At 46.9% G+C, this 71,305-nt stretch overlaps 1 protein-coding gene and 1 long non-coding RNA gene across 3 annotated transcripts; one reads left to right on the top strand and one right to left on the bottom strand.

Moving 5' to 3' along the window:
• Positions 1-26,289: 26,289 nt before the first annotated feature.
• PCDH8 (protocadherin 8) lies at positions 26,290-30,985 on the bottom strand. 2 transcript variants are annotated; one of them, XM_027557108.1, is made up of 3 exons: positions 28,121-30,985; positions 27,720-27,927; positions 26,290-27,258 (listed from the first exon to the last, which is right to left on the bottom strand). In XM_027557108.1, exons 1-3 carry the CDS (start codon positions 30,746-30,748, stop codon positions 26,882-26,884), a joined length of 3,213 nt encoding a protein of 1,070 aa, XP_027412909.1. In that variant the 5' UTR covers positions 30,749-30,985; the 3' UTR covers positions 26,290-26,881. The 2 variants fall into 2 exon arrangements, with proteins under 2 accessions (XP_027412909.1, XP_027412910.1); XM_027557109.1 differs by having other exon boundaries at positions 28,415-30,980.
• Positions 29,643-32,537, top strand: LOC113902173. Its single transcript, XR_003513690.1, has 2 exons — positions 29,643-29,788; positions 32,079-32,537. It is a non-coding gene; the product is annotated as an uncharacterized LOC113902173 (long non-coding RNA).
• The last annotated feature ends 38,768 nt before the right edge of the window (positions 32,538-71,305 follow it).

The following is a 71,305-nucleotide window of genomic DNA, read 5'->3' as shown; positions in this document are numbered from 1 at the left end:
CTCAATCCCTACTTAGTCAAAGCTAGCTTAAGTTCAGTTTCTGTAATGTATACCTGCAAAGGAATGAAAATCAGAAATATTCCCCTTCTGTTTTTTAAAATTATCTTTTTAATGTGGACCATTTTTAAGGTCTTTATTTAACTTGTTACAGTACTGCTTCTGTTTTATATTTTGTTTTTTTTGGTTTTTTTTTGGGCTGCAGAGCATGTGGGAGCTTAGTCCCCCACTGGGGACTGACCCCACACTCCCCACATTGGAAGGTGAGGTCTTAACCACTGGACCACCAGGGAAGTCCCCCGGTTTCTGACTAGTTACACAGATGCTAGAAGATAAATGTTGCAGATGCAGAAAAACGTTCAAAATTCTGAGGGAAAATAATGTTTCTCAGGAGTTTAAAAATTATTTTAAGTTTTATTTTTTATTCAATTTTTAATGAGGGAAAAATAACTTTGAACCTAGACTATAGATTCAAACTGGCATTCCAGGGTGAGGACAAAATAGATATTTAGGACATGGAATGACTCAGAAAGTTTTCTATTCACAGAACTTCTCGGAAAGAATTCCTTAGGGGGGTATAATAGCAAAAAGAAAAAATAAATTCAAGGAGTAGAAAGGTGGAATACAGAAAAGAATATTGCACAAAATCATTAGTAAGGGTTATAATGAATCTGAATATATACCAATGCATAATACAAAAACATCTGCAAGAGCCTGCAACTGAGAGTCTGAATAACTATGTCATACAGGGAGCTGCTGCTGGGTACTCAGATTCTTACATTATTAGGAAGAAGCTACAGATACTAAATCTGGGCACTGATAGAAAAATTTAATGATTCGTCAAAATTTAATGGCAACCACTAGAAAAATAGAAATAAGAAGTGTGATTTCCAGATCATTAAAGAGGGGAAAAAAAATCCCAATCTGATGAAGGGCCAGTGTGGGGGGAGAATTAACAAGACACGTGGGAAGAGAGCGCAGAAAAAGGCAGATGGTAATAAAATGAGGAAGGATCACGGTGCTCGGGTGAGTGGGTTACAGGCTGCAGCGTCGCCGCCGGGAAGGAGAGCTCTTCCTTGGTTTTGCTTGGTGCCTTGTCTCTCAATAAATATTTGTTGAATGAATGAATGGACTTATATTCTAAGATCATTTTTTAAAAAATCTGTTGAAAACCAAGAGCTAAATCAGTCCACACACACCACACGCACATTCACTAGGGCTGAAAATAAAAGGATGGGAAAACATTTCCCAGGGAAAGACTGACACAAGGGGCCAGTATGGTAATATTAGGATCAGATAAAAAAAATTCAAGGCCAAATGAATGAAAGTGAATCAGAAGCAATATTTTACATGACCTTTCAGCTGGGAAGCACAAGCAAATCAGCTGAACCGATGAGGGCAGTCAGTAAGGGGACAGGATACAAAATTAACCGGCACAAATTAATAGCTTCTTTAATATGCTTGCAATAATAACCAATTAAAAGATTAAAGGGATGAAAGATTCAAATTACATTCACAGTAGCAACAAACTCCGGAAAATACCAAGAATACTGACGTGGTAATCCTAACCAGAAACGGGCCAGGCTGGTAATGAGAGAAGAATTATGAAACAAAACTGAGAGCATTGTAAAGCCAAACTAAACAAAGCCTAAATGAAAAGAGACTCACCCTTCCTAAGTGGAAGAACTCTACAGTGTAAAGCTGACAGTTCTCCCCAGTCAGCCTACAAAGTCAGTACAACCCAGATAAAAATCCCAGGATTTTGCTAACCTTATTCTAAAATTACTATGGGAGGGAAGCAACAGGAGAACCCTTTAAGTGTGAGAAATACTTTAAGTAAAGGAAGAATGGCTCGCCACACTGGATATGAAAATACGCTCCCAAAGTTTAAAAATTAAAACAGTGTGGTGTTGATGCAAAAACTGACAAATACATCTCTAATACAGAATGTGGGATCTGGGGACAGATGAATCCATTTATAGGACTTTATGAAGAAATGGAGTAGCCATTATGGTCAACAAAAGAGTCCGAAATGCAGTACTTGGATGCAATCTCAAAAATGACAGAATGATCTCTGTTCGTTTCCAAGGCAAACCATTCAATATCACAATAACCCAAGTCTATGCCCCAACCAGTAACGCTGAAGAAGCTGAAGCTGAATGGTTCTATGAAGACCTACAAGATCTTTTAGAACTAACACCCGAAAAAGATGTCCTTTTCATTATAGGGGACTGGAATGCAAAAGTAGGAAGTCAAGAAACACCTGGAGTAACAGGCAAATTTGTCCTTGGAATACGGAATGAAGCAGGGCAAAGACTAATGGAGTTTTGCCAAGAAAATGCACTGGTCATAGCAAACACCCTCTTCCAACAACATGAGAAAAGACTCTACACATGGACATCACCAGATGGTCAACACCAAAATCAGATTGATTATATTCTTTGCAGCCAAAGATGGAGAAGCTCTAATCAGTCAGCAAAAACAAGACCAGGAGCTGACCGTGGCTCAGATCATGAACTCCTTTTTGCCAAATTCAGACTTAAATTGAAGAAAGTGGGGAAAACCACTAGACCATTCAGGTATGACCTAAATCAAATCCCTTATGATTATACAGTGGAAGTGAGAAATAGATTTAAGGGCCTAGATCTGATAGATAGAGTGCCTGATGAACTATGGACTGAGGTTCGTGACATTGTACAGGAGACAGGGATCAAGACCATCCCCATGGAAAAGAAATGCAAAAAAGCAAAATGGCTGTCTGGGGAGGCCTTACAAATCGCTGTGAAAAGAAGAAAAGCGAAAAGCAAAGGAGAAAAGGAAAGATATAAGCATCTGAATGCAGAGTTCCAAAGAATAGCAAGAAGAGATAAGAAAGCCTTCCTCAGAGATCAATGCAAAGAAATAGAGGAAAACAACAGAATGGGAAAGACTAGAGATCTCTTCAAGAAAATTAGAGATACCAAGGGAACATTTTGTGCAAAGATGGGCTCGATAAAGGACAGAAATGGTATGGACCTAACAGAAGCAGAAGATATTAAGAAGAGGTGGCAAGAATACACAGAAGAACTATACAAAAAAGATCTTCACGACCCAGATAATCACGATGGTGTGATCACTGACCTAGAGCCAGACATCCTGGAATGTGAAGTCAAGTGGGCCTTAGAAAGCATCAGTATGAACAAAGCTAGTGGAGGTGATGGAATTCCAGTTGAGCTATTTCAAATCCTGAAAGATGATGCTGTGAAAGTGCTGCACTCAATATGCCAGCAAATTTGGAAAACTCAGCAGTGGCCACAGGACTGGAAAAGGTCAGTTTTCATTCCAATGTAAAAGAAAGGCAATGCCAAAGAATGCTCAAACTACCGCACAATTGCACTCATCTCACACGCTAGTAAAGCAATGCTCAAAATTCTCCAAGCCAGGCTTCAGCAATATGTGAACCGTGAACTTCCTGATGTTCAAGTTCGTTTTAGAAAAGGCAGAGGAACCAGAGATCAAATTGCCAACATCCGCTGGATCATAGAAAAAGCAAGAGAGTTCCAGAAAAACATCTATTTCTGCTTTATTGACTATGCCAAAGCCTTTGACTGTGTGGATCACAATAAACTGTGGAAAATTCTGAAAGAGTTGGGAATACCACACCACCTGACCTGCCTCTTGAGAAATCTGTATGCAGGTCAGGAAGCAACAGTTAGAACTGGACATGGAACAACAGACTGGTTCCAAATATGAAAAGGAGTACGTCAAGGCTGTATATTGTCACCCTGCTTATTTAACTTATATGCAGAGTACATCATGAGAAACGCTGGACTGGAAGAAACACAAGCTGGAATCAAGATTGCCGGGAGAAATATCAATCACCTCAGACATACAGATGACACCACCCTTATGGCAGAAAGTGAAGAGGAACTAAAAAGCCTCTTGATGAAAGTGAAAGTGGAGAGTGAAAAAGTTGGCTTAAAGCTCAACATTCAGAAAACTAAGATCATGGCATCCAGTCCCATCACTTCATGGGAAATAGATGGGGAAACAGTGTCAGACTTTGTTTTTCTGGGCTCCAAAATCACTGCAGATGGTGATTGCAGCCATGAAATTAAAAGACGCTTACTCCTTGGAAGAAAAGTTAGGACCAACCTAGATAGCATATTCAAAAGCAGAGACATTACTTTGCCAACAAAGGTCCATCTAGTCAAGGCTATGGTTTTTCCTGTGGTCATGTATGGATGTAAGAGTTGGACTGTGAAGAAGGCAGAGCACTGAAGAATTGATGCTTTCGAACTGTGGTGTTGGAGAAGACTCTTGAGAGTCCCTTGGACTGCAAGGAGATCCAACCAGTCCTTTCTGAAGGAGATCAGCCCTGGGATTTCTTTGGAAGGAATGATGCTAAAGCTGAAACTCCAGTCCTTTGGCCACCTCATGGGAAGAGTTGACTCATTGGAAAAGACTCTGATGCTGGGATGGATTGGGGGCAGGAGGAGAAGGGGACGACAGAGGATGAGATGGCTGGATGGCATCACTGACTCGATGGACGTGAGTCTGAGTGAACTCCAGGAGTTGGTGATGGACAGGGAGGCCTGGCGTGCTGCGATTCATGGGGTCGCGAAGAGTCAGACATGACTGAGCGACTGAACTGAACTGAACTGAACTGGACCCTGTCTTGGTGGTAGGAATGTAGTAATGAGCAAAGCCAGATGCAGTTGTGGTTCTTTCGCCTTCACCGTGCCTGTGAAAACACACAGACACTTGACCAGGAGAACATTCTTGTGGATGAGTCCTGGTAATCTGCAGAAATGGGGAGGGGGCCTTGGTTTAACAAATCTAGTGATAGACAATAGAGAATTAACTATGTTTTACATTTAAGCTCACAGTTGGGAATGCTCCGGGATTGGTGATGGACAGGGAGGCCTGGCGTGCTGCGATTCATGGGGTTGCAAAAGGTCGGACACGACTGAATGACTGAACTGAACTGATGGTAAAAATGTCATATAGTCAGTGGGGAAATGATACTCAAAAGCATTGGGACAATAAACTATTCATCTAGGAAAATAAAGTTAAATTTCAATCTTCTGCCATCACAAAAGTAAATTAGTGACAAATTAAAAAGCTAATCATAAAATCTAAATCTAAAATCATAAAATATAATTTATATGAATATATTTAAAATATAAATCATAAACGCTTATATAAGAGGGCCTTCTTATATAAGACATGGACCAACAGATCAGAAAACATTGGTGGATCTAACTACATTAAAAAAATAACCTTACTTCTCTATGAAGGAAAAGTTTGTAAGATATAGATACACAAAAGGTATAATACTTAACTCATAAATCAACAGAAAACTCCATAGAAAAATGAGGAAGGGCTATGAATAGGCAATTCACAATAGAAGAAATAGAAAAGGTCACTATGCATGCAAAAAGTACTCAACGTTATTAATAAAAGGAAGATGCAAATTAAAATAAAACTGTGATATCAATTTACATCCATAATAAGATTGACAAAATTTTTTTTTTTATTTCTTTTTTTTTTTTTCATTGTCATAGTTATAATATTTTCTTATCTGTACTTTTATGGCACTTCATCATTTTTTTTTAATTAATTTTATTTTATTTTTAAACTTTACATAATTGTATTAGTTTTGCCAAATATCAAAATGAATCCACCACAGGTATACATGTGTTGCCCATCCTGAACCCTCCTCCCTCCTCCCTCCCCATACCATCCCTCTGGGTCGTCCCAGTGCACCAGCCCCAAGCATCCAGTATCGTGCATTGAACCTGGACTGGCATCTCGTTTCATACATGATATTTTACATGTTTCAATGCCATTCTCCCAAATCTTCCCACCCTCTCCCTCTCCCACAGAGTCCATAAGACTGTTCTATATACCAGTGTCTCTTTTGCTGTCTTGTATACAGGGTTATCGTTACTATCTTTCTAAATTCCATATATATGCGTTAGTATACTGTATTGGTGTTTTTCCTTCTGGCTTACTTCACTCTGTATAATAGGCTCCAGTTTCATCCACCTCATTAGAACTGATTCAAATGTATTCTTTTTAATGGCTGAGTAATACTCCATTGTGTATATGTACCATAGCTTTCTTATCCATTCATCTGCTGATGGACATCTAGGTTGCTTCCATGTCCTGGCTATTATAAACAATGCTGCGATGAACATTGGGGTACACGTGTCTCTTTCAATTCTGGTTTCCTCAGTGTGTATGCCCAGCAATGGGATTGCTGGGTCATAAGGCAGTTCTATTTCCAGTTTTTTAAGGAATCTCCACACTGTTCTCCATAGTGGCTGTACTAGTTTACATTCCCACCAACAGTGTAAGAGGGTTCCCTTTTCTCCACACCCTCTCCAGCATTTATTATTTGTAGCCTTTTGGATCGCAGCCATTCTGACTGGTGTGAAATGGTACCTCATAGTGGTTTTGATTTGCATTTCTCTGATAATGAGTGATGTTGAGCATCTTTTCATGTGTTTGTTAGCCATCTGTATGTCTTCTTTGGAGAAATGTCTATTTAGATCTTTGGCCCATTTTTTGATTGGGTCATTTATTTTTCTGGAGTTGAGCTGTAGGAGTTGCTTGTATATTTTTGAGATTAGTTGTTTGTCGGTTGCTTCATTTGCTATTATTTTCTCCCATTCTGAAGGCTGTCTTTTCACCTTGCTAATAGTTTCCTTTGATGTGCAGAAGCTTTTAAGTTTAATTAGGTCCCATTTGTTTATTTTTGCTTTTATTTCCAATATTCTGGGAGGTGGGTCATAGAGGATCCTGCTGTGATGTATGTCAGAGAGTGTTTTGCCTATGTTCTCCTCTAGGAGTTTTATAGTTTCTGGTCTTACGTTGTGATCTTTAATCCATTTTGAGTTTATTTTTGTATATGGTGTTAGAAAGTGTTCTAGTTTCATTCTTTTACAAGTGGTTGACCAGATTTCCCAGCACCACTTGTTAAAGAGATTGTCTTTAATCCATTGTATATTCTTGCCTCCTTTGTCAAAGATAAGGTGTCCATATGTGCATGGATTTATCTCTGGGCTTTCTATTTTATTCCATTGATCTACATTTCTGTCTTTGTGCCAGTACCATACTGTTTTGATAACTGTGGCTTTGTAGTAGAGCCTGAAGTCAGGTAGGTTGATTCCTCCAGTTCCATTCTTCTTTCTCAAGATCGCTTTGGCTATTCGAGGTTTTTTGTTTTTCCATACAAATTGTGAAATTATTTGTTCTAGCTCTGTGAAGAATACTGTTGGTAGCTTGATAGGGATTGCATTGAATCTATAAATTGCTTTGGGTAGTGTACTCATTTTCATAATATTGATTCTTCCAATCCATGAACATGGTATATTTCTCCATCTATTAGTGTCCTCTCTGATTTCTTTCACCAGTGTTTTATAGTTTTCTATATATAGGTCTTTAGTTTCTTTAGGTAGATATATTCCTAAGTATTTTATTCTTTTCGTTGCAATGGTGAATGGAATTGTTTCCTTAATTTCTCTTTCTGTTTTCTCATTATTAGTGTATAGGAATGCAAGGGATTTCTGTGTGTTGATTTTATATCCTGCAACTTTACTATAGTCATTGATTAGTTCTAGTAATTTTCTGGTGGAGTCTTTAGGGTTTTCTATGTAGAGGATCATGTCATCTGCAAATAGTGAGAGTTTTACTTCTTCTTTTCCAATTTGGATTCCTTTTATTTCTTTTTCTGCTCTGATTGCTGTGGCCAAAACTTCCAAAACTATGTTGAATAGTAACGGTGAAAGTGGGCACCCTTGTCTTGTTCCTGACTTTAGAGGAAATGCTTTCAATTTTTCACCATTGAGGATAATGTTTGCTGTGGGTTTGTCATATATAGCTTTTATTATGTTGAGGTATGTTCCTTCTATTCCTGCTTTCTGGAGAGTTTTTATCATAAATGGATGTTGAATTTTGTCAAAGGCTTTCTCTGCATCTATTGAGATAATCATATGGTTTTTATTTTGACAAAATTTTTAAAAAGTGAACACCTTTCTATAATGGCCCATAGAGACTTTTGGCCGCAAGTGGTACAAAGACATGACTGGAACTTCCCCTGGAGAAGGAAGGCAACCTACTCCAGTAGCCTTGCTGGGAAATCCCATGGACAGAGCAGCCTGGCTACAGTCCACGGGGTCACAAAAGGGTCGGACATGACGTAGCAACTGAATAACAACAAAATGACTTAAACTGCCTTGAGGAGTTAGTGGAATTTGTCATCTATCATAACCAAAAGTCTAGAGGGACAGCCAGCTCCCAGAATGGTAACTTTGCTGGTATGTCGTAACATCAGGAACCCAGGTTCCTTCTCTTTGCTCTGCCTAAGTTATTTTTCCTAAGGTTGCTCCCCTTGGTGGCAAGAAGGCTGAGGCAGTTCCAGGTAGCACAGCCAGTCCTGATCAATTTCAGAGGAAGAGGGACTCTCTCTGTGACCGTTTTAGGTACGAGGAAATCTTCCCCGACATCTCCTTGGGCAGACTTCTCTTTGTGTTTCATTAGCCCAGAACTGGGTCCCCTGCCCAGCTGTAAATCCATCTCAGGAGGGGACTTGCTTGGATGTATCCTTTTCATCTGAGAAGCTGATCACTGTGACTTTCCTAACAAACACATGGGAAACTGGTATTCTCATGTGGATGGGAGGAGAGTTGGCACAGTTATTTGATATTTTTCTTTTTTAAGAAACATTTGTTTATTTGTCTGTGTTGGTCTTAGTTGTGACACGTGGCCTTCTCACATGGCATGCGGATTCCAGAGGGTGCAGGCTCTGTAGCTGTGGCCCGCAGGCTTAGCTGCCCCACAGCACGTGGGATCTTAGTTCCCTGACCAGGGGTTGGACCCCCGTCTCCTGCCTTGGAAAGCAGATTCTAACGAATGGACCACCGGGCAAGTCCTGGTATTTTTGAAAACATAAAAATGGCACACATTTTTTGAATCATCACTCCCTGGCATCATTGCTACAGAATTAATGGCACCTTGTATGAAAGCCATTTCTGAGGATATTTACTGAAATGATGCTTCTCTTAAAAACTCGATATCCTTTGAATATCCATCAGCAATGGAATAATATACTCACGCAATGCAATATATAGCAGTAGTTTCAAAAAAGTCCCTAAGACATTAGAGAGCAAAAAACAGGAGCAAAAATTGGAGCAGAGAAAGAGAGCAAAATTATTAAAAATTAAAAAACATTTATTGTGTCTATGGTGTGCTGACTTGCCCTTTTGTATACCACTCGGCTTTTTTCCAGTCAGTCCCTGCTCTCCAAGGGAGCATAAATAAAAAGAATCAAGTTACAAGCTGCCGCATTTATGTTAGAAACACACATGCTAACTGGGGCTTCCCTTATAGCTCAGTTGGTAAGGAATCCACCTGCAATGCAGGAGACCCCAGTTCGATTTCTGGGTCAGGAAGATCTTCTAGAGAAGGGATAGGCTACCCACTCTAGTATTCTTGGGCTTCCCTGGTGGCTCAGCTGCTAAAAAATTCCCCTGCAATATGGGAGATCTGGGTTCTATCCCTGGGTTGAGAAGATCCCCTGGAGAAGGGAAGGGCTACCCACTCCAGTATTCTGGCCTGGAGAATTCCATGGACTTCACAAGAGTCAGACACAACTGAATGACTTTTACTTCACACATACCAACTACAGCTATTTGCATACAAATACACAGAAATGAAACTCAAAGGATTCCTGAGGAATATGTAGATTATTCTTTCTCTTTTTTGTTTGACTTTTTCCCCCTTACAATCGATGCTGCTGAAGTGAGCTCTGTTTCTTTCTTTCTTTTTGATTTTAAATATATTGCAATATAATTTCATCCTATAAATTGCACCTACTTTTAGTGTATGGTCAGAGGAGTTTTGACAAATATGTACATCTGTATAATCATCACTGTAATCAAGACATAAAACATCATCCCTAAAAGTTTCTTTGAGTCTCTTCCCAGTCAATCCCCCCACCAAGGGCCAGTAACTATTTTCTGCTTTTTACCACTATAGATTAAATTATATTTTCTAGATCATCATGGAAATAGAATACAGAGTACGGACTCTTCATCCTGCAGAAAGACATTGAGATTCATCAATGTTTTGCATATATCAGTTAGTTCACTCCTTTTTGTTACTGATTAATTAATTTCATTGAATAAACGTGCTTAGTCATGTTGACTCTTGTGATTCCATGGACTGAAGCTCGCTGGGCTCCTCTGTCCATGGGGTGTTTCAGGCAAGAATACTAAAGGTTGCCATTTCCTCCTCCAGAGGATCTTCCTGATTCAGGGATTGAACCCACTACCTCCATTGCAGGTGGATTCTTTACCTGCTAAGCCATCAGGGAAGCCCGTTTGAATATACTATGAGTTGTATATTCATTCAACTTCTGGTAGATTTTTGGGTTGTTTTAAGATTTGGCTATTAGGAATAGAGTTGCTATGAACACTCAGGTACTAGTATTTGTTTGCTGCTGCTGCTGCTGCTAAGTCACTTCAGTGTCAAACTCTGTGTGACCCCATAGACAGCAGCCCACCAGGCTCCCCCGCCCCTGGGATTCTCCAGGCAAGAACACTGGAGTGGGTTGCCACTTCCTTCTCCAATGCGTGAAAGTGAAAAGTGAAAGTGAAGTCGCTCAGTCGTGTCCGACCCTCAGCGACCCCATGGACTGAAGCCTTCCAGGCTCCTCTGTCCATGGGATTTTTCAGGCAGGAGTACTGGAGTGGGGTGCCATTGCCTTCTCCGAGTATTTGTCTGCACGTATGTTTTTATTTATCTTGGCATCTCTCTCTCTCTTTTAGAGATGGAGTGAAATTATTCGCAGAAGCCTCCCAGCAGATTTTCACTTATGTAGCATTGGCTACTCCTGGTTCATCTTCACATTCCCAATCCAATTACTGGAAAGAGGGATGGGGTCACTTTGAAGCAGTCAGTTCTCATCCTTTGAAGTTGGGGGCCGAGGTCCTTTCTGTATGGAGCAAACTGCCTCCTGAAATAAAATCAGGGTCCCACAAACACAGGGAAAAAGGGAGGGATGGCTCTTGGGTAGGAAGCCAACACATCTGTCTCTGCACTTTCTCCATGAGTATTTTTCCTACAGAATACGGTAGCAGCCTTACGTGTATATCGTATATCGCAGCAAGAGCCTTTCCTCAGCATGAAGGTGCTTACGCAGATCTGTGGCTGACGGATCCTCAACTCAGTCCTAGAAATAAGCCCAGAGAGGAAAGCATATAAAAAACCGTGACAGAAAGAGACTTGCCCTGAGGAATAGGCTGTGAGGGAGAGAGTCATCTGCAGAGACTTTTACCAACTGCTCACCAGATGTGGGCCTGCCCTGGGCGGAGGCACAGCTGCTCTGCCCCACAGTAAATCAGATGTGAGAGGCAAGCACCATCTGGCACAGAAGCTCGGCAGAGCCTGGGAAAAGAAGTTAACTCGCGTGTGAAGTTACGATTATTGTGGATTCGCATGAGTGGAGCCACGACACCTGCAGCCAGGTGAGCTGCCTCCTTCCCCCAAGGGGCTCCTCTGCTGCTGCGGCCTCAGGGCAGCCAAGCAGGGCCCTCTCCCAGTCTGGGGAGTCAGAGCTGGCTCTGCTAGAGCAGCTCTGGCCCTTTAAGCAGCTCTCACCTGACACTTCTTCCCGATATCAACCCTCCTTGCCTTGGTTCGCTTCCCAAGAGCTGGTCTCCCTTACTTGCCAAAGGGCTTCCCTGATAGCTCAGTTGGTAAAGAATCCACCTGCGATGCAGGAGACCCCGGTTGGATTCCCGGGTTGGGAAGATGCCCCTGGAGAAGGGATAGGCTACTCAAGGCCAGGCTACTTGCCAAGCTTCTCAAATGCAGGGACCAGATCTTATTTACTTCATTTCCTCTCTCTGCTCTTAGCATCCTGCCTTGAACAAAGTAGATGCTCAAAAAGCGAAAATGTCCTTGGCACAGGTCAGGACAAGAGGGAAGGACTGTGGTGGTAACATTTCCACCTTCCACTCTCTGCATCCTTGTCCAGAAAACCGTTTGGTGGCTCAGTGGTAAAGAACCTGCCTGCCAGCGCAGGATACAGGTTTGATCCCTGGCTCAGGAAGATCCCCTGAAGAAGGAAATGGCAACCCACTCCAGTATTCTTGCCTGGGAAATCCCATGGATGGAGGAGCCTGGTGGGCTACAGTCTACAGGGTCGGAAAAGAGTCAGACATGAATTACCGACTAAAACAAACAACCAGATGATACCTGTTGGTTGGTAATATCTGAGAAGGACGTTGGTGTGGAACCCTACACCAAGATCACAGAGAGCACAGCCCAGAATCAAAGTCATCTTTGGAACTGACTGAGCCCCATTGTAACCTTTGCCAAAAACTGCCCTGATTATTACCAGCCAGCTTGCTGACCCCATATTATGCAAAAATACCCACCCTGGCATAATGCCCCAACCAAGCACCCAATGCCACCCTTCCAACAGGGATTTCCTTTGTCTTGAAGCTGTAAAGATCGGCTCCCCCTTGAGCCGGCCCACTGTCCTGATAGTTGGCTCTCTTTAGTTTGTCAGGAGGTTGGCCCGTGGTCCTGGCAGTGCCCTCTTTATCTCTGCTCTTTGTTTTTAATAGACTCACTCCTTCTTCCAATACTCTGTGTCCGGAAATTCTTTTCCAACCCACGCTTGGACTCCCGTGACATGCAGGAAGTTCTTCTTTAGCGCACCTTTCAGTCTGTAACCCTGGCCCTGAAACATCTTAGTTGCCCTAATTCTCCATTATCCACTACTAAGAGCCCTAAATGGAACAGGAAGGCCCCTTGGAGGTGAGCATTTTACAGACAGAAGCCTAGAGTTGAAGGTCTTGCTCAGGCCATGTTGCTAGCGGGTGGCAGAACGATTGTGCTGTGCTTAGTCACTCAGTTGTGTCCAATCTGTATGACCCCATGGACTGTAGTCCACTGGGATCCTCTGTCCATGGGATTCTCCAGGCAAGAATACTAGAGTGGGCTGCCATGCCCTCCTCCAGGGGATCTTCCCAACCCAAGGATTAAACCCAGGTCTTCTGCATTTCAGGTGGATTCTTTACCGTCTTGAGTCACCAGAGAAGGCAGAACAGATTATCTACCTTATTTCTTATAACCCACCTTATTCCTGCAAGCGACCTAGTTTACAAGGTTAACTAAAGCACAAGATAGCAAAATGACGACGAAGAGCAAAAACAGAAAGCAAATAGCTTAAGAAGACCTGCGAATGAAGTCAAACAGAAACATATACCAAGAAGACTGCAAACCACAAACTTGGCTCTAAAGATCTGCTTGTTAAAACAGAGGAGATCAGGTGAGACACAAAATCCACAATATGCATGAAAGAAAAATAGCCCAGAGAAGTCCAACCCTTGTTGGTACCAGTGCCTAACAGGCGTCACCTATAAAAATAGCTTTGTGTATTGTAATGAAAGTCCTCGACAATATTCCAAAGGTGTACAGAGAAAGCTTCCCTGAGTCCGGGGCTGGTGGCTGATGTAATAGCATTTTATTGTGGGCATGGGGGAGACTGAAAACCAAAGCCAGGATCTGTAGTTGAGGGGAAAATCTCGCCAAATCGAAATGTGAGAAAATTTTAATTCAGAGTTGTGTGACATCAGAAGTACAATAATAATTACTGTTCGTAATTATGACCCAGAGGCACTGTGGATCCTAAAGTATTTTCTGAATAATCTAAGAGAAGTTTTCTAAAAAAAGTTCAATCTGATTTCTTGTTAATTGAGCACTTAATTAGGTACTGTCATCTGTTCTAGCTGTTATTTCATATATTTGTTTTATCCCCTTCAATTAGATTGTCATTTCTTTGAGGGCTTTGGTCCACGTAGAGAGCGAGTACCGTGTTACTTAACAAATGCAATACGGGTCCTTCAGGTTGACTGTGGAGGGGAAATCTCTCCATAAGGAGGGACAGCTGGACTTTTCAGTTGATTCTTCTGGGCTCTGTGAATGCATCTATCACTGCTTCTATCACAGGAGTGGGAGGGGTACCGCTCTCTCTGTCAATATCATCCCTTTATTCCAGTCCCCTAGTACCTTTGAGAATAATCTGGAATATTAAATAAGACCTTGTAAAAGGCTTGGGGAAAATAATTACAGTTAGTAACCTGAAACCAAAGAGTCTAAGTTACCATTACCAACATCAAGAGTATAACACAGGGATCAAGAGCCCAGATTTTGGAGTCAGACTCCCTGGGTTGCAATTCCAGACCCACCATTTACTGTTCAACCTTGGGCAGGTTATTTAACCTCTGTGCCTCATTTTTCTCAAGTGTAAGAAGACAATAGTGCTACTTATAGAGGCGTGTGAGGATTAAGCAAACACTTCTACCAATGTCTGTACAGAGTAAATATGTGCAGACAACTAACATTATAACTGAGCACTTTTCATAGTCAGACACTTTATGTGTATTAACTCAATCTTCACGTAATGCCCTAATCCAGTGGTTGTCAAAGTTTTTGGTCTCAACCTCTTTATGCTCTCAAAATTTATTAAGATTTTTAAAGACTATTGAAAATTTATGAAGATAACACCCTAGCCTATGTTGTCAGAGCTTTTACTGACCACAGAGATCTTGGCCTGATCCCAAGCCCACTGTAGCTCGAACACTGCCTTATAGGGGGTCCCCTCTCCTCTGGCTGGTTGTCAGCTGGTGACTGTGAGCTGGTCCCTTCTAGAGAGGTGAGTTGCTTGAGGCATTATCCATGCATCTCAGACCCTTATATGCTTCTCTTTGACCACGGAGTCCATACGTTCATGCGTCTGGGACTCTAGTCACCACTCACAGGTCGATCTTTATCTTGCCCATGGGGCTTCCCTGGTGGCTCAGTGGTAAAGAATCTGCTTGCCAGTGCAGGAGACACAGGTTCAATCTCAGGGTCAGGAAGATCCCTTGGAAGAGGAAATGGCAACCTGCTCCAGGATTCTTGCCTAGGAAACCCCGTGGACAGAGGAGCCTGGCGGGCTACAGTCCATGCAGTCTCAAAAAGTTGGACACAACTTGGTAACTAAATGGCAGCAATCCTGCCCACGGCAGTGTTCAGCTGGGAACAAGAAGTACAAGTTAGGGAGGGTGGCAGTGGTAATCTTGTGGGATAAACACACACAAAAGCCCAAGGCAAGTCGATATATAGAGTGATTCTTCAAAGCCATATTATTTTGTTGTAGTCAAAGAAAAAAAAAGAATAAATATGCATGCGCCTCACCAACCAGAATTGACAAATGTTAATCTTCTGTCGTATTTATTGTAGATCTACTTAAATAAATGAAATAGAACATCACAAACAAGACTGAAGTCTCTCTAAGCTATGTCCTTTAAGAATTCATTTCACAGTTATGTTGAAGGACGGCAGTGAGGGAAGGGCAGGGAAGGGCAGTTACTCTCTCCTTCTCCTAGCCATTCAGCTCTCCCCAGACTTGACTGTCCCATTCAGCAAACAGAGAGCTCAGTGGGTGCAAAAATGCTCCTTAGAAGGCAGTTTAGCAGCTGATCTTTGCCCAGTCCACACCAGAACCACTCTGCATCCCAATATGCCAATTGCATGCAGGACTCTTTTTGAAAGGAGTCCTGGAAACTGGTGTAGGGGTTCTGGAGGCCGCTGTGGTTCGGACGGCTTCCTGGGTGGGGTGGCCTTGAATGGCAGGGGCACAAGGTGAGGGGCAGGGTAGGGGTAGCACTCTTGGGGAAAGAGAAGTGGGCCAAGTGGGGGGTGCAGTGGTGGGGAAGGCTGGAAGAACTTAAAGGCAGTAGAGATGGCATACTTCGATCTGTCCATCTCTCTCTTTCACAATTGCGTGCAAGAGAGGCTAGTACAGTCAGGAGATCAAATCAGTCAAAATCAACCCTGAATATTCACTGGAAGGACTGATGCTGAAGCTGAAGCTCCAATCCTTCAGCCACCTGGTGTGAAAACTGACTCACTGGAAAAGACCCTGATGCTGGGAAAGATTGAAGGCAAAAGGAGAAGGGGGCAACAGAAGATGAGATGGCTAGATGGCATCACTGATTCAATGGACATGAATTGGAGGAAACTCCAGGAAATGGTGGAGGACAGAGGAGCTGGGTGGGCTACAGTCCATGGGGTCTCGAAAGAGTAGGACATGACTTAGTGACTAAACAACAGCAGCAAATTGGAAACTGATTTTCCAGATCTAGTTGCATTTCATGGGGATTTCGATGCTCCTTATAAACTGAGTTTCTGTGCACTTCCCATGCCTGTTCATTCTTCTTTTTCTGGCTGGAGGTATGGGGCCTTAGCAATGCCCACACGGATGACTTGGTCAAGCAAATTGGCAGTTGTCTGAGAGTCTGTAGTCAGGATTAAGAGAGAGCACAAACAAGCCAGTCTTGCTCTTTTTTTTCTTCCCAATCTCTCCAGCTACAGTAAATCAAGCTGCCTGACAATTTTTTTTTCCCTGCCGCATCTGAATCTAATGCCCTTAGCTTAGAAATTTCCATTATATCACTCAGTGCATGGCAAGAGCAATGGGTGTCTCTGATTAGTGAAGCTGAAGAGTAGAAATGAATCACCGGACCTTTGTATTCTAGAACGTGGGTCTGGGATGAGTGAATGCAGGAGGTCGGTCAAAACACAGCCCCGGTGACTCAATTCTTAAATGATTTAAAATCAACATAAGTCTGGGGACTTATTGTGAATAAATATCACCATTTAACGGGCAATAAGGAGAGGGGTGAGGTGGTCAGGCTAGGGAAGGGGCTGGGAAGACACCTGCTCCTGGTGATATTTTGCTCAGTTTCCCTCGCTGTAAAATGAAGCCACGCATCCTGATCTGCTCTCAGGAGGCTGTCGCTGTAAGCCTTATAATTTAGAAAGTGGCTGGCTGCTCTTGCTAAGTTGCTTACTTGTATCAGGCTCTTTGTGACCCCATGGACTGTAGCCCGCCAGGCGCCTTGGCTCTGGAATTCTCCAGGCAAGATTACTGGAGTGGGTTGCTATGTTCTCCTCCAGGAGATCTTGCCAACCCAGGGATCGAACCCACATCTCTTACATCTCCTGCATTGGCAGGGGGGTTCTTTAGCACCATCTGGGAAGCCCAAAAGTCAGGCTTCTCTGTCTGTGGAATTTTCCTGGCAAGAGTACTGGAATGGATAGCCATTCCCTTCTCCAGGGGATCTTACAACAAATTAAAGGCAACTTCACAGCATCAAGCATTGGGCTTTATACCATGCAAGGAGGAAATAGCAGATCTAGTCTCCAACTAAACTTCCAACCAGGGATGCAGGAATGACTCCCATTCTTCTCAGAAAACGGGAAAAGATATAGGGGCTCTTATGAGCCAACTGGAATAAAAGCTAGCACGCTCAACTTTCTATCATTTGAGGATCAGGTAGAGCAGGAGAGAATTCTAAGGACATCTTCAGAGTGGAAGAAAGGGCAGGAATTCACATAAACTAATAATAGGCTTAGAAGGACATTTAAAGGCTGCTGGATCCAATCCCAATCCAGATCTTCTACCCCGCTCATTCCATCAGCTGATTGTCATGTCTTTGCTTAAAAGCTTCCAGTGACAAGGAGTTTCCACTTCTTAAGGAAACTTAAGAAGTGGAAACTCCTTAAGTTTGAAAAAGGAGTTGAAGGAAAGTTTTTTCAAAGGAAAAAACTCCTTTGAGTTTTCTATTGAAAAGCAGAGACATTACTTTGCCAACAAAGGCTATGGTTTTTCCAATGGTCATGTATGGATGTGAGAGTTGGACTGTGAAGAAAGCTGAGCGCCAAAGGATTGATGCTTTTGAACTGTGGTGTTGGAGGAGACTCTTGAGAGTCCCTTGGACTGCAAGGAGATCCAACCAGTCCATTCTGAAGGAGATCAGCCCTGGGATTTCTTTGGAAGGAATGATGCTGAAGCTGAAACTCCAGTACTTTGGCCACCTCATATGAAGAGTTGACTCACTGGAAAAGACCCTGATGCTGGGAGGGATTGGGGGCAGGAGGAGAAGGGGATGACAGAGGATGAGATGGCTGGATGGCATCACTGACTCGATGGACGTGAGTCTGAGTGAACTCTGGGAGTTGGTGATGGACAGGGAGGCCTGGCATGCTGCGATTCATGGGGTCACAAAGAGTCGGACATGACTGAGCTACTGAACTGAACTGACTGAAGGTAGCTTTTCTTCCTTCAGTATCTTGCATCATTATAGATTGTTTACAGACTCTCCATCAGGAAACATTGTTGCAATAAGTCCACTTGTCTCCTAAGCCATCCTCTTTGGATATGCCCAGTGGGTCTGGGTCCCTGATGAGGTGTGTCACTCAGCGCTCTAGAGGGAGCCTAACCACCTGTGAGTGGCCTGGGTCACGCCCCCTTTTGTCCCACCCTCACCTGTGTGCTCTTCAGAGGGAGGTGAGGCAGGGAACCTGGTGTCGATGACGGCTTGGTAGATGAGACAGGGCCCTGCCTTTTTAGCTTTAACCTCCATACTCATCCTTTTACCTTCTCTCTACGGGTTGTAGGCCTGGTTTTTGTGTTTGTGGTCATTGCAGAGTTGAACATTCTGCAGATGCTGGTTGATGATTATAGTCTACAGCTGAAACTCTCCCAGGTGAGTGCTGACAGGGTCGCAGCAGGTCAGGAGGTATGTCCCGGCCCCACACTGCATGGTTTCTGTAGTTCAGAGGTTCTGCAGGGCGGCCCTTGGGCCAGCAGCATTAGAACTTCTTAGAACTGGGAACACATTAGAAATGCGAACTACGGTGTTGTGGCAGTCCAAGCAGCGGTTGGAAAAGAATTTCAAGACACAGAGTATTTTAGAAAAGAGAGAATTTATTGAAAATGAAGGGCTGATGAAGGTAGTGAGGGGCACTTCGAGGACAGTGGGCTGACTTCCTGACAGATCAGGGAGCGCGGACCCCTTTTGTGGGCTCGCAGCCAGTTTTTATAATCTTGGGACAAAGAAGATTCCAATGGGGAGGGGAGGCGTGAAGTCATGTTTGGGGGTCTTTTGGTACCCACTTGGTCTAAAAGAGACGGGAGCTGGCTGGTTAGGGACAGGATGGCTCATGGTTACCATGGAGCTTGGCTAATTCTGGATTTATTGCCCTACAACCTCTGCCTAGGGCTCCACGTATAGGACCTCACCCCAATCCTGTTGTATCAGATACTTCTGGGCTGCAGGCTCAGTGATCTATTTTAACAAGCCCTCCTGGTGATTCTGATTTGAAACCCACAAATAGAGGGGACGCTGTTGCCCCATCCACCCACCCACGTGTAGCCTATGTGCTCATTCCTAGCTACTGTAAGGCTGCCAAAGCCCCCAGATGGGTCCCCTCTCGCCAGAATTACCCCCAGCCTAACAGAAGCCTCCTTGTTATGGAAGGTAATGCAATGTACCCCCTTTTCTGTCCAGAAATCAATGACTGATACAAGGTAGGAAAGGCTGGCTTGTTGTCTCCAGAGAGGCCCGGTCTGTGCTCCCAAGCTCCCATGGGACCAGGCTGAAACTGAGACCACCACAGTGCTGAAGCTCCCTTTCTCTGCAGTCTCCTGATGGCTTCTCTCCTCCTTTGAGAGCATTTTCTCAATTAATGATTTTCACGAGAATCCCCATCACAAGCTGTGCTGCTCAGCAACTTGACTCAATCACCCATGTGAGTTAAGACAATCACCCAAGTAAAGGGAAGAATCCAAGGATTTATGAAGATGTTTAAGAGTCCCATATGGGGACCTAAGCATATCTAGACAATTAGGGGAATGTGCTTTTTACTAGCTTTTGCATGCAGACATGGCCTGAAAGATGCTCCACCAGATGCACAGGGAAGAGCTCCATGGACAGAGTGGTGACCCTGAATTTCTTTAGTGCAGGGAGATGGCTGACCCAGTGCTCAGCCTTCTTGCTGGACTTCATGGGCTTGTTCTCAGCCTCCAGTGAGGCTGGTGATGAAGGGCTTCTGGTAGATAAGCAGAACGAATCACAGGGAGGTTAAGTGCTGGCAGAGAGTCAGCTGCTGAATAAAATTGAGATTCCATTCCCACTCCCTTATTCACCATTACCACCAGCTCAGCCTTTCCTCTGAGGTTCTAGTGACATTCTTTAGCAGCAAATCCTTGCCCCTCAACACTACTTTCCTAGAATTGATAGGGAGAAAGTTTGCCAAAATAGGCTTAATAAAATAAGGGCTTCCTCACAGATGGTGCACTGGTAAAGAATCCGCTTGCCAGTTCAGGAGCCTCAGGAGACACAGGTTCAATCCCTGGATCAGGAGGTTTCCCTGGAGTAGGAAATGGCAACCCACTTCAGTATTCTTGTCTGGAAAAGTCCAGTGGACAGAGGAGCCTAGCAGGCTGTATATAGTCCATGAGGTGGCAGAAGAGTCGGACAGGACTGAGCACACACGCATGCCTGCATTCCTAGAAGTGACAGGGAGAACATTTGGCAAAACAGACAGACTCAATAAAATGAGAGGCTACTATCACATGTTAGCAGCCTAGTAGCATAGTTAGTAGCATAATGAGCCATCCGATGCTTTCATCAGCTTCACGGTTTGCTGTGTTTGCCTGGAACAAAGTGGAGGTTTGACAGTTCAGGCCACGTCGCTCTGGGTATCAGTGGGGACTAAGACCACACCAAGTCTCTAGAGGTAGGGGGCTCACACACTTCTGGTGCTCACAGATTCCTACGGGGAGGGGTGGCGTTATGTCCCTAGTTGGGGGTCTTTTGCTACCCACTTTGCCTGGTGTGGAAACGGGAGCTAGTTGCTTAGGGACTGAGACAGGAAGATGGGGAGGGCCTCGCCTTCAGAAGGAAAGGCGACTTTACACACGGTCAGGCTGGGACAACTTCTGCCTCCTCCGAGCACTCATTTGACTAGCTGGGTGGATAGGATGCTGAATTTCTCGGTCCCTTCTGATGCTGGAGGCATATTTAGCCCAGACCCCCGTGGTGAAGTCTGTTAACTTGTAGATGCAGAGTCTCTTGGCTGTGGAGTATAACCACGACCTTTTGTGCTTGGCTCAGTGAATCATGCTATTCAGCAAGTGCTTTCATTGAATCCTCATTACGTACCAGACAATATAGCAGGTACTGGGGATGGAGAGATGAAAGATGCAGACAGTACTTGATTTCGTGGGCCGGCAGGGGCTGGGGGGCGGGCGGCAGAGGTGAGGGACAGTTTGCTAAGTGTTGAGGAAGCCCGCAGCTGGTGGCTGGGAGAGGAGCCGGCGTGATCTGTGAATACTTCTGATGGATATGAAGAAAGGGCTGGAGAAGAGGGAAAGGGTGGGGTGGGGAGAGAGGAAGAGGAGCTAAAGTCACTGCAGGCAGTGGGACCAGGGAGCAGGGTGAAACACAAGCAGATTCTTCTGGCCAAAGTGCTGATGGGTGTTGTGGTGAGAGTGGGGGGTGTAGGGGTGGGATGGAGTAGGGGGTGGCCCAGGAAGAGATAGCGGCAAGGTCCAGTTTGGGGCCAGAGGCAGGGCCAGAGGACTGGGGGTCTGGGATGCCATGGAGCACCGCAAACTTTATCCAAAAGGCTGTGGGAAGTCAGGAGGGCAGTAATCAGAGGAGTGATGAAAGCAGATTTTAGAAAGGGTCTTCATGACCAGCATGGAGGATGAACAGTGGGAAGCCGATAGTGAATCCAGGGTGAGCTGGTTGGAGACTCACGCTGCAACCCGGGAGAGAAGCGACAAGACTGTGACTAAGGTGGTGTGCCTTCACTTTGGACCAGAAAGAGTTTTTTAAAAATCTCAACTCCTCCTAATAGTAGCTGTGTGATCTATGACGAGTTACCGCACTCCTTCAAATCTCACTTTCCCCATACGTAAGATGGTGACGTAGTTGCTAAGTTGTGTCTGACTTGTGACCCCATGACTATGGCCCTCCAGGCTCCTCTGTACATGGGAATTCCCAGGCAAGAATACTTCTGTAAAGAGCTTGGTGCAGTGCGTAAAACACAGTGATCACTAAAAACGGGAGTCCTTACTCTTATTCTTTTGCATCCATCCTGATCTGGATAGTCCCCCTAAAAGCAGGCACTGAAATGGAAACTTGAGTGCAGGAAGTTTGTTTGGGAGCTGATCCCAGGAAGCACAAGTGACTGAGTGGGGAAAATGAGACAGGCGGTGAGAAAGTTCACTGACCGAGGAGGTTGCTGCTGTAGGCAACCTGAGTTTGGATTCTCTTGCGACTCTCAGGGAAACTGTACAGAACACAGCTCAGAGTTGTCCTTCCAAGGGGTGGGAAAGCCAGGGAATTTATCCCCCAATGCCTGTCCCTGATGAGCTGAGGGTTGCCTATATAGGTCTTAAATCCCTGGTGCTTCCAGACTTCTCTGTACACAGTTTGAATAAACTTCTGTGGGCCCAAACACTGGTGGGGCCCCAAGCTCTCAGCAAAGTCTCAGGCCGCAGAGGCCAATGTCTGGATGGAGACTCATATGGCAAGCAGAAGTGGAGTGAACACAGAGGGCTTCGGCAGGGATGTAAGCAGGGCCTTCTACCTGCTGCAGTGGAGTGAAGGAACAATTCAACAATAGTTGGGAAAGGGAATCAATGAATCTTGGTGAGCAGAAGTAAGAAATTCAGTGGCATCTTAAAATGACTTTAGTGTTTGGTCTAAATACTTAAAACAACTTTAATATTTGGTCTAAATACCAAGTATTTAGCTTGGTCTGAAAAGTGCAGAGTTTAAAACAGTTGCCAGAGGGGTAGTTTTTGGTGGCTGAGAAGGGAGAATGATTTTGATTTGGACATGTTGAGTCTGAGGTGTCTTGAGATCTAGCCAAGTGTCATACTGGATTGGCAAACGGAATTTTCCTAATTCCCCACTAAACTATGCAGGCTTCACTTTGATGTGTTGAAATTTCTGAAACAAGTTTTGTGGGAGCAAACCTCGCACTCTGATGATGAGTGAAGATTTCCCCCACCCCCGCCACAGAAGCACATTTAATCTGGTGGCTTAAGTGATGGCTTTTAAACCAGCCCGTTGTCTCTTTCTGCCTGCTGTTCTCTTATTAGGTGACTTTGAACCTGTTGGCGAATTCCACTGCAGATTATTTCCCTCTGAAGAAATGGAATGATAAATACTCTCTTGAGTTCTTGCATAGCCGTTGAAAACTAGACAGCATTTTCAAAGCCGGAATTGTCACAAAGCACAGTGCCTCATCAAGTATTACTTTGCTTCAGTTTGCCTTCAAAACTTACAGTGTTCCAATTATCCTGTGGTTACTAAATCCAGGACTAAAGCGAATATGCTTATTTTCTAAAGTAGAAGTTTTAGATGATAAAAGCTTGTATTTGCCAAGTGAGATAAACCAGATATTTAGCTAATATCTGATTTTATATACACGTGTATTTCTTTCTCTCCATGTCCATGTATATTTGTATCTGGAGACATGCATCCTGTTTTCGCTCTATTTCAGAATGTATTTTTCAATAGATGTGGAAACCACTTACATTTTAATTTTCTGAAGTGGTTTCTTTGATGGATATTTTATTATAGGAAGCGTAGCACATCCAAGTCAATGGGGCCAGACATAAAAAGTGAAATAGGTAAAGTCTGGCTCTAGTTCTCTTTCAAGGTGACCTCCCACGTCCCCAAGTGCCTTCCAGGTCCCAATGTTCACTGTGAAGGTACTCCAGGGTTGTACGCCTCCGCCTCCAAAGGCAGATTTGTGGAACCATCACAAACACCGAGGGCTTGTGAGTTTTCTGTGATGTTCACTTTAGCCATACTTGCTTGTAGACTGTTGCTTGTAAAGCCATACTTGCTTTAGCCATACTTGCATATCAGGCTCTGGTCTCCATAGTGAAAGCGGAAGAGACAAAGATTCCAAACCCATCTCTGAACAAGGCCAAGCATCCTGAATCTGTTTTCTCTTCCTGAGTGGATGGATGTATGTGTTAGCCGCTCAGTCCTGTTTGACTCTTTGTGACCCCGTGGACCATAGACTGTCAGGCTAGTCTGTCCATGGGATTCTCCAGGCAAGAAGCCTGGAGTAGGTAGCCAATCACTTTTCCAGGGGATCTTCCTGACCCAGGGATGGAACCTAGGTCTCCTGCATTGCAGATAGGGCTGCACTGATAGTTATACTAGAGACTGGCTCCAGAGGAAGGCAAGGAAAGATGAAGGCAGGATGTTTCACTATAGGCCAGACATGGTCGTATGTGTTCTGCATGTATATTATCTCATTTAACTTAATAAAGCAATATATTTCCTCAAACATATGCTTGAGAATCAGCATTTCTCAAGAAAAAACAGAGAGCTTCTTTCCTCTAGCTCCTGTTTCTCTGAAAGTTCCTTTGGTGACTCTTAGATGAGTACCCTTGTACCCTTCTCTCTCTTTCTTTTTGTTTTTCATTTAGACAATTTTAAGGGCTGAATTTCGTTTTAATTTTTTTTTTTCAAGTTCCAAGCAACATCAGGTCTTGTAATGGTCATTCCTCTAGGGAAAGATAGGACAGTAAAGTCAAAGAGATTTCGAAAACGAAATCTGGGGGGCAGGGAAACAAGTTTGCAGAGCACAAAATAAGATAACAAAATAAGGTGACAATGACACTATTTTGCTTTTGAAGGAGAAGAGCTGGCAAATGCATTCAGAGATTGGATGCTTTTAGGCTGCTAATGAGAGATTATTCATTTTTTTGCTCTGCATTTGAAGAGACTGGCTCAAGAAGAAAGCTTTGGATGTTGGAATGGGAGGTCTAGCTGGGGTCTGGTCACATCCAGCATTTTGTTCCAGGAGCTGAGGTCTGTCTGGGCTGTTTGAGCTCATCAGGTGCATTTTCAGCTCAACTGCCAGCAGAAACCACTGAACTCTGCACAGGCCATAGGGAGTGAGGCGCTTGTGAGCACCCACCCTGCTGTTCAGCTTGGAGCCACCACTGGTTTCAATTATGACTTCAACAGGCAGCTTTGAGGGCTCCACTATTCATTACAGCGCCTCACTCTCTATTATTAGTAATAAAGGAACACAGGCACTTCACAAATATAAAGTGCTAAACAATCATCAGGCAGTAAAGGCAATGCATTGGGACTGTTCTACTTAACTCTTTGTTTCTTTCAAGTTAAAAAGAAAAAAAAAATTCATTATTTCATTTTATTTTCTTGCCTTGAATAATCTTGGTTAAATCTTATCCTGGCCACTTACTAGCTTTGTGACTTTTGGGTGTTTTACCTAAATTGTGTCCCTGATTCCTTATTTGTAAATAATGATAGTTCCCATCTTATGGGGGATGTTTGAGGATTAAATGAGATAATTCATGCAGAGTATCTTTGTAAGGAGCACCACTCATATAACAGAGAAGGCAATGGCACCCCACTCCAGTATTCTTGCCTGGAAAATCCCATGGACGGAGGAGCCTGGTGGGCTGCTAAAGAGTCAGACACGACTGAGCGACTTCACTTTCACTTTTCCCTTTCATGCATTGGGGAAGGAGATGGCACCCCACTCCAGTGTTCTTGCCTGGAGAATCCCAGGGACAGGGGAGCCTGGTGGGCTGCCATTTTTGGGGTCACACAGAGTCGGACACGACTGAAGAGACTTAGCAGCAGCAGCCACTCCTATAAAAGCTCATTTGGGAAATGTTAGCCCTCATTATTAATTTCTAATAAAATGAATGCACAGAGTATAAGACAGGTGTAAGTCTTTAGTGTGTGTGTGTGTGTTTAAAAACCTTCATTACATACATTTTCAAACACAAATACACAAATAGTTTAGTATAAGTTTCTCCCCTCACACATACATAAACCCAAGCTAGCACTGACCATGACCAATATGTTTTCCATTTTGTTTCACGTAGCCTTGTGCTTTCTTCTAGAATATTTTAAAACACATCCCAAGCATCATTTCACCCATAAGTTTGAGTTTCTTTTTGATATTAAAATCCTTAATATTTAAGCTAAGAGCTTCTTGGGACTCTCTCATCTTAATCTTAAACCCCAGTTCTTAGAAGCTACAGCAGTTAGTAAAAGCTTTACAGAGGTTTGTTTAATTAGTGAAAGAACAGTCCAAACTCAGTTTTCCTCCACTTTTTAGTAGATGCTCCATAAACATTTGTTGAGTAAATAAATGAGGGCAGGAATTTTATAGCATGCCTGATGTATATGGAAAGGCATTTGTTTTACAAAAGCAATCAATATACTTGACTGAGATGCCATACTTGAAATCCCACAGGTTTAATGTTGCTGTGAACACTAATAATGCCCAAATAATTAGCACTTGAAAAAAAGTTTAATTCTGCTACTCAGATTATTTGTGAAAGCCTGACTGCAGGCAACTGTAGGAAAAGCAATTAGCAGATTCTTCAAACACATGACAAATCCTTTATTACTGTGCTTATAAGTGACACGGTTTACAGAAAACCAAATGTAATTAAATAACAATTGAACTTGAAATCTACCACAGACTCAAGATATACAAGTTATACTTGGCCAGGCAAAACTTCTCAAACACAAGGTTGTTTCAGGTGAAAGATAAATTTCCATTAAGTAATCCCAACATTTTTTTTTTTTTTTTTGTCTAACAGACAGTTCCTTTGGCAATAACTTCCACTTTAGCTTTTATTATATAAAAATATAACAAAATTTCATTATATACAAACATTACATTACACCATGTACAGGTTAAAAACACTAAGAAAATGGCAAGCCGCAAGGGAAATGAAAGTCAATAGCATGATAAGAAAAAATTAAATACTGCACACATTTCATAAAAATTACATTAACTACATTTTTGTTTGCAAATACCAAACAGTACCAATGTGATTGGAAATAGCTTCCAACAACTTCATTTTAAGGCACATCTTGCATATTTCTATATACAACACTGAAACCGGTCAATAACTTAGGACATCTCTGGAGTGACCTGTGTATGAGTGACAACATGCAGCATGGGTTTACACATTTTCATTGGCTTCCTTCTTTGGGGACAGGTACCTGCCAGGGGGGGACGGATACAAGGGCACCCCGATCTCCTGCAAGTCTGGGAGCCTCCCTGGCCGAGGCGGGGATAGCAGAGTGGCTGTCCTGTCATAGTCTCTGTGCAGCACCTTCTCGTAGACGCTCTGCAGCCCCACGGTCTTGGGCAGCTGGGCCTGGTAGTAACTGTCTCTGCGCAGAGGATCCCGGGGCAGGGACGTGCTCTTACAGAAGGTTGACATCTGGGCTGGGGGGTGAGTCGAGGCGTGTGTGCTGGGCCCTCCAGCGCAGGAGGGGCTCCAGCAGCGGTCAGAGTGGCCCAGGATCTTACACTCCGCGGTGCAGGCCCACAAGCCTAACAGAAAAGGGAAACACAAGGGAGAAACACAAGCACGATGGTTACTGAGGTTACAGGAACGGTCAGGGTCAGGGCGGCTGAGAAGGGAAGCGTGTAAGAAAATAAACGCCCTGGTTCTAGATCTGAAATGAGCCCTGTTTCCTGTAAGGCCACCTTAATACGAACCTACCTACGCTTTAGGGAAGCAATAAATAAATAAATAAAAGAATCCCCCTTCTCAGCTAATAACCTAATAGGATGAGGGGTTTATTTAGGCGGTGGCGCTGTCTCAACGTGGCATTTTGGTATTCGCCGTTTGAGGCAGGCTGGAGACCGGAACTCAAGGACAGAAAAATTCGGGGACGGGGGATCGGGGGTCTGGGAACCGAAATGCAGAAGAGAGACCCCGGCGAAAAGCAAGGGTGGGGCGGGGTGGGGGGAGGGGGGCGCTGAACCCGGCGTGAAGGAGGAGCCCTCACCGCTCTGCATGTGGTTGATGAGGTCCTTCTTCAGAGCGTCCCCGCTGATGTCGGAATCGCTGTCGTTGAAATCACTGTCCCCTTTGCCGCTGTCTTTGCCGCTGAACTTCTCCGCTTCCCGGCCGGAGATGGTGTTGAAGGAATGTCCCTTCCAGACAGCCACAGGGGGCGCCGGCTCCTTGCCGAAGCCGGGGGAGGCGCCGTAGGGCTGCAGCCAGGGATGCCGACAGCAAGCACGGGTGAGGGTTGGACAGAAAACAAGACAAAACAAAACAAAACAAAAAACACAAGTGCGACAGGTTAGGCGTCTCCCGCGCACGCACCCCCAGGCCCCTCCAGTCCCTTCCCCCAGCCTGTCCGCGGAGCACCGAGCGCGGCGCCCGGCCGAAGGAAGGCCTCACCTCGGCGTGCGCGCCGCGGAGCCGCTGCTGCCCCTCGAAGTGACAGGCGCTTTCCCCGGTGGCACCGCCGCCCTCCGAGCCCGGCACTTCGGCCGCGGCGGCGACCGCGGGCGGGGGCGCGTCGGCCGCGGGGCTGCCAAAGGGCGCTTTGCCGCTGCCAGGGAAGGTGAGCACGTCGAACATGTTGGGCCTGGGCCCGGCTCCCCGGGCGGCCTCCTCCGGGGAGCCGGGAGCCGAGGCTACGCCGCCCGCCGCCCCGGGCCGCTCTTCCCGGCGGGGCCCCCCTTTGCGCACCTCCTTCTTGCGGCGGTTGCAGGTGGTGGCGATGGCGATGATGGCGGCCAGCAGCAGCGTGCAGCTCCCGGCCAGCACGATGATGATGATCAGCGGCGTGTCCCACTGCAGCGCCGGCCCCGACGTCGCGAGCCGCGAGCCGGGCGGGCGAGAGCGCTCCGGGTTCCCCGCGCCTGCCGGCGACGCCAGCCCGCGTCCGCCGCCCGCCGTCACCACGAAGCTGACGGTGGCGGTGGTGGAGAGCGGGGGGCGGCCGCCGTCGGATATGACTAGCAGCGCCCGGAAGACTCGGCCGGGCGGCTCCTGCGAGAGGTCGCCGGTGAGCACGATCTCCCCGGTGCGGCGGCCGATGGCGAAGGCTTCTCGCGGCTCCTGCTGCAGCAGGTCGAAGGCCAGCTCCCCGTTGGCACCCTCGTCTGCGTCCCGGGCCTGCACGCGCGCCACCGCCGTGTCCTTCGCTGTGCGCCCGGGGACCGCCACTTCCAGGGAACCGTTGGCGGGCGCCGGGTGCACCAGGATCGGGGCGTGGTCGTTCTGGTCAAGCACCCGCACTTGCACCAGGGCACTGCTGGAGAGCTGAGGGGAGCCCCCGTCGCTCGCCTGGATGCGCACGTCGAGCTGGCGAAGCGTCTCGTAGTCGAAGCTGCGCAGCGCGTAGATGGCCCCTGTCGCTGGGTCCACGGAGACGTAGGTGGACACGGCGCCCCCAGCCCGGCCCACCTCGGCCTCCAGCAGCCGGTAGGTGACCTGGCCGTTGCGGCCCAGGTCCGGGTCCCTGGCGGCCACCGTGGCCAAGTAAGCCCCCGGCGGGTTGTTCTCGCGCACTGACACCTCATAGACTGGCCGTGTGAAGAGCGGCGCGTTGTCGTTCTCGTCGCCCACGCGCACCGTGTAGGGCCGCACTGTGCGCAGCGGGGGCGCGCCGCGGTCCTCGGCCACCAGCGTCAGGTTGTACTCGGAGATGCGCTCGCGGTCCAGGGACGCCGCGGTCACCACCAGGTAGCTGCCCGCGTAGGCAGGCTGCAGCCGGAAGTGCTCGTGCCCGTAGAGGGCGCAACGCACCTGCCCATTGGCGCCCGAGTCCCTGTCCGAGGTGCTGACCAGCGCCACCAGGCTCTCGCGAGCCGCCCCCTCCGGCACCAGCGAGACGGCGCCCGCCTCCGGCGTCCCAGGCCCGGTCGACGAGGTGGCCTCCGCTCCCCCAAGAGCGGCGGCGGCGGCGGGGAAGGGCGAGGCAGCAGGCGCGCCCGGGGCGGCCAGCGGGGTGATGGAGATGTCCGGAGCGTTGTCATTGACGTCGCGGAGGCGCACGATGACCTTGCAGGTGGCGGCGCGGGGCCCGGGGCCGCGGTCCTGCGCCCGCACGTCCAGTTCGTAAGTGTCCTGGCGCTCGTAGTCCACGGGCCCCGCCAGGGTGAGGCGGCCGGAGCGCGGGTCCAGGCGGAAGAGGCGGCGCGCCTCGGGCGGGGTGCGGGCCCCGAAGGCGAACACCACGTCGCCGTTGGGGCCCTCGTCGGGGTCCGCCGCGTCCAGGTCTAGCAGGAGCGAGCCCACGGGCGCGTCCTCAGCCAGCTCCACTTCCGCCACGGCACCCTGCGGGAAGGCCGGGCTGTGGTCGTTGGCGTCCAGCACGCGCACGCTGAGGGCTGCCGTGGCGGAGCGCGGCGGGCGGCCGCCGTCCTGGGCCACCAGCCCCAGGCTGTAGGTGGCCTGGCTCTCGCGGTCCAGCTCCTGCAGCAGCACCAAGTCGGCGCACTGGGCACCGTCCGCGCGCGTCTGCAGCTCCACGCGGAAGGGGCTGTGGGGCTCTGCCAGGCGCACGCTTTGCAGCCCATTGGCGCCCACGTCCTCGTCCACGGGCACCTCCAGGGGGATGCGCGTGCCCACAGCCGCGCCCTCGGACACCTCCACGGGAATCTGGGCCCGGGGGAAGCGCGGAGCATGGTCGTTGATGTCCCTCACCGACACCTCCACGTGCACCAGCCGGAACTGCTCCTGGGAGAAGCTGACCACGTCGAAGGCCAGCACGCACTGAGGGGCCTGGCCGCACAGCCGCTCTCGGTCCAGGCCCGCGTCCCCGACGGTCAGCTGCCCGTCGCCCTCACGCACTCGGATCAGCGAGCTGTTGAACTGCTTCATCAGGCGGAAGCTTGTGTCTCCGGACACTTTCATATGCAGGTCTTCGGCCAGGGTCCCGATGACCGTGCCGGGGGCATCCTCCTCGAAGGTGCTGTATCTCACAGTCTTGCTCTGGGCCACCGAGAGCACCCAGCAGAGGCTGAAGAGCTGCAAGGGGAAAAGGCAGGGGCTGCCCCCGCGCCTGGCTGGACTCATGCCGCCAGCCCCAAGCGCTATTCCAAAACGCTGAGCGAGCGATTTCCTCTGTGGTTTGCAGGTCTGGGCGTGAGTCCCAGGCTCCCGAGTGCACGCTTTTTTTGCGAGCCGTGTGCAGGAGAAGTCTGCAGGCTGCAGCTCAGAGGCTCCGGCGGGCTCGGAGGACGCGTGAATCCCGCCCACACTCAGCACCTTCCCCTTCCCTCTTCGGGCTGGAGCTGCGCGGCTGTGAGCCGCCTCCGTTTTTATAGCCGCCGAAATGCAAATCACCCGAGCTGGGCAGCCAATGGCGGCCTGGCTCTAGCGCCGCCGCTACGCCAGCCCCTGACGATCCCTTTACCGTGGAGGGGCTTAGAGGGGAAAACAAGAAAGGGAAAATAGAGAATCTTTTCCTTTGTTTCTTTAACTCCTTTGGCTTTTTTCATCTCCTGTCAGCGCTCTGCGTGCAGAGGAGCTGGCACAGGTCGCCGGCGTTACAGGAGCGGATGGTTTTGTTAGTTGTGCCCCTCCTGTACCGGCCGTTTGAACCGACAGCAATCTCACTGGGATTTCGCCCTCGTGGCTTGAGACCCCACACCCACTCTGTATTTTTTTTTTTCACCCCAGAGGGTTTGAAATCGTTCGCGGCCCCCCCTCTCTCTTCAGACTTGCTCTGCTGGCTGAGGCTCAGTTCGCCTTCTTTCCCAACTTCCCACGGCGCTCGGAAATAGCCTCTAGATTGAGGAGCTCGAAGAATAAGGGGAAATTGATTTTATTCAAATTTGTGTACGCAATTGTGTTTTGCTCGTGTGAGCCCCGGTGATCGGAGCTGCCCCTTCCTTTTCAGAAAAGAGCTCTGAGACGTGTTAGTATGCATGTCACTGTCCAAATGGCTTTCTTAAGCCCTGGGCGCTAGCAGGCAAGGAAAAAAAAAAAAAAAAAGTTCCAAATAGGATTTAGCATAAGCTTCAGGAGATTTGGAAAGGTTTCAAAGATCAGACTGTATCAAAGGCTTATGAAGCCCTCGTTAGTAGTGGAAATAGAATGGCGTGGCAGGCGATCCCATTGGAGGCCCCAATGTCTGTATTATTTAACTGTGACAAGCTAAGGGGAGAGAAAGTTGAACAGTTTCCACAGCGGAGTTGGGCTAACTTGAATATAATGAGCAAACGCCACATGTATCCATTATGTTCCTCTATTCATCCCCAATCACTGCCATAACTCTCCTGCTAAACGGTGATGGGCGCTGAATTCCACACAATACCCAGCTCGTATTAAAGAGCATTTAGAGAACTCTCCCTCCTGATGCCTTGTTCCGCCTATTTAGAGGATTTTCTTTCTGTTCTAATAGGGCCACTCTGGGAAGCAATACTCATCCCGTTCCAGAAGAACAAAATCACAGCAGGATGCTGAAACCTGGCACGAACCTGGGGGAAACTTAACCATCTGCCTGTGAAAGTGTGGAGCTTTGGCTTTGCCAGCTCTGGGCTGGGCGGTCCGTCCCCCTCCCCCCGCCCCCCGCCTGGCCCCAGGCGTACGCTGCACCCGCAGGTATCCCCCCACCCTCAGCACCCCCGAAGATCTGCGAGATGGGCCTTCAGTCACCCACAAGACAGATTCTTACTGATGCTTATTGAAGAGATATATTGAGCAGGGTGTGCAAATACACACGAAGGACAAGAGGTTAAAAACAAAAGTCACCCACAGGGAGTTTTCTTTCTCTATTTTTTCCAAGGCGAAAGACTTGATAAGCAGACTGGAGTTTGTAAACGTTCTTCTGAATCCTGATTATAGTCCTGCTGACATCCTATCTGTGTTTTCCTTCCCCCTAAACCCGAGGGGATGTATCTGGGGTCTTTTCAGAAGAGATACAGGAGTCTTCCCAGAGCAGGGAGACCGAGGAGCTCGGTGGGCAGTGAGGGTGACGGGGGCGGGGCTCTGGAGTTGCCAGAGAGCAAAAAAATGCAGCCCCCAGCCTCGTAAAAGCTCTTGAGACTTAGGTGAGGGTGCCCTGTGCGCTGGACCGTGCAGAGCGATCGTGCCTCTCGATTCCCTTCCCCAGCTGCCCCGTTCTGCTGGCATAGGAACGCCAAAAGCGAAGAGGTTTTAGCATGCATCGGCGACGCAGCCGTGCAGGGACGCGGAAAGCGCGACGCCCCCTACCGGAGCCCGATTTCCAGCTTTCTCTTGCATTTTTCCCCTTTCCACTGCCAGTTGGTAGCTTGCTCGCGCTCTCTCTCTCTGCTCCGGCCCTGGAGAGATTTCTCGGAGAGGATGCACACTAAAACCCCTTCCCGGCTTCTCCCCGAGCCCGCAGGGCTCCCACCCCGGCCTGCGAGCCTGCTGGTGACCTCTGGCACTCCCGGGATCTCGCGCTTGCTCCTCGCCCCCTTCCCGGCCGGCACGGACGCCAAGCGAGCAGATTCAGAACTCGGCGGCAGGACAGCGGCCTCTCCCCGCGTAACTCGGAGAGTTCCGATCCGCCCCGGGCTGCTGCGGGGCGGCAGAGCCAGGAACAGGGGGAGGGGGCTGGGGGGGTGGCGGATGGAGAGGCATTGGGGCCCGAGTCGTGGAGAAAAGATCTCTCCAGCGGTTCCCGTGAGTAGACACTTGCCCAGAGCCCGGCCGCCAGTGGCTGGGAGCCGCACCCCACGCCCGCGCCCCCCTTAGCCCCCAGCACCTTTCGGTACAGGGCTGAACTGCGGGAACCCAGGGCTCGCTGTTTAAATTTGGGTCTGGGGCTTGGCTGGAGAATGGGAACTCCCCAATATTTTTAGTCAAAGCGCTTGCACATCATCATGTTCCTTCTGAAGACTGAAATAAACAAGGGCGTGCAGGTGGTGGGGTCGGGGACGAGGGAGAAGAAGGAAAAGCCAAGGGGTGGGAGGAGGGGTATGGAGACGATAGGAGCCAAAAGCATCTCATCCGCAGCCGGTTTCTTCGCGGCTCGGAAGGGGTCTCGATCGCCGCGACACCGGGGAGAGCGGAGCCGGGAGTCGGGAGCCCGGGAGCAGGGCGGCGAGCAGCTGCCGCGGCGGGCGCGCGGAGGCCTTTCCGAGCCGGCCGTGGGGGTGTGAAGGCACGCGAGCAGAATGAGACCCTCCGCCTGCAGCCTCCAGATTATGGAAATACGATTTAAAACAGCGCATCAGCGCCTACCGCACCTCCCCCGGGAAGCAAAATGTCCTGGGAGGTGGGGCTGGAGGCGGAGGCGGAGGGGCGGCCTCTCGCCCTCCCCGGGCGCCGACCGGCCCACAAAGCCTCTCCAATCCGCTTGTTTTCATACCAAAGGCCGGGACTGGCTGAAAGGAGCCCCTGCTTTTAGCAATTTAGCCGGCAACTGTCTCTTGCAATCCTGAGAACAAACGCGACCCCACAATGGCCGGCGTTTTCTCGACATGCAAATATTGCGGGCCCCGCCGAGCTGCGCCCCCGGGACCCAGCCTAATGCCCGCTTTGTGAAACTCGCGTGCAGACCCCGAGATTGACACGGGCGTCACGTGACGGATTAAGGCTCCAGGAAAGTTTTCAAAGCCGCGACAATAGGGGGTGCAGCCAGATCTGATATCTCCTACAGTTTAGCGGGAAGGAAAATCGGGATATACTCTCATACGTAATAGGATTATCTTTTCCCTTTCAAATTCTATACAGCATGTAATTTATTTTTAATTAGGATTATATCTACCAGGAAAAGAACTTTGCAGGAAAGTGTAATTCTAAGGATGGATGGAGACAGGGGTTATTTTTTAACCTTTTAACTTAAAAAGAAAAAAGCCAGAGCCCACCGTTTCTTTTTCCAACAGGCTCACTCTATCAGATAAAGCTTCTAGGGAAGTTGGCAGAAAGTGTTTGTCCAAACAGAGAACAGAGGCAGCTCTTCAGAGGCATCCAATTCATTCTTGTAACTAAAGCACACTTTGTAGACACCTCTTAGAATTACTCAGTCGCTGGGTTTTACTGGGGTTTGCTTTCTAGAAATGCAACCAGCTCTTTCCTTCGACTGCTTACTTTGTATTTTAAAGAAAGCTTCCCCCCACCCCCCGACATTTGTTGGTCTGTCAAAACTGGCATAGTGAATTTCAATATTTATACCAAACCGCAGAGCAAAACACTCCACAGACCTGGTTGAAACTTAGCAGTCAGATAATGAGACAGTGTGGGGGTGAAGGTAAGTGGTGTTTAAACTTTGATTTTGGATTGATCCCAGCATCAGATGCTCACAAACCCTAGACCATTCTCAGGTCCTGGGCCACCCATCCTTTTGTGTGTTCTCTGTGTTAGGATACTCTGGGATACCCACTTAACCTGAAAAGAAACAAAACATGGCTGCTGACTGCAGGCTCTGCAATCATCCTGCTTAGGTTTGAATATGAACATTACTATTGATTTGCTGTGTGGCTCTGGGCAAGTTAGTTGATCTTTCTGTATCTTACTTGCTTCATCTGCAAAATGGGGATAATAACAGTATCTTATAAGACTGTCTCGGGGCTTCCCTGGTGGCTCAGAGGATAAACCATCTGCCTGCAATGCAGTAGACCAGGGTTCGATCCCTGGGTTGGGAAGATCCCCTGGAGAAGGAAATGGCAACCCACTCTAGTATTCTTGCCTGGAGAATCGCATGGACAGAGGAGCCTGGTGGGCTACAGTCCACGGGGTGGCAAAGAATCGGACACGACTGAGCGACTTCACTTTCACTTTCAAGATTGTCTTAAGGACTATATAAGATAATATCGTATCAGGTGCTTAGGAAACCCTGATGATGTTAGTTATTATCTCTTTTTAAAGCAAAAGGGAAGAAAAATCATAGGCCATATAATCTTAAGTCTCTTATAGGTGAAGGATTTGTTCAGAAAATAGAGAAAAATAAAACCTCCCCCATTTCCTATTTACATTGCCTTGGTTTCTTGTCCCCGACCCCGGACCCCTTTCTGGAACTAATAGTAGACATAGTAGTAGGTGTACAGATCCCCCAGAAGGAAAAAGATGGTCACTGAGGCTTCAAGTAACTTTTGAGCCCTCATGTCATTTCAAAATCTTTTGGTACCTTATTCTCTGATTTAAGAGACCAGATGGTGGCAAAAAAGGAGTTTTCTGTAAACTTTTCACCGCAGATTTCCACAGAAACTTTGTATCATCACTGAAACCACTTACAGGTACAAATATTTAATGGACAGTGACCCATAATTTGGGGAGGGGGACAGGAATATTCCAAAGGACTGCCCCTCCTAGGATGCCCAGAAGCATGAGGTGACCTCACGTGGAGCTGATAAGATGTCTGATCCTGTGGTTCCCTTCTGTTAGTCTCCTAGGGCTGCCCTAACAGATGTCATAGGCTGCACGGCTTAAACAACAGAGATTTATTTCCTAACAGTTTCGGAAGCTGGAAGGCCAAGATCAAGGTGCAGGTGGGACTGCTTCCTCCTGAGGCCTCTCTCCTCGCTTGCGGAGCCTCACCGGGTCTTTTCTCAGTGTGCACTTGCTTGGTATCTCTTCCTCTTCTTACAGGTGACACCTGTCATATAGGATTAGGACCCACCCTTATGACCTCATTTGACCTGAAAAACCTCTCTAAAGGCCCAGGCTCCAAATATCACCACATTCTGTGATATTAGAACCTAGGGTTTCAACATAAGACTTTCGAAGGGACCCAGATCACTGGCTTCATATATCCTCATTCTCTCAACAAACCCTATGGAGAACTCACTCAGTACCAGATGCTGTGGTATGTGCTATGGGGCCAGGGACTTTAAAAAGTAAACAAATGATCCACAGTGATATCAGTAAATGGGAGAGAATAGACCAATCTTTCATGTAGTTTCTGTAGATATTCTCCCTTCTAGGAGGCTGAGAAGAAGCCCCCAACCTCAGCTGTGAGCTGTGCACGTCCCTCCTAAGAGGACAGGAGGGAGAAAGAGGGACTTTACATGCAGAAAGCGGACGCACATCACTTCCTCCACGAGATCAGGGTCAGCATCAATGCAGACAGATCATGTGTGTAGTACGTACCCTTGATAAGATATGATGAAAATGGCGTTTGGCCTCCAGAACACAGAATCCTGGTCTAATTATAAGAAAAACATCAGGCAAACACAAATTGAAGGATATCCTTCAAAATACCCTACCAGGACTCCTCGAAACTGACAAGGTCCTCAAAAACAAGGGAAGTCTGAGAAGCTGTCCCTGTTAAGAGAAACAGGACAGGAGGCATGACAACTGAATGCAATGGAGCGTCCCAGAACAACAACAATAGCGAAAGGACATCAGGGAAAGACCAAGGAAATCTGAGTAAAGGATGGGCTTCAGATGATAACAATGTATCAGCATGGTTCATGAATTGTGACCATTGTACCATACCAGTGTAAGATGTTAATAACAGGGGAAACTGGGTGTGGAGTTGAGGGGAACTCTCTGCACTATCATCACCATTTTCCTGTAAATTGAAATGGTTTCAGTATAAAGGTTATTTAGAAAAAGAAGAAAAGAAATGATAGAAACTGCTGCCCAGTCCAGAGGCAGAGGAGAGACAAGAGGCAGGAGACAGAATGGGGGTGAGAAGGGCAGCCGCTGACCCCAGGTGCTGCGCACAGTCCCTGCAGGGTGGAATACATGGTCACACGCAGGTGCCCACTTCCTGCCAGATGAGCCCAGGGCAAGGGGCGAGGCTTACAGCACTGGGAACCGGAGACACTCAGGGAAAGCTTCCTGGAGGAGGGGACGTTTAAGCTGAGATTTGAAGGATAAGTAGAAATTAGCTAAAGGGTAGAAAGGGAGGAAGAAGAGTGGAGGTGAATGAGACTTCTTGCCAAAGGAACAGCAAACTCAGAGGCACGAGGGTCGGAGGGCTGGAGTGCAGGGGGCCATGAGGGGCTGGGGTACAGCAGAGGGGTGAAGAAAGCCAGGACGGGTGTGCAGGTGCATCACACACCACATTAAGGAATGTCACTTTTATTCTTAAGGCAATGGGGGGCTGTTGAAAGATGTCATCCCTGAGATCACTGGGGTCACTAGAGCAAAGGGAGAGGGAAGGAGAGGCAGGGAAGGGAGCAATAAGCCTAAACTGGTGGACTTTGGTCTGGGAGGACGGTGAAGGGCCACTGTCTTGAGTTGCTCTTGTGGATTGGGAGTCAGCGTTCCAGTGGATTCCCATGAGACTCACACAGGGAGGCGTGGGCTGAGATGGCGCCTGCTGTGTGCGTTCAGCCAAAGGACTGTGATTCCCGATGTTCAGTGCTGCCTTCTCGATGAGTCAGAGGTTGCCAAGGTCAGCGGTGTGGGAGGAGCTGGTTGGTGAAGCTCCAGCCATGACTGGTCCTCTGTAGAATACAGTTCCTTCGGGGACCTCCTCTTGGATGTCTGGTTGCAAGCAGAAGGCAGGTAGACAGGAGTGAGAGGGAGCGTTTTCTTTTTGCTCAGAAAGCTGAGGTTTCTCTGGGTTTAGCCAGGAGCAAGTCCAGAGTCCCCTCAGTGTGCCTTCTGTTGGGCATCTGTTCTGCCAAATGGTGGTGGGCATGGAGTGGTTCTATAGCTGGCCACATCTTGGGGTGAGGTTGAGGGAAGAGAGCTGGCTTCCCCCTTATCACCCCAGGATTTCCTATGGGGGGAAGGATTTGGAATTTCCATGGAGGGACTTCCCTGAAGGTCCAGTGGTTAACTCTCAGCCAGAGCTCCCAATGCAGAGGCCATGGGTTTGATCACACCCGTGGGTTGGGGAACTAAGGTTCTGCATGTCACTTGGTGTGGCCAAAATGAAAAAAATTTTTTTTTCTCTGGAACCCTTTGGTTAGAAAGTGTGGGGTATGGGATATGACTTGGGCTCCTGGGATCTTGTTTCTGGTTCATGGGCACTTTGTAAAGTGAAAGTGTTGGTCACTCAGTCATTTCTGACTCTTTGTGACCCCATGGACTGTAGCCCGCCAGGCTCCTCTGCCCATGGGATTCTCCAGACAAGAATACTGGAGTGGGTTGCCATTTCTTTCTCCAGGGGATCTTCCCGACTCAGGTATCTTGCATTGCAGATGGATTCTTTATCATCTGAGACACCAGGGAAGCCTGGCCACTTTGAGACCAAATTAAAACCAATTACAGAGTTTATGATGGAAAAGAAAGGTTATAGAGAACCAAAAGAACCTTCCATGAGAAGCAAAACCCCCATAAATCTCTGCTCAAATCATGCACAAGAATTCTGCAGTTAGATAAATGAGATGAACTAATTGCTTTCGGAGTCTAAAACATGTTGCTGCAAATTTTAGCTTTTGGTATTAATAAATCCCCAAAGAAATTAAGCAGGAAGCTAGAGCCTTATCCAGGCAGAAAGAATTTTAATCATTGACTAGTCTTTTCTTTTTTTTTTTTCCCCCTTCCTCAAAGTCATTGTTTGGTGAGTGTAAGTGTGCAAGACTTCTGACTCAGGCCTTCCTTTGCATCTGATGGCTTGAACTCTCCGGCTCCAAGTGGGTCACAATCCACTTTTGAAATGGAAATAAAGTCGGCCTCTCCCTCAGAGCCCTGGGACCCTGGCCCAGACAGGATACGGCAGAGCCTGGTGTTATAAATTTCTCTGCAGATCTGAGAGCAGTTTTAGGCCATTGATCTCATGTCACCAAGAATTGAGATGGAGTGACAGCTGATAAACTGCATGGTGACAGGCTGAGGCCTTGAAAAAAAAAAAGTCTAGAGGTGGGATCAAAAAAAAAAAAAATGAGCTGATGGATTAGTTATCGGCCTCCTTGTCCCCCTCACCCTGGATTCTTTCTGAACACTTTAGAAGCATTTATTTTCAGGTAATTTTACAGTTGTCTTTTTGTCCTTCAGAGGTGCTTTGGTCTATGAAATCTCTCAGGGAATTTAGATGAAGTCATTCTTATATGTACTGCTTGACGGTCCCCAGCACTCTGCTCTTAGGTCTAAACCCATTGGCGGCTTTTAACCGCAGGAACTGGGATGCATATGACCAGGGGCATTAATGTTAATTTGTGGTTCTTTATCAGCCTAACTCAGCCTCAGGGCTCATACACAATTTGCTTTAACAGGGACCCAGGGACTGGGGGAGCCTGATGGGCTGCTGTCCTTGTGTCGCACAGAGTCAGACATGACTGAAGTGACTTAGCAGTAGCAGCAGCAGTGGGGAAAGAAGGGCTTCCCCTATAACTCAGCAGTAAAAAATCCACCTGCAATGCAGGAGACACAAGAAAGGAGACAGAGGTTGGATTCCTGAGTTGGGAAGATCTTCTGGAGGAGGGCATGGCAACCCACTCCAGTATTCTTGCCTGGAGAATCCCTGGGCAGAGGACCCTGCAGGGCTACAGTCCACGGGGCCGCAGAGTCAGACATGACTGAGCATAGAGGAGAAAGAAGAACACTGGTGGGAGTGGGATTAAGAGATGGGAGGCTCTGCAGCCAGTGTGGAAATGAGTATATTTCTTCCCCAACCTTTCAGAATCCTCTCTTGATCCAAAGTCCTCTGTGCAAAGGGCACTGTGACTCACCGGTTAGTTCAAGAAGGCCCAGGGCCTTTAGAGTGACCTTGAGGAGGGGAGGTGAGGGGGCCAGGGTGGTTAGGGGAGTGTGGTGGCTTGTTTGTGTTCCAGGATGAATAAAGGTTGAATTCTTGCTGTCCTGGCTCTGAGCTCCAGCTTTGGCGTCCAATGTGGGAACCTGAGGTGGGGAAGAATGGGCCGCTCCGTGCATTGAACCCAGAGCCCTCCTGGGCATGGCTGGCCGTTTGCAGGGCATCAATCTTGCTTTGCTTTGCCTGCAGGGACTTGTATAGAGGCCCGTGGTCTATGGAGGGATTGGATGGAGGGATCAGAGCTCCCACAGAGCAAAAGAATGTGACAAGCTGTCAGGACATGGTGACTGGGTGACTCCTGTTCCCTGCGTGGCCGGGGGGCCCTGCCGGGCCCTGGACCCTTCAGGGCTGGGAGCTAGGGGGAAGGAACAATGTAGGGTGTGTGATGGATTATACACCTTTCCATCAAACCCTGTGGAGGCTTTTGCTGGACTTCTGGAAGAGGAGGACTGGAGTGGCTTTTTCCAGGACTGGACTGTCATGAGTAGAACATTTTTGGAGGGGGATTATGGTGCTAAGGAGCTGTAGAATCTATAGGGATGAGAAAGGCTCTCACTGAGGTCAAGTGAAGAGGTAGGCTTCCAGGAGGAAATTCAGGGGGCGATAGCAAAATATAGCTTGTTGAAGTCTGTGAAGGGAGTTCCTTAATTGGGGATAATTGTAGCAGTCAGGATGGGCTAGGTTATGCTTCATCAACAAGCAGCCCCCCACATCTTAGTGACTTAAAACCTCAGGTATGTTTCTTGCTTACTCTCCATATCCATCTCAGTAAGGCTGGGGGATTTGTTGTCTTTCCTTGGGGACCCAGACTGAAGGAGAAGCTGCCATCTGGAACTTTCTCCTTGACATGGCAGAAGGAAGAAGGAATCCAGCAAATTGTGCATTGGCTCTTAAACTTTCCACCCAGGTGTGCCGCACTTCACTTCTGCTTACATTTCCTCTTTCATTTCAAAGACCCTGTAATCTCGTACAGATCTCAGTCTGCATGGTTATTAGATGGCAGGCTTGAAGGAACAGCAAGAGGGCTGGACAAAACCTTTAGACAGGCTGAGTGCCAGGGTACATACTCTGAGCTGGTCTCCCTTTCTCAAGTATTGGACAATTATTACTTTTTTTTTTTGTTAGCAAGAAAATAGCAGTTGGGAGAAATGCCGGTCAAAGGCATATGTGCCTCTAAATTCAAGGAAGGTCAGAAATAAATTAGAAGTGTCCTCGTGTGACACATTCCTTAAAGTATAGGCTAAATTACAGCTTCAGACTAATTAGTGAGGAAATCCCCCCAGAGTGAAAGATTGAGTATTGGTAATGGAATTACACGTCCTCTCAGTGGTGCTTGGGGAAACTTGCATATAAGTATCTTCATTAATCACAGTCCTAATGGCTTTTACTTTTACCACCATCAACTGACTACCAGGATCAAAAACATTTTACTAAGCAACTTTCAGAGTGTGGAAGTATGCTCTGCTGCGGGCTTAACAGTTGGGTTAAACCATTTGCCTTTTGGGGGTTGTGGTCATGTGGACAGGACAGGCAAAGAAATGCAGAGCACAACATGAATGTGGGTGTGGGCACTCTGGGAGAGCTTGGAGAATGAAGGATTTTTTATTTTGCAGGGTTGTCAATAAAGAGGGGGTCATGAATGATTTTTAGGAAGAACTGAACCAGGAGAATTTAGGTCATGATTGTGGTGCTGTCTCTAGCGTGAGGCCCTGGGGTATAAGAGAGGTTAATGGTTAGTGGGGAGGAAGCTGTGCCATTGCACACCCTCAGTGTGATGGGTTAGTAATAAATAGTGATAATAAAATGATAGCATGGTGATATATGATGACAGTAGAGCTAAATGCCCAGGAAAGAAGATCAGGTTCTAAGAGCTCAGTTAAGAAAGGGGAAGAGGGACTGCCCCGGAGGTCCAGTGGCTAAGACTCTGCGCTCCCAAAGCAGTGGGCCCAGCTTCGATCCCTGGTCAGGGAACTAGATTGCACACGCTGCAAGCAAGGCCTGGCACAGCCAAATAAATAAACCAACATGAGGGGAAAGTGAGGCGTTGGCTCAGGGAGCTCCTTGTGAGAGAGAGAGGCTATTTCAGGCCAGACTTTGGACTTGGGAATAAACATAGGCAGGGATAACTGCCACTGTGTACTTCCAAAACTCTACTTGTCAATATCTAAAAGACCCAGAAAATAAAATATCTCCTATTAGAGACGAATAATATAATAGTCACATCTTTTTTGGAAGACCCAGAAAATAAAATATCTCCTATTAGAGACGAATAATATAATAGTCACATCTTTTTTGGAAGACCCAGAAAATAAAATATCTCCTATTAGAGATGAATAATATAATAGTCACATCTTTTTTGGAAGTGGGTGAGGTATGCACGTGTGCTAAGTTGCTTCAGTCATGTCCGACTCTTTGCAATCCCATGGACTGTAGCCTGCCAGCCTCCCCTGTCCATGGGATTTCCCAGGCAAGAATACTGGAGTGGGTTGCCATTTTTGCCTCCAGGGGATCTTCCTGACCCAGGGATCGAACCTGAGTCTCTTACGTCTTCTGCATTGGCAGGAGGGTTCTTTACCACTAGCACCACCTGGGCAGCCCAGGTGAGCTATAAGTAATACATAAAATAATACATTATTTTAAGTTAGAATGTAGAGAATTTGAGGAGCCAGGATGCTGGTATCCTGGTCTAAGCATTTTGTTTCTGAATTTGTTAAATGAAGTGGGTAATTCCCACCGATCTCAGAGTTGAGGTGAGGGTTCTGCAATATAAGGAACACAGAAGCCCTTCACCAACAGTAAAGCATTGTGTACATTAAGTCCTAGCGCTGGTGGGGAGGCTTAAACTAACGGGATGCTGGGCTGGTTTTACAGACAGATGTAGTGAGCAGGAGATGATGAAGGCAGGGAAGTAGTTGGACAACTGCTGAAAGGCAGGAGAGAGGTTAGAGCTGAAGTCCACGGGAAGGTTTTTGGTGCCTTTGCTCCAAGAAGTAGGGGGCAGGTAAAGGGAAGGCAGGCACAGATCTGCTCAGCTGGGGATGGAGGAGCTAGAGGCCACACAGGCATCAGACAGGGGGTTGCTCACTGCTTTATCCTTAGCGTCCGGCATAAAGAGGTCACCGATGAATCTGTGTTGGAATGAATAAATGAACCAGATGTCCTTCATCGCCCTACTCCCACACATATACTGAAGACTCCTGGTTAATTCAAGTAAGTGTGGATTGGGAGAGGTGGTCAGGGCAGACCCCGTGTCTGAGGTTCAACCCCTCCATGACATGACATCTCAAGTCTGCTCAGGCCAGGACCAGAGGCGGCTGGGCCTTGGACAGCGCTCCCAGGAAGTCGGGATGCCACCGATGCAGTGCCTCAGTTCCAGACTGGAAGGATGGCCTGCTCGTTCTACCTGCTCCGGGTTCCATACCTGGAAACATTTGACCCCTCTTCCCTGAGAACATGCAGATGGATTCCAGCTCCCTGGGGCAGGGCTGGCTGCCTCCCATTCATCCCTTGTCAGCTCCAGGATCTTCAAGGCAGTTCCAGGATCTGGCCTTGGTCATCAGCGTCTGTCTTCTTCATCAGGTTTTCTCCGGTGTCACCACTTCTCAGCTCTCTTGATGCCAAACCCAGCTTAGATGTGATTCTAGTTCATTCCTAGATAAGCTCATATTACATGCCATTTATCAAGATCACCGTCATGCATTAAATCTCATCTCTCGGAGAATGGGACCCAGTCCTGCACGCGTCTTGGAATGTTTATCCCTATATGTCCTGGCTGGCTCTGTGTGTCCGGTCCTGCTCTGTAGGTATTCCCAAGACTTAGAATGCAGCCCTCGATAATAATAGCAGTCATATTTCTAATAATGGTTACAGCATGGAGCACTTGTTTCGTGTCACATATTGTGCGAGGCAGTTCACATACTTAATTTAATTCAACTGCTCTATAAAGCAGATATTATTATGACAAATTTCAAAGAAACTGAGGCTCAGAGAAATTAAATAATGTCTGCAAGGGCTCCCAGCTGGTTCATGGGAAGGGAAACGGTGAAATTCAGTTCTAAAGATGCACTTTCTAGAATATGGAGTTACACCCCAACTTGACCATCATCTCGCTCTCCAGAAACATCTGCTCCTTTGGTCCCTTTGTCCTCCTAGGGGGGGGCGGTCTTTGAGGTTTTCACATGTGAAGACCTCAGCTTTTCCATCGTCAGCTTTGGCCCCTCTCCTGAGCGTTCCTCTGTGTGTTTTGGTTGGGCACCTTGTCTGGATGCCCAGCTATGAGCTCCCAGAAAGCAGGAGGAAGCAAAACTACCCTGTCACTTCTCCAGCTGGTTCTTTTTCCCCCATCATTCTCTCTGTTGTAAACAAACTGTTTTTCAGTCCCCCAGGTAGGAATCAGGTTTGTATATGTTCGCACTCCTTCATTCTCTGCAACCATCATCTTTTTGAAGGGTTTTCTTCTGCTCCAAAATTCTCTTGTGTCTCCTTCTGACTCCCCAGCCTGTAGCACCCCCTAGGTCAGGCCTCTTCCACTCAGGCCTGGATGATTGAAACACAGCAGCTTCTGAAGTGAGCTGGCTGCTAGAACACACAGTGCCTTTGTGCAGAGGAGAAGAAGGCCCTCCTTTCTTTGGATGGATGCAGGCCCATGTCAGGGCACACGGTTTGGCGAGCAGAGCACAGGCTTTAATTCAGTTCACAGTTGGCTACCTCAGTCAGGAGAACTTGTACAGTGAACAGCCTGCACAACTGTGCATGGTGACCCCAGAAGTGATCCTTCCCCTCACCTCATGTTTCTCCCTCTTCAAAACATTCTCATCTAGGGCGATTTCAAAATATCTGGCATCTGACCAATCAGAATGGACCCTGGCCTCAGCCTAGGAGCAGGATCCACAGGCTTCTGGCTGAGCAGACAAGGACTCTTTCTTTAATTGCTAACCGTGGGGTCACGGGGAAGAGGCTAGGGTGACCCTCGGAAGTTCGCAGCAGTGGATTTTTACCCATTTGTGTAGTGGATTTCAGTCTTTTAACAGCTGGCATGGCTTTTCTTGGTGTGTACTGGCTGTGTACTGCACAGGTTGAGATCCAGCCCCATCTATCAATGGTGTCTGAATATTTACCACTTAGCAGTCATCAATTTCTGTTGACAACAAGGACCTGAAACACAAATGACTGTTTTAGGATAGGCTTAAATTTAACTGAGCGACTGAGCGCGCGTACACACACACACACACACACACACACACACACACACACACTCCGAGCAAGTCCAGGCCGTTTGCAGACATGCCTCCAGGGGGCGCTCGAGCTGCCCGCCGCTCTCCTGGACCTCCATCATTCCACCTCACACAGTCACACACCCGCAGGAGGACATCCAGCCTGGGGTGAAGACCTAATGGGATCCACAGAGACATGCAAATGGTCTACATATGGCCTAGGGAAGATACTAAAACACAGATGTTAAACCTGGCCATCACTGTCTCTCTACAAACCAAGTTTTACTCTTTCCTTGGGGTCCCAAAGAGTCAGACACTACTGATGGCGAGGAACACACACTCACACTTTTTCTTACTACTTTCTGTTCAAACAAGTGGTCAAGATCGGGGTATTTCCTTGATTGTGAGGTACAAACCAGGGCAGAAAATAGAAGCTGCTTGAAGAGCCAGAGAGGAAAGAGAGGGGTAGGTTTGGGGGGGTGTGGATGGGGGTGCCTTTGGAGTTGTCCCTCTGATAGCGAACAAACAGGTGGCCAGGCCCTTGGGAGGGGATCACTCCATGGCGGGCAAGGAGAGGTTGGCTCTCTGGGTCTCCCAGTCTCACCTGAAGGAAGGGACTAGCTGATGTCCCATTGTCTGATGTCCTACTGCTGCTGCTGCTGCTGCTGTTGCTAAGCTGCTTCAGTCGTGTCCGACTCTGTGCGACCCCATAGATGGCAGCCCATCAGGCTCCCCTGTCCCTGGGATTCTCCAAGCAAGAACATTGGAGTGGGTTGCCATTTCCTTCTCCAATGCATGAAAGTGAAAAGTGAAAGTGAAGTCGCTCAGTCGTGTCCGACTCCTAGTGACCCCATGGACTGCAGCCTACCAGGATCCTCCGTCCATGGAATTTTCCAGGCAAGAGTACTGGAGTGGGGGTACTTTTCCAGCCATTGCCTTCTCCGATGTCCTACTGAAACTGATGTGACTCACTGATGTGAGCGATGCCTGCAGAATCCAGAGGGACTTCTGCTTGAATTGCCGAGGACACCCAATTCTGACCTCAGGGAGCTACTGACCAGTTCATGAGGATAGTGTTTTAGAGCTGAATTTAAAGAAAACAGAAGAGATCTTTCACACCTGTATTTGTGTACAGAGTTTTACACCCACCTTAAAGCTGTCTCCAGGCCTCTCTCTTGCATCTCTAGCTGTCTCTGCCTGCACCTCTCAGTTCCTCTCCTTTTTAAAGCTGTTCCTCCCGAGTGACTGACGTGAGAGTCTGGATCTCTGTCACCTGCCACAAGAGGGGACCCTCTCTGTAAAGTCCAGGCGGAACCATCAGTGGCTCAGAAGCCAGTTGGGCAGCTCTGCCAGGGGCTTGACTTCATGCAGGCCTCTTTCCATGCCTTCTGCCCTGTCTCAGAGAAAACACCCAGGAGCCAGAATCGGTCCGTGGGCCAGGGATGGGGGCCAAGAAGGCTGATCAGCCTCTATCTGTTCAGGTCCTGAGTTGAGGCACAAACAATATCCCTGAAGGATGAGTTGGCAAATCAAAGTTTCACATCTCTTCGCCTCTTCTGCCTCAATAATACAACCCTTAAACCTTAGCTGGGCTTCCCTCATAGCTCAGATGGTAAAGAATCCGCCTGCAATGCAGGAGACCTGAGTTTGATCCCTGGGTCAGGAAGATTCCCTGGAGAAGGGAATGGCAACCCACTCCAATATTCTTGCCCGGAGAACTCCATGGACAGAGGAGCCTAGTGGGCCACAGTGCATGGGATTGCAAAAAGTTCGACAGGACTGAGCAACTAACATTAAGTCTTGGCTGGGTGCACAGCCATCTAGAATTTCTCAGCTGTTCCTTTAACTAGGTATGGCTATAAGACTAAGTTCAGGCACTGGCGTATGAGAATATGCGTCCTATGTGATTTTGTGGAAATGACCTGGATGGCTTTTATGACCTTATTTGTCTTTCTTTCTTTTTCTGTCTAGACTAGGAGTTAGAAAACTTTTTCTGTAAAAGAGCAGATTGTATTTCCAGTTCTGTGGGCCTTATGATCTCTGTTGCAAACACCTAATTTTGGTGTTGAACTTTGAAAATAGCTACAGACTATATCTCAACAAATGGCTGAGTTCCAGGAAGGTCTTATTTATTAAAAAAGGTTGAGGGGGGTTGGATTTAACTTGTGGGTGGTTGGTTGCCCATCCCTGGTCTAGGATGCATATCTGATGGCTGGAGGGAGAGCAGCCATATTGGACCATGAGGTAGAAGCCAGGCACTGAGGATGGCATAGAAATAAGCTTGAAGGAGCTTGAGTGCCTAGTTTTCACAGAGCCACCCTGTGAGCCCTCTGGTTTTCATTTATGTGAGGGAAATAAAGTTCTATGTTGCTTAGGTCAATGTCAGTTGCAAATAAGTTTAATCTTGACTAATACACCGTTCACGTGTGGTTAAGCCCAACTCACCAGAGTAGGAGACTATTGAATATAAGATCAGAGATCTAACTAGGAATGAAGCATGCATTTTCCGTGTGTATACTCTATATACCTCTGAAATTTTCTACCCATCTCCATCAATTGAGGGCACAAATAAAAGTTTGGGTTGACCTTTGTGTGACCCACCAGGTGGTGAGGGGCTTGTAATGAACATCAGTGTCACAGACATGCTCTGGGCATGGCAGGACGCAGTGTCCCACCTCTCTGCCAGCTAGACACACAGGAACTCAGCTCAGACAGACACTAATGAGTTTTACAAAGTGTGAATGCAAGTGCTTTGAGTTTTAGCACTTTTTTTGGGGCATGGGGTGGGGTTTAGGTCTCAATCAGACATTGTCCCTGAAATCAGTAGTACTGGGTGAGCCTCTCCCGCTTTTTAGTATTAATAACTCTTCCCAGGACTCCATGTCTTGTGTCCGAGGGACTGACTACTGAATTCCTTGGGTAAATCCATAAGCCCAGCTTGTAAAATTTGGGAGTCTCACACAAATTGAAAGAATCACAGTAGTAGAAAATTAAAGAGCTGTGAGAAAAACCCTGCAACTTGACTGAGGTTCCAAGAATGCTTCCTGCCCGGCAGTTGCTGTACTGTTGCAGCTGATCCCTTGCTAGGAGCTTCACCCACTCTTGTGCTCCAGGCAATGGTGCGGCTGTTCCAGGGTGCAGGCTGGGGTGCTTTATGGGAGGCGTGGGGCTGTTATTCCTGGAGAGGAGAAGGTGGAGTGTTGATGTGGCCACACGGTCTTCAAGCATTTAAGGGTGTGTGCGTGTGTGTGTGTATATACGTGTGTGTGTGTGTAGTACTTAATGAGGCAGTTGTGGATAAACTGTTGCCATATTTTAGCACAGACTACACAGTCACATAGGCCCAGATGCACCTCCTGGCTCAGCCTCTTACTTGCTGGTTGGCCTCAGCTATGCTGTTCAACCTCTCTGCACCTTCATTCCCTGGCTCACAGGGTATCCCTGTGAGAACCAGGGAATTGGGTTCCTTCTAGTTTATTTCTCTATCACCCTCAGTAGATACTTTTACCTCATGGTCCAAGATGGCTGCTCTCACTCCAGCCACCACACATGTATCCCATGCCACAATCCCGCAAACTATGACCTACAAGCCAAATCCAATCCTCTACCTGTTTTGGCTGGCATATGTGAGTACTGCTGAGATGCCAGGGATGCTGTAAGGAATGGATGTAATAATGTCCATAAAGTGTCTTACCTAGAGCAGATGCTTAGGAAATATGAAGGAAAACAGCTGCGATGCTGTCAGACTCAGGCAGTTCAGACTGTCAGCCTAAGGGAGGCAGCTTTGTCAGCATCTGGCGTCTGTGCAGGCTGGATGGGGCTGAGGACCTTGACATCTTCCATTGTGAAGGCCTTCCCCCTTCTGGTTTCCTTCCTTCCTGTCTTCGTCTTCTGGATCTCAGGTCAAAGCTTCCTCTGGAAGCCTTCCCTGGCTTCCCTGGCTCGGTTAAAACCCTCAGCATATACGCTCAGGACGCCATCAGTTCAGTTCAGTTGTTCAGTCTTGTCCAACTCTCTGAGACCCCATGGACTGCAGCACGCCAGGCCTCCCTGTCCATCACCAACTCCTGCAGCTTGCTCAAACTCATGTCCATCGAGTCGGTGATGCCATCCAGCCATCTCATCCTCTGTCGTCCCCTTCTCCTTCTGCCTTCAATCTTTCCCAGCATCAGTGTCTTTTCAAATGAGATGGCCAAAGTATTGGAGTTTCAGCTTCAGCATCAGTCCTTCCAGTGAATATTCAGGACTGATTTCCTTCAGGACCCCACGGATCCCACTTTGTCACTCTAGCCTCAGCAGCTGTTATTCATGGTTTATGGGATCCTCTGGTTAATGCCTGTCTCCCCCACCAGACTGTAAGTTTCTAGAGGGCAAGGGCCATATCTGTTTTCCTCAACATCATATCCTTATGGTACCTGGTGAGTAGTAGATGCTCAGTGAACATTTGTAGGATGAATGAATAAGTGAAGGTCCCTCTGGTTGTGTTTAGATTGGAACTATCTGTTCTCTCAGATCTATTTGTATAACGATTTTCCTAACATGACTAGTTCTGCCCTTTGCCCTCAGGCTCATATGTCCATCAGGAGGGGGCTTGGACCTCAGTGAGCTCCAAGATGCCTGGTCCTGGAGACAGGAGGCTGACCAGGAGCTTCCAGAGAGTATAGGGTCAAAAGGCTGGGGAGCTGTCAGATGGCAAAAGAATTCTGCTTTAGCTCAGCTGCTGCATAAGTGTCTACTTTCAAAGGCTTCCAACTAATCAGAATTTCAAAGGATACTTTTAAATGTAATAGGATTCTACCTGAAAGAGCAAAGCACGAGTCGTTGGAGCTGTTTATTTCTCTAGTTGCTATTCTAGACTTGTATCAGAGATAGCTGGGACCTCACTATTTTATTTTCATTCTTGCACAAAGTGGAAAAATCTCATGTGCTGGTAGGAGGCGGTGATGCCAAGACCACAAAACAATATTCCACCCAGCTCCCTGCCTCAGTTATTCCAAGGAGAATGGAGGACACAGACAGTTACACACAAGGTCATTCTCAGCCTACTCTGTGTGTTCAGTCGCTCAGTCATGTCCAACTCTTGGTGACCCCATGGACTATAGCCTGCCAGGCTCCTCTGTCTATGGGATTTTCCAGGCAAGAATACTGGAGTGGGTTGCCATTTCTTCCTCTAGGGGATCTTCCTGATTCAGCGACGGAATCCAAGTCTCCTGCATCTCCTGCACTGCAGGCAGAATTTTTTTACCGCTGATTCATCGGGGAAGCCACTTAGGCTACTTGTCCCATGAAATAGACATTACCTTTCCTCTTACCCTCACCAAAACAGCCTTGGCGAGTCTTCGTGGGTTAGATGGATCCTCAAACACAGACAGAAGTTCAGGCAGAAAATGGAGAAAATCCACTTTGACATTCAAATCACTAAGAGCATTAACACTTTTCATTGTTTTTGTAACTTGCTTTTGACCAGAGCGGTCTTGGCTAAACTGGTGTAGAAGAAAATATAAAACAACCCCCTTCTCAAAATTGTGGCAGGGGAGGCGGGGAAGCTGGGAGCGTACTCGAGTACATATGGCATTTAAAAATCTGCACCTGCTCTGCTCAGACAGCTGGCAGGCTGTTCAGAGAAAAGTCCTGTTCTTTCTGGAAATACTCAGGACTGAAAGCATCTGCAAAGGAGTTGATAGGAGCTTTCTGGAATCAATTACAGGAGGACTGTGCCAACCATCATTTCGGACATTTGAACAGAATTAGAGCAGGTACTGTGTTTTAAAGAGTGGCTTTGCAGTGTTGATACTCTGTAAATTTTGCATATGCCCGAGGCATGGCAGAAGCACACACATCTGCCTTGCACATGAAATGCTCATTTCCATATAAGTTGCTTTATAACCGGGTTCCTAGTGCTACTTTTTTTTTTGGCCCTGCTGGTATCTTAGTTCCCTGACCAGGGATTGAACTTGTGCCCCCTGCAGTGGAAGCATGGAGTCTTAACCACTGGACCCCTGGGGAAGTCCTCTTGGTGCTACTTAAAAAAAAGATTTTTTTTTTTTGGTTGTGCTGGGTCTTTGTTGCTGCACGCAGGCTTTCTCTAGTTGCGGCAGCTGGGGGCTACTCTTTAGTTGCGGGGCATGGACTTCTTATTGCGGTGGCTTCTCTTGTTGCAGAGCACGGGCTCTAGGTGCACAGGCTTCAGAAGCTGCAGCACCTTGGCCTAGTAGCTGCAGCTTGCAGGTTGTAGGGCTCGAGGGCTTCAGTAGTTGTGGCGCTTGGATTCCGTAGTTGTGGCTCTCGGGCCCTAGAGCAGGCTCAGTCATTTGGGCGCACTTAGTTGCTTTGTGATATGTGGAATCTACCCGGACTAGGGATAGAACCCGTGTCCCCTGCACCAGCAGGTGGATTCCTATCCACTGACCACCAGGGAAGTCCTCCTGGTGCTACTTTGAGATGCAGAGGACTAAGAGTCTTCATCGACCCATCTGAACAGCAGAGACAAGTCAGCAACAGTAGAGAAGTGGCTGGTGCAGGTTCTGAAGTGGGGCCCAGGCTTCCGGGGGGCCTGGGCCCAGCATTTGGAGAATGAATTCACCACACAAGGCCTCCTGGTGACCCGCCTCTCACCCCTTGGCCATTGTGGAGCCTGCATCCTTGATTCTGGTTTTTGGAATCTAACTTCTTGGAGACAGTTACCGAAATTGAATGGAAAGCATGCGAAAAGAATGATGTATTTGGGCCAATTCGATAGCTATGCTAAAAAGCTGTGCCTGGGCAAACTTTCTGAGAAATTTCATTTAGTTTCTCACAGAGCACACATGCCCAAAGGGTCCAAATAGCCAAACGAGGATATTGAAAGCCATCCAGCCTTCCTGCTGTGCCTTTTATTGAGAGCAATTGCATTATCTAATGAATAATCAATGTTCAGCTGATACCTGAGGGGGCAAACACTAATCCTGAACTAAATTCACTGATTTGTTCTCTGTTGCTCATCTTTACCCGGAGAAGGCAATGGCACCCCACTCCAGTACTCTTGCTTGGAGAATCCCATGGATGGAGGAGCCTGGGAGGCTGCAGTCCATGGGGTCACTGAGGGTCGGACATGACTGAGCGACTTCACTTTTTTTCACTTTTATGCATTGGAGAAGGAAATGGCAACCCACTCCAGAGTTCTTGCCTGGAGAATCCCAGGGACGGGGCATCCCAGTGGGCTGCCGTCTATGGGGTTGCACAGAGTCGGACACGACTGAAGTGACTCAGCAGCAGCAGCTCATCTTTACCATTGAGCTTATTCTCCTAACATTGAACCCGTCTTTGGCTCAGCCTTTCAGTCCACCAGTTTCATTGGTCACATGGGTAACCCCAGATGTTAGAGTTTAGAAAAGGTGGACCACATACAAACTATTGGATTTACCGGAGACTTTACCCTCCCACTAACTTCAGCTCTTTTATTTTTTCTCATTCATTCATTTATTCACTCATTCACTCACTTGACAAATATTTCTTTGACACTGACTTTGCCCCTTCCGGGCCAAAGGAATGATTTTGGTTCTAACTCTAGGAATTTGTAGTCTTTGCACATTCCAGAATGTGGTGATAACTCACTCGACTTCAGGCTTTCTCTCCCTGGGTCTCTGATGTTGGAATGGACCTCATCTCTGATTTCTCAGAGCCTGGAGAGTGAGGGTCAAGGCTTGGCTCTTCTGGGTATGGAACGTTTCTCCATAATGTTGCATCACCTGTTGGTGACTAAGCTGAGTGTGTGGATTCTGCACTAGAGAAGAGAAAGGCTTTGATGTTTTCCCCTCATAGAAGTCTGGCGTGGTATGTCAGAGCCCCCAGAGGGAAAGACCGTATTTTATTCATCTTTGCTTCCTCAGTTTCAGGCGCAAAGCCGTGAATGTAGTAGGAGCTTTCAAAATGACTAGTGTATGAACCATTCTATCTGCTCAAAGCGTATGTTTCACGCCAGTGTCAGTGGGGTCATAGTTCCAGATGAAGAGAGGCTTTATTGTTCCGGCACATCGTCTGCTTCTGAAATGGAGACAGGAAAGAGCGAGTCATCAGCTCCCCGTGAGTGCACTAAACGGGATGTGACCGGACATGCCACTCAGCACAGCTCTCATTCTCTGTTCTGCGGAAGGTTGTAGGTGAGGCACGGGCTCAACTGCAGATGGCAGTTGGAGGATGTGGCTTCCCGTGGAGACTGATCAGAAGTGTGGAGACAAAAATGGTCACTGGGGTGGAATCCCTTCTACCCTCTATCTCTCTCTGGAAACAGGATCTTACTTGTTCAAAAAATAGCATAGGAGAGTATGTTCTGGTAAGTGGGGATGCTGCTGCTGCTAAGTCGCTTCAGTCGTGTCTGACTCTGTGTGACCCCATAGATGGCAGCCCACCAGGCTCCCGCGTCCCTGGGATTCTCCAGGCAAGAACACTGGAGTGGGTTGCCATTTCCTTCTACGATGCATGAAAGTGAAAAGTGAAAGGGAAGTCGCTCAGTCATGTCTGACTCTTAGCGACCCCATGGACTGCAGCCTACCAGGCTCCTCCGTCCATGGGATTTGCCAGGCAAGAGTACTGGAGTGGGGTGCCATTTTCTTCTCCGGGTAATTGGGGATATAATTGTGCAAAGTAGACAAAAAGTTGTGCCTTCATGGAGCATTTCATAGAGGGTTTGTTCAAGGGTGTATACATGTGATCAATAAAATAAACACTGAAAGTATACTGGAAAGTGACGAATGGAATGCATAAAGCAGGGAAGGAGATGAAGAGGCTGGGGTGGGGACTCCTTTCAGGAGGGATGGTGGGAAAGTCTAATGGAAAAGGTCATATTTGAGGAAAAGATCAGAAGCTGATGAGGGAATTAGATACAAGGATTTCTGGAGAGAGAATAGTCCAGACAGAGGGAGCAAGAATGGTGAAGCCTAAGGTGGGTTCTCCTTGCTGTTTGGGAGTGGTGTGGCCATGGGGGCAGGGGGAACGCAGAGATTTGGTGGAGTCTCTTAAGGAAGGGCCAGGGCAGAGCGTCATCCACGTGTCTTTCTGTATTCCACACTCGCCAAATCCCTTCAGCCCACTGGAGGGTCTGCGCAGGTAAGTCACCAGGGAATCTGAATCAAACTCTGCCCAAAAAGGAAAGAAAGGCAGTCATGGGCGGAAGATGGGGATGGAATTCCGAGACTTCTGTGCTTTGAGTCTGTTGCTGAATGGGTCACGGTAGGGAAGGAAGCAGGGCACCCTCACTTAGGTGCCTGGGGAGTTACATAAAGGTACCATTTACAAAAGGGGCTTCCCAGGTGGCGCTAGTCTTAAAAATCTGTCTGCCAATTCAGGAGACATAAGACAGCAGGTTGGATCCCTGGGTCAGGAAGATCCCCTGGGGGAGGGCATGGCAACACTCTCCAGTGTTCTTGCCTGGAGAATCCATTGGACAGAGGAGCCTATGGGCTACAGTCCATAGGGTCGCAATGAGCTGGACACAACTGGAGTGACTTAGCACACAAGCACCCAGGACTATTTACAAAGAGGAGGGTAGAGCTTCCCTGGTGGCTCAGTGGAGGGGAATCTGCCTGCCAGTTCAGGAGACTCGAGTTCGATCCCTGGTCCAGGAAAATCCCACATACTGGGGTGCAATAAAAAGTCCAGTGCCACAACCCCTGAGCTGGTGCTGTAGAGCCCGGGAGCCGCAACTCCCCGCTAGAGAGAAGCCACCGCAATGAGAAGCCTGCGCACGGCAACCAGAGAGGAAAGCCCACGCAGCAACAGAGGCCAACAAGGCCCAAATAAAGAAATAAAATCATATTTAAAAAATGAGGGGGGTGGACACGACTGAGCGACTTCACTTTCACTTTTCACTTTTCACTTTCACGCATTGGAGAAGGAAATGGCAACACACTCCAGTGTTCTTGCCTGGAGAATCCCAGGGACGGGGGAGCCTGGTGGGCCGCCGTCTACGGGGTCGCACAGAGTTGGACACGACTGAAGCGACTTAGCAGCAGCAGCAGCAGAGCGTCGGGAGAGCAAGAAGGGCAGTGCAGTGTTCAAGGGGTTAGCAGCATCAGAAACATCATCGTCCCCAGTCCCTGCGGAGCAGGGGCGGGAGCTGTATGGAAAGTCCGCTTCGACCGAGGGTGTGGTCAGTCCAGGTAACACACATCGAAGGGCGAAAGTGATGCATGCTCACCCTCATTCTCTTCTTTCCTGCTGCGGCTTCCCGCGGGCTGACTTCAGCTGGAAACCAGAGGGCAAGTGGTCTCGCCGGTGTCATCTCCATGGGAAAGAGCTCCCCATCGCAGAGACGGGCTGAGGGGGGCACAGTGGATCCAGAGGAGTGGCCGGAGGACGTCTGATACAGACACCGAGGGCTGGAGGGCACGGGGGATGTGGGACGGCGTGGAAAGAAGCCGGAGAGACCACGGGCTCTTAGCTGAAGCAAGGTGGCCTGGTCAGGAGCCGGGCTGCCGGAGGTGCTCCCGCTGCTGTCCAGGGAGGACTGCCCGAGGCCGGGTCAGCTCCCTTCCGAGTGATGCTCGGCTGTGGAGCGGTGCTGTCCAGCGTCCAGGTGATAAACGACAACCAGAGCAGCTGTTTGTGCCCACGGTGGGAGGTGGATGACTTACACCTCCTTTCAAAATTTAAATTAACTTAAAAAAAGATATGTGTATGTCTAAGGTGTACGCATTGCATGTATCTGAGGTGTCTCCTGAGAAGCCTGTACGCAGGACAAGAAAGCAACAACCGAGGGGTTCAAAACTGGGAAAGGAGTAGGTCAAGGCTGTAATAGAGTAGTCAAGTCTTCTAATAGAAGGCTGTACATTGTCACCCTGCTTATTTAACGTATGTGAAGAGTACATCATCTGAAATTCAGGGCTGGAAGAAGCACAAGCTGGAATCAAGATTGCCAGGAGAAATATCAATAACCTCAGATGTGCAGATGACACCATCCTTTTGACAGAAAGTGAAGAAGAACTTAAGAGTCTCTTGATGAAAGTGAAAGAGTGAAAAAGTTGGCTTAAAGCTCAACATTCAAATAATGAAGACATGACATCTGGTACAGTCACTTTGTGGCAAATAGATGGGGAAAAAGAAACAGTGACAGATTTAGAAAAAAAACAAAACACCCCAAGGCATGTGGGGTCACAGTTCCCCAACCAGGGATCGCATTCATGTTCCCTACAGTGGAAGCATGGGAGTCTTAACCCCCGGACCACCAGGGAAGTCCCAATATGATAATTTGATAAGGATATATGAGTAGAAATGATTATTGCAGTCAAGCCAATTTGCATATCATCTCATATAGTTATCTTTTTTTTTTTTTTTGGTAAGAGCAGTGGATAGCAAATTTCCAGTATTGAACAATGTGTCATTAACTATACTTGTCCAGCTGTGCACTAGAGAGCGAGGCTTACTGAGAGGTGACGCTGGCTCGAGGGCAGATCTTATTCCCAGCCACGGTGGGACCAGACTCAGCCTCCTCAGCCAGGCTGCAGTTAACTGCACTGTTTCAGTTAGCACGAGATAACCTTGAACATTCTGAGCAGGGTAGCAGAGTCTCGGAGCTGCAGCCGCTTCAGAATTTAGAGTTCCCTACAAACTGTCAGTGGCATTAGGAACTGGGCAATGTCTCAGCATCCGTGGGTTTGTTTTCTTTGGTTACAGAACTGACTTTGATGACACGGATGACTGGGAATCTTTCAAATTTCATTACTCCAGAGAGAGCCCCAGATATTTAGCCTAGCTGGCTGGATGCTGCAGAAGCTGCCCCCTGCCTGCTTCGCCCCATTGTCCTGTGAGTCTCCCCTTGTTCTCTGCACCCTTGCTACCCTGGACCCTTGTTCCAGGGCCTCCAAGGGCTGCATTCCTTCCCACCTCTTGCCCTGCCCCTCTGATTCCCTCTGTCTCCTCCAGTAGTATCTCTGCTCCTTGATTTCTACTCAGAGTGACTTCCTCATAGCAGCCCTCCCTGAAATTCCCGACAGGGCTCACCTGAACTCATCGAATCTTTCCCATCTAACCCTTCTCACCACTGTAATCACCGTTGTTAATGGAATCACTTATGGTTTAATGCCCTTCCTCCCCGTGTGATGCACACTCTGATTTGCTGCTGTCCAATGCCTGTGCCTGGAAGATGCTCTGTAAATATTTGAGGAAATTATTGACCAAAAGCTAAAAATGAGTTAGAAGTGGGTGGACCCACACTTCATGGGAGAGAAATAAAAATAGGTAGAAATTAGAAAGGACATGATGCCCGCCCTCCTCTGCATCCCTCCCTTTTCTGGCCCTGGAAATGACTGCCGGCAGAGGCAGCAGGAGAAAGCCTGCAAGCAGAAACACGTGCAGGCGGAGTTCAGCCATCAATTCCCCAGACACCTGGGGACAATGAAGAAAAGCCGTTGTCAGATGTCTCAACACTGATCTCACGCCTCTCCAGCAAAAGAAAATTCAGTCAGACTGTATCAGCCGAAGAAACCTTAGAAAGTGAGAACGGCAAGCTGCCTGCTCTGCTGACTGATTTGCAAAGGTCTGGGCTCGAGGCCTGAAGTGATAACAGGCTCAGGCCATCAGAAATTATTTTAACTGGCTTCCTGACATCTGGGGAATTCAAGAGCCGGCCAAACGAAGTGGGCTATTCATAAAATGTTTGGAGTTCTCTCCGCCATCAAAACAACAGACACATCAAGGCACGGACACACCATTAAGAGAATTCACCAGCCTCCAATTACAAAGTCGTCAGGAACAGAGAGCGAAAACCTAAATCTTTCTTTCATGGTGGCAGATTTATATTTGTGGAATGGGATGGTCTCTCAGGAAGGGGTCACATTATGAACTTGGGTCTGAAAGGCTCTGAGAAATAATGGCTGGCCCCAGAGGAGGATGGAGTTAAGGTTTATAGAGAGCTCAGAGCAGAGATCTGAGGAAACCATGAAATGGACAAGAAAGAGACTGGTGAGTAAGTGGAGAACAGAGTGAAGAAGGGTGTGGGCAGACTGGTGAAGTTGATGGGGAGAAGGAAGCAGGTAGACCAAGGGGATACACTTGACTGATGGGTACTGGCCATTGCACATCGTTTTTTATTCATTCATTCATTCACTTATTTTTTCAGTTCTTGCCTACTATTACTTCTTTTCTCCTATTTTTTAATTTAAATACATTAAAAAAATGTTTACAATGTTGTGTTGGTTTCTGCCATACAGCGACGCAAATCAACTGTAATTATACATACATCCCCTCCCTCTGTAGCCTCCCTTCCCCTCCCCACCCCATCCCTCTAGGTCATCACAGAGTGCCAGAGCGGGCTCCCTGTGCTCCACGGCAACTTCTCGCCAGTACAGTCACAGCCCTGTTTTTGGGGAATGATTGACATTCAAAAGCTGTACATGTGTAATGTGTACAACTTCATGTGTTTGAGGGGAAGTGTACACCTGTGAGGCTTCCCTGGTACTTCGGTTGGTAAAGAATCCTCCTGCAGTACAGGAGACCAGGGTTTGATCCCTGGATTGGGAAGATCCCCTGGTGAAGGAAATGGCAACCCACTCCAGGATTCTTGCCTGGAGAATCCCTTGGACAGAGGAGCCTGGCGGGCTAGAGTCCATGGGGTCGCAAGAGTCAGACGAGACTGAGCGCCTGCACCACCACCATGCTCCTGTGAGACCATCACCACAATCTGGACCGTGAGTTTCTGTCGAATTCTGCAGTTTCCCCTCATCTATTTGTTGTTGTCATTGTTGTATGATTTTTGTTGTTTTCCTTTTGTAGTAAGATAAGATTTATCCCTTCAGCAAAATTTTAAGTGTGCATTATAGTGTTGTTGGTCACAGGCCTTGTGCTGTACAGCAGATTTCCAGAACTTATTCATACTGGACAACTGGAATTGGTACCCTTCGGTCAGCATCTCTCATTGCTTCCTCCCCTCAGACCCTGGAGACCACCTTTATACTCCCTGCTTCTGTGTGTTTGACCAGCAAGTTCTTTTGTTTCTGCTTCAAGTTTTGAGTTAATGTTTCGTCATCGTGATCCCGTTATTCCTCCCAGGTTACACTAACCAGTTCCAGGGCTTAGCTTCTAAGAACTGGTGAAGAGCCTCTGTGTCCTTTTCTGCTGCGTTGACTGCTAGGAATTCTCACTGTCTGTCACAAGCCTGTTTTTCCCCAAGCCCATGGTAGAAATTCTGTGATTTACAATGGTTGATCAATAATATACAGTAAATTGTTACTGTTCTTTAGTTGATAAGTCATGTCTGACTCTTTGCACCCCCATGGACTGTAGCCTGCCAGACTCCTCTGTCCATGGGATTTCCCAGGCAAGAATACTGGAGTAGGTTGCCATTTCCTTCTCCAGGGGATTTTCCTGACCCAAGAATTGAACCTGCATCTCTTACATTGGCAGGTAGATTCTTTACCACCGAGTCATCAAGGAAACACCATTCAGTACATTAGAAGGTAACATGTCATACCATGTGCATTATAATAAACACATTTTAACAAAATATAATGTAAGAAATATTTATACTTATGTATTATACATTATTGTTCAGCCGCTCAGTCATGTCTGACTCTTTGCAACCCCATGGACTGCAGCATGCCAGGCTTTCCTGTCCTTCACTATCTCCTGAAGCCTGCTCAAACTCATGTCCATTGAGTTGGTGATGCCATCAAACCATCTCATCCTCTGTCATCGCCTTTTCCTCCTGCCTTCATTCTTTCCCAGCATCAGGGTCTTTTCTAATAAATAGGCTTTTCATATCAGGTGGCCAAAGTATTGGAGCTTCAGCTTCAGCATCAGTCCTTCCAATGAATATTCAGGACTGATCTCCTTTAGGATGGACTGGTTTGATCTCCTGCCAGTCCAAGGGACTCTCAAGAGTCTTCTCCAGCACCACAATTTGAAAGCATCAATTCTAAGGTGTTCGGCCTTCTTTAAGGACCACCTCCCACATAGGTAAATGACTACTGGAAAAACCATTGCTTTGACTATGTGGACCTTTGTCAGCAAAGTGATGTCTTTGCTTTTTAATATGCTGTCTAGGTTTGTCATAGCTTTCCTTCCAAGTGTCTTTTAATTTCATGGCTGTAGTCACAGCCTGCAGTGATTTTGGAGCCCAGGAAAATAAAATCTGTCACTACTTCCAGTTTTTCTCTCTGTTTAAGTTCTCTATGATTAAGTTTTTTTAATGTTGAGTTTCAAGCCAGCTTTCAGCTTTTTCACTCTCTTTTTTCACTCTTATCACGAGGCTCTCAGTTCCTCTTCACTTTCTGCCATAAGGGTGGTGTCATCTGCGTATCTGAGGTTGTTGTTATTTCTATTGGCAATCTTGATTCCAGCTTGTGATGCATCCAGCCCGGCATGTCACATGATGTGCTCTGTGTTGAAGTTAAATAAGCAGGGCAACAGTATACAGCCTTGTTGTACAATTTGGAGCCGGTCAATTGTTCCATGTAAGATTCTAACCATTGCTTATTGACTTACATATAGGTTTCTCAGGAGACAGGTAATGTGGTCTGGGACCCCTCATGTCTTTAAGACTCTTCCACAGTTTGTTGAGATCTACACCATCAGCCCTGGGATTTCTTTGGAAGGAATGATGCTAAAGCTGAAACTCCAGTACTCTGGCCACCTCATGCGAAGAGTTGACTCATTGGAAAAGACTCTGATGCTGGGAGGGATTGGGGGCAGGAGGAGAAGGGGACGACAGAGGATGAGATGGCTGGATGGCATCACTGACTTGATGAACATGAGTCTGGGTGAACTCCGGGAGTTGGTGATGGACAGGGAGGCTTGGCGTGCTGCGATTCATGGGGTCACAAAGAGTCGGACACGACTGAGTGACTGAACTGAACACTATCAAAGCCTTTAGAATAGTTAATGAAGCAGAAGTAGATGTTTTTCAGAATTCCCCTGCTTTCTCCATGATCCAATGAATTTTGGCAATTGGACCTCTGGTTCTTCTGCCTCTTAGAAACCTAGCTTGTACATCTGGAAGTTCTTGATTCACATACTGCTGAAGCCTAGCTTGAAGGATTTTGAGCATTACCTTGCTAGCATGTGAAATGAACACAATTACACAATAGTTTGAACATTCTTTGGTATTGCTGTTCTTCAGAATTATAATAAAAGGTGATCTTTTCCAGCCCTGTGACCACTGCTGAGTTTTCCAAATTTTCTGACATATTGAGTGTGTGTGTGTGTGTGTTAGTTGCTCAGCTGTGTCTGACTCTTTGCAATTCCATGGACTGTAGCCTGCCAGGATCCTCTGTCCATGGAATTATCCAGGCAAGTTATACTGGAGTATACAAGTATTCCCTTCTCCAGAGGATCTTCCCGACCCAAGAATCGAACCTGGGTCTCTCACACTGCAGACAGATTCTTTACTGACTGAGCTACAGGGAAGACATATTGAGTGCAGCACTTTAACAACATCATCTTTTAGGATTTTAAATAGCTCAGGTGGAATTCCATCACCTGTACTAGCTTTGTTTGTAGTAATGCTTTCTAAGAACCACTTGACTTCACACTCTAGGATGTCCAGCTCTAGGTGAATGACGACACCATGGTGGTTATCAGGGTCATTAATACCTTTCTAGTATAGTTCTTCTCTGTATTCTTGCCACCTCTTCTTAATCTCTTCTGCCTCTGTTAGGTCCTTTCCATTTCTGTTCTTTATTGTGTCCATCCTTGCATTAAATATTCCCTTGATATCTCCAATGTTCTTGAAGAGATTTCTAGTCTTTCCCATTCTATTGTTTTCTTCTATTTCTTTGCACTGTTCATTTAAGAAGGCCTTCTTATCTCTCCTTACTATTCTCTTGAACTCTGCATTCAGTACATTGCAGTAAAGTGAATATCACAATAAAGACAGTCACTTGAGTTTTTTTGGTTCTCCAGTACATACAATAGTTATGTTTATGGTGTATTATAGTCTATTAAGTGTGCAATGTACATACCCAAATTAAAAATACTTTGTTGCTAAAAATTGCTAATCATCATCTGAACCTTCAGTGAGTCATACATAATCTTTTTGCTGATGGAATGATGGTTAGCAAGGTTGATGGCTGCTGAGTAACCAGGGTGGTGGTTGCTGGAGGCTGGGGTGGCTGTGGCAATTTTAAAAACTAAGACGACAGTGAAGCTGGCTGCATCAGTTGATTCTTCCTTTCGTAAATGGTTTCTCTGTAGCATGCAATGCTTTTTGATACCCTTTTACCCATAGCAGACATTCTGTCAAAATTGGAGTCAGTCCTCTCAGAACTTGCTGCTACTTCATCAGCTATTTTTATGAACTCAGATAAATCCTTTGCTGTTGTTTCAACAGTCTTTGCAGCATTGTCACCAGGAGTAGTTTCCATCTTAAGAAACCACTTTCTTTGTTCATCCATAATAAGCAACTCCTCAGCCACTGAAGTTTTATCATGAGATTGCAGAAGATCAGTGACATCTTCAGGATCCACTTACCTCTTGTTCTTTTCACCACATCTGTCGTTATTCCTCCACTGAAATCTCAAACCCCTCAAAGTCATCCAGGGAGTTAGGATCACCTTCTTCCAAACTCCTGTACATGTTGCTATTTTGATCTCTTCCCATGAATCACAAATGTTCTTAGTGGCATTTAGGGTGGTGAATCCTTTCCAGAAGATTTTCAATTTACTTTTTCCAGATCCGTCAGAAGAATCACCATCTCTGGCAGCTATAGTCTTATAAGGGTTTTCCTGGTGGCTCAGACAGTAAAGAATCCACCTGTAATGCAAGAGACCCAGGTTTGATCCCTAGATTGGGAAGATCCCCTGGAGAAGGAAATGGCAACCCACTTCAGTATTCTTGCCCGGAGAATCCCATGGACAGAGGAGCCTGGCGTGCTGCAGTCCATGGGGTCAGACATAACTTGGCGACTGAACAATAGTTTTATAAAATGTATTTCTTAAATAGTAAGACTCGGAAGTCCAAATGACTCCTTGATCCATGGGCTGCAGAATGGATATTAGCAGGCATGAAAACATTAGTTTCATTGTACTTTTCTATCAAAGCTCTTCAATGACCAGATGCATTGTCAGTGAGCAGTAATATTCATTATTTTCAAAGGAATCTTTTTCTCTGAGTGGCAATGGGCTTAGAATGTCTATCACATTGTCAATCAATGTACCATCATCCAGGCTTTGTTGTTCCATTTGTAGAGCACTGGCGGAGTAGATTTAGCATAATTCTTAAAAAGACCTTAGGATTTTCAATATGGTAAATGAGCGCTGGTTTCAACTTAAACTCAACTGCTGCATTTGAGGATGGGCATTGGCTTTTCCTTTCTAACTATAAAAGCCCTGTACACATGGCATCTTCTAATAGAAGACTGCTTCGCCTACATAAAAACTCTACTGTTTAGTACAATTACCTTACTTATTTTACTAGAACTTCTGGATAACTCAGTGCTGCTTCTGCGTTAGCGGTTGCTGCTTTACCTTAATTAAGGACATGGCTCCTTCTCTTTGACCTCAGGAACCAACCCCTGCAAACTTCAAACTTTTCTGTGGCTTCCTTACCTCCCGCAGCAGTCCTAAAATTGAAGAGAGTTAGGGCCTTGCTCTGGTTTAGGATTGGGCTTAAGGGAGTGTTGTGGCTGGTCAGATGTTTTTCTCCAGACCATTCGAACTTTCTCCACATCAGCAATAAGTCTGTTTTGCTTTCACATCACTTGTGTGTTCACTGGGGTAGCACTTTTCATTTCCTTCAAAAAATGTTTTCCTTTGTTTTCACAAGTTGGCTGTTTGGCAGAAGAGGCCTAATTTTCCTCTCTCTTGGCTTTTGACATGCCTTCCTCACTAAGCTTAATCATTTTTAGCTTTTGATTTAAAGTGAGAGATGTGCGACTCTTCCTTTTACTTGAACACTCAGAGGCCATTGTAGAGTTACTAACTGACCTAATTTCAATATTTCTGTGGTCCAGGGACTAGGGAGGCCGAAGGAGAAGGAGAGAGACAGGAGAAGAACAGTCGGTCGGTGAAAACAGTCAGCGTACACATATTTATCCACTAAGGTCACCAATTTGTATGGGTGCTGTTTGTGGCACCCCAAAACAATTACAACGATGACAGCAAGACTGTTGATGAGAGATCACCACAACAAGGCTAATGATGCAAAGTTCGAAATATTTCAAGAATTACCAAGTTGTGGCACAGAGACATGAAATAAGCCAATGCTGTTGGAAAAATGGTGCTGACTGATGAGCTAGACACAGGGCTGCCACATACCTTCAATTTGTGCAAAAACGCAATATGTGCAAAGCTCAATAAAACGAACTGAAATAAAACAAAGTATGCCTGTGTCTAGGCGTGGTGTTCTTGGTCTTTAATCTTGCTGTGGCTGATTGAGTTTCCTGGATCCTCAAGCTGAAACTCTTAAGAAAATGTGGAACATTTTCAGCTATTATTTCTGAGGAGTCCAACTTATGTTTAAAAACCTGTGTGTGAGTTTTCAGACCTGACCCTGGACAATCATAAATGCTTTCCTGCAGAGGCTGCCTTCTCTGCCCAGACGTGCGCGGTGCACGGGCAATGCGTTCTGGAACGTAGAGGGAGTTGCACCCCAGGACTGAGGCTCCCTGGCCAGTCATGTTCTTTGAATATTTGTGCCCCCTTCCCCTACCTTCAATCTTGGGTCTCTTTATCTGAGGCCGTGCTTCTGCTGAACTCTCCGTGTGAAGCCAAGATTTAAAAAAAACAAAAAAACACCTTGGAGACATTTTTCCCATTCTGACCCGCTGCCCAGTATTTTTCTAGTCCTGGCTTTTCCCCATCTCCGTCCCACGTGACCCCAAGGCCCATAAAATTGCAGGCTTGTGTTAGAGGTTCTCTCCACAGTGAGACAATCTCCATGTCTGCTCTGACCCACCTGACCCCTGACTGCTATACCATTTCATGGAGAAAAATAAAACAAAGGAGAGTTTCTCCTTGTCCAGATTTAACTTCCTGCTTATACCATCATAGTAAGTGATTAAAGGCTTAACTCTTTCGTTTTTGGGCTCATTGCTTTAATCTGCTACTCCGACATCTGACAGCTCAGCTCTCTCTCTCCCAGTTCGGCTGCACTCTGACAGTTCCTCAGATAATCTTCCAGTTCCACCATCACCTCCGTGTTCAGCTGCTCAGTCGTGTCCGACTCTTTGCAACCCCATGAACTATAGCCCACCAGTCTCCTCTGTCCATAGAATTTTCCAGGCAAAAAGACTGGAGTAGGTTGCCATTTCCTACTCTAGGGGATCTTCCTGACCCAGAGATCGAACCTGTGTCTTTTGCATCTCCTGCATTGGCAGGTGGGTTCTTTATTACTAGTACTACCTAGGAAGCCCTTCTTCTCCTTATGGGAACTCCAGTTACACATGTTACACTCTTTACCACTGTCCTTGGATCTTCAAGGCCCAGTTCACTTTAATTGTCTCTTTTTTTTCTTCAGATTGGATAATTTCTATTGATTTATCTTCAAGTTCCCTGGATTTTTTTTCTGCCACTTTCAAATCGCTAAAGTGCTTGCAGTGAGGTTTTCATTTCTGTTATTGTACTTTTTAGTTCTTGAGTTTCCGTTTGCTAATGGTTTCCATTTTCTCTGCTGAAATTATTTATCTTTTCATTTATTAAGGCCATGTTTTCCTTTATGATTTGGATGTGTCTTCCTTTAATTCTTTGAATATATTTCTAACAGCTTCTCTGTTTCATTAATTACTTATGTGGAATACTTCCAGTTTGGCATCTACTACCTGATATTTTTTCTTAACTATGTAGTAAATTTCACTTTGTGTATGTGTGTATGTACAGTTTTTTTTTTTTGTTTGTTTGAATACTGGGTGTTGTGGGTTAATCAGTGTCGAGACTGGGTTTTGTGATGTTCCTCTATTGATTTTTGTTTTAGTAGGTAGCAGGATTACTGGCAGATCACCCTAGAACTTGAAAGACTTGGCTTTGAACTTGTGTAAGGTTTGGTTTGGGGGCTTTCCTGGTAGCTTATATGGTAAAGAGTCTGCCTGCAATGCAGGAGACCTGAGTTTGATCCCTGAGTCAGGAAGATCCCCTCCAGAAGGAAATGGCTACCCACTCCCATACTCTTGCCTAGAGAATTCCATGGACAGAGGAGCCTGGCAAGCCACAGTCCATGGGATCGCAAAAGAGTTGGACATGACTGAATGACTAATACTTCACTTTTCAAGGCTTGGTTTTCTGATTTCGTAGGTGAAAATACATCTGTGAAAATCCCAACATTTTTCAAAGCAAAAAACTATAACTTGTTGGACTCACAGATTTATTGTTTCTTCTGGTTTTAGACTTTAATAGGACAGGTTTCTTTAACCTTTACTCTGGGGCATGATTCTTATTCCTGAGAAGTAGTATTTCTAGCATCTCAGCTGGGTGCCTGGGCTGTGAACGGTGTTATTAAGGTCTCTCCACACTTGTTGACAACATACACGACCTCTCCTTATCCTCTAAGAGTATTTCTATTCTGCTCACAGCCCCAGAATAGCTGAATTCTGGCTCCCCTTAGGTAAGCTCTCCCTGCACATGTGCTGTTCAGTTCTTGGCTAAGCACGTGTAAGGATTTCTGTATGGACTTCTGAGGTCCCTTCTGTACAGCTTCTTCAACTTTGTGCCTCACCTCATGGAGTCCATCCCACTGCTCCAGATTCTGACCTCTGTCTACTCAGCTCATGGGGACTTCTGTGCTCTGCTTGGTCTCCTGCTTACTGCCACCCAGTTAGGAAACTGTTCCCTGATATAGAGCTGGGGCAAATTTGTGAATTTCCCTTCTTTCAAGAAATCAGCTTTGTGATTTTGTATGTGTTCCCAGGTGGTACTAGTGGTAAAGAACCCACCTGCCAATGCAGATAAGATGTAAAAGACTCAGGTTCAGTCCCTGGGTCGGGAAGATCCCCTGGAGGAGGGCATGGCAACCCACTCCACTTCTCTTGCCTGGAGATCCCACGGACAGAGGAGCCTGGTGGGCTACAGTCCACAGGGTCACAAAGAATCAGACACGACTGGAGCAACTAACACACACATGTGATTTGTGAAAACAAGTTGCATCAAATGTTTTTTTCTGGTTTTAAAGTGCTTTGGCAGGAGGACTAGTCTAGATTAGCTATGGGAAACAGAAATCCTGTCCGTGGATTCTTAAATATGTTTTTATTTTTTCCCACACTGTGTGGCATGTGGGATCTTAGTTCCCTGACATGGGATTGAACCCACCTCTCTTGTATAGGGAGCATAGAGTTTTAACCACTGAACCATCAGGGAAGTCCCCCTACCATGGATTCTTGAACAAAGGCTAACGAGAGGATGTGGGTGGACAAAGATAATGGCCGCCTAGCATGAGGCAGCTTGTGAGAGCTTAGAGTCAAGACACTGAGCAGGGCAGAAAACTCTGCTCAATGTTATGGAACCACCTAAGAGGGAGAAGAACTTGAGAAAGGACAGACACATGCATATGTATAACTGAATCACTCTGCTGTACACCTGAAACTAACTCAACATTGTTAACCATCCAAAATAAAATAAAAAGTTGAAAAAAAAAGACACTGAGCAGGAGGCATTTTCAGTCTTCTAAATGGAGAACAAAGATCGATTGATATTTGCAGAAATACAACAAACAAAGAATCCACCTGCCAGTGCAGGAGATCCCAGGGACATGGGTTTGATCCTTGGGTCAGGAAAATCCCCTGGAGAAGAAATTGCAACCCATTCCAGAATTCTTGTCTGGGAAATCCCATGGACAGAGGAACCTGGTAAGCTGCAGTCCAGGGGGTCATGACCAAGCAACTGAGCATAGCAGCTCAGCACGCACACCACACAAACAAAAGGGAAATACCATGATGGAAAAAGAGCTATTGCAAGTTATTGATAAATTGGATGTGAAGAATGAAGGACGTCAACACGGTGCCAGCAATGCTTTAACAAAGAGCCCGTATCTCCGGAGACAGATACTGAAATATTTACGGATGAAATGATATAATGTCTTGGGTTTGATTCAGAATAATCAAATGTAGGGATGAGGGTGGTAGAGAGTGGGGGGTAGGTGAGACCAGACTGACCACAAGATGATAATTATTGAAACTACTTTATGAGGACATGAAGATGTATTCTATGAGTTTTTCTACTTTTATATATATATTTGACATTTTCAAATAAAAAATTAAGATAAAACAGAATAAAAAGATCAGAGTTATGTAGCTGGGAGTGGTCTTGGTGAGGTTGGAAAGAGTGCCCAGTTTTGAGCAGGGGGAAAAGGGATAAGACAATGGCAGTTATTAATGTCTAAAACAGGTTTGTATGCAAAAGTGTTTCTTAAAGGGGTTTGCTCGAGTTAGCTTGTTCTGCTTTATTAGGAATGTCATCAAGAATTAGGATGTATTTGACCATCTGCTTGAAGATGCGATGCATGTGGCCCACCCTGGACTGAGGCTGTGATATCCACACTGAAGCACTGACACTGCACACGTGTCTGCCTCCAGATCCAGTGTTGACCACTCACATTCACTGATACAGCCCTGTGTGGTCGGAGCCCAGACTACAACAGACAGGTTTGGCTAGACCCTGGCATACACGTCCCTCAGTGATTCCTGGAATGATTTCCAGAGGCATTTTGCTGCGCTCCCTTTTCCACACCACCTCCCTGGCCAGCTCTACATGCCTGGAGCCACCCTGAGTCTTGCACTCAGCTGCTTCCTTCCGACTAACTGTGGACTCTGTAATTGAACCCAAGAGAGGAGCCTGTTCTCACTGCCTAAGGACTTGCAGAAGAAGTGGAGAGACTTTTCTACAAGTTAGAAAAAGAAAAAAAAAAGAAGAAGTAGACACTCACTTTCCTATTTTTCACTTTCTTTTCTCAATTATTCTACACATCCTTTTATGTGCCCACTATGTGCGAGGTATTATGTGCCAGGGATTTCCCTGGTAGCTGAAATGATAAAGAATCTTCCTGCAATGAAGGAGACCTGGGTTTGATCCCTGGATCGGAAAGGTCCCCTGGAGGAAGAATGACAACCCACTCCGGTATTCTTGTCTGGAGAATTCCATGGACAGAGGAGCCTGACTGGCTACAGTCCATGCGGTCACAAAGAGCTGGACACAACCAAATGACGAACATGTGCCAAGTATTGTGCTAAGGATTGACTGGCAGTTCAAAGATGGTACTTCCTTAAGGATCTACAGCTGGCAGGGGAAGAGAGACACACAGAGTAATACAGTTTCAAAGGCCATGCTAGATGTTTGTACAGGGGCCAGGGAGCACAAGGAAGAAATGGTTGTTCCGTCTCTAAGTAGTATCCGACTCTTGGCAACCCCATGGACTGCAGCGTGCCAGACTTGCCTCTCCTTCACTGTCACCTGGAGTTTGCTCACAGTCATGTCCACTGAGTTGGTGATGCCATCTAAGCATCCTCTGTCATCCCCTCTTGGAGAACCATTACTATTTTCTTTCTTCTTGGGTTTGGGTTTTATCACAGCCATGTCTAACTCAATGAAACTATGAGCCAGGCCATGTAGGGCCACCCAAGACAGATGGGTCATGGTGGAGAGTTCTGACAAAATGGTCCACTGGAGAAGGGAATGGCAAACCGCTTCAGTATTCTTGCCTTGAAAACCCCATGAACAGGATGAAAAGGCAAAAAGATAGGACACCGAAAGATGAACTCCCCAGGTCGGCAGGTGTCTAATACGCTACTGGAGATCAGTGGGGAAATAACTCCAGGAAGAATGAAGAGGCTGAGCCAAAGTGAAAACAACACCTGGTTATGGATGTGACTAGTGACGGAAGTAAAGTCCAATGCTGTAAAGAGCAATATTGTATAGGAACCTGGAATACTAGGTCCATGGATCAAGGTAAACTGAAAGTGGTCAAAAAGGAGATGTTTAGAGTGAACACTGACATTTGGGAATTAGTGGACTAAAATGGGAATGGAATGGGTGAATTTAATTCAGATGACCATTATATCTACTATTGTGGGCAAGAATCCCTTAGAAGAAATGGAGTAGCCCTCACAGTCAACAGAAGAATCTGAAACGCAGTTCTTGGGTGCAATCTCAAAAACAACAGAATGATCTCTGTTCATTTCCAAGGTAAACCATTCAATATCACAGTAATCCAAGTCTATGCCTTAACTACTAATGCTGAAGAAGCTGAAGTTGAATGGCTCTATGATGACCTACAAGACCTTCTAGAACTAACATGAAAAAAAGATGTCCTTGTCATCATAGGGGACTGGAATGTAAAAGTAGGGAGTTAAGAGATACCTTGACTAACAGGCAAGTTTGACCTTGGAATACAAAATAAAGCAGGGCAAAGGCTAACAGAGTTTTGCCAAGAGAATGCACTGGTCCTAGCAAACATCTTCTTCCAACAACACAAGAGGAGACTCTACACATGGACATCATCAGATGGTTAATACCAAATTCAGATTGATTATATTCTTTGCAGCCAAAGATGGTGAAGCTCCATATAATTAGCAAAAACAAGACCAAGAGCTGACTGTGGCTCAGACCATGAACTCCTTAATTGCCAAATTCAGACTTAAGTTGAAGAAAGTAGGGAAAACAACTAGACCATTCAGGTATGACCTAAATCAAATCCCTTACTATTATACAGTTAAAGTGACAAATAGATTTAAGGGATTAGATCTGATAGTAGAGTGTCTGTGGAACTATGGATGGAGGTTCATAACATTGTACAGGAGGTGGTGTTCAAAACCATCCCCAAGAAGAAGAAATGCAAAACAGCAAAATGGTTGTCTGAGGAGGCCTTACTGTGAAAAGAAAAGTGAAAGGCAAAAGAGAAAAGGAAAGA

This window comes from Bos indicus x Bos taurus, chromosome 12 (genome assembly GCF_003369695.1).
Source record: "Bos indicus x Bos taurus breed Angus x Brahman F1 hybrid chromosome 12, Bos_hybrid_MaternalHap_v2.0, whole genome shotgun sequence".
Classification (NCBI taxonomy): domain Eukaryota; kingdom Metazoa; phylum Chordata; class Mammalia; order Artiodactyla; family Bovidae; genus Bos; species Bos indicus x Bos taurus.
Note: the sequence above shows the minus strand (reverse complement) of the source record. Positions and strands in the feature narration are given on the sequence as shown.

Coding starts and splice junctions, on each gene's coding strand:
- PCDH8 (XM_027557108.1), bottom strand. CDS start 30,748: ATGAGTCCAGCCAGGCGCGGGGGCAGCCCCTGCCTTTTCCCCTTGCAG. Junction 27,928..28,120: donor TCCGCGGCGCGCACGCCGAG/GTGAGGCCTTCC, acceptor CCCTGGCTGCAG/CCCTACGGCGCCTCCCCCGG. Junction 27,259..27,719: donor CATCAACCACATGCAGAGCG/GTGAGGGCTCCT, acceptor CTTTTCTGTTAG/GCTTGTGGGCCTGCACCGCG.